The 72,089-nt window shown below is 44.8% G+C and overlaps 2 protein-coding genes across 5 annotated transcripts in view; both read left to right on the plus strand.

Annotated features, from left to right (window-relative positions):
* Positions 1-1,480: 1,480 nt before the first annotated feature.
* LOC139280519 (importin subunit alpha-1-like) lies at positions 1,481-30,571 on the plus strand. 2 transcript variants are annotated; one of them, XM_070899998.1, is made up of 11 exons: positions 1,481-1,539; positions 4,707-4,784; positions 6,799-6,933; positions 7,720-7,805; positions 12,706-12,974; positions 13,080-13,162; positions 14,162-14,425; positions 26,543-26,776; positions 27,988-28,170; positions 30,218-30,367; positions 30,531-30,571. In XM_070899998.1, exons 2-11 carry the CDS (start codon positions 4,716-4,718, stop codon positions 30,561-30,563), a joined length of 1,506 nt encoding a protein of 501 aa, XP_070756099.1. In that variant the 5' UTR covers positions 1,481-1,539; positions 4,707-4,715; the 3' UTR covers positions 30,564-30,571. The 2 variants fall into 2 exon arrangements, with proteins under 2 accessions (XP_070756099.1, XP_070756100.1); XM_070899999.1 differs by lacking the exon at positions 1,481-1,539 and adding an exon at positions 1,814-1,844.
* A 34,643-nt stretch (positions 30,572-65,214) lies between these two features.
* smurf1 (SMAD specific E3 ubiquitin protein ligase 1) overlaps positions 65,215-72,089 on the plus strand; it is a 123,498-nt gene continuing 116,623 nt past the window's right edge. For all 3 annotated transcript variants that reach the window (XM_070901276.1, XM_070901277.1, XM_070901278.1), the window contains exon 1: positions 65,215-65,482. In XM_070901276.1, coding sequence (XP_070757377.1) covers positions 65,428-65,482 — 55 coding nt within the window. In that variant the 5' untranslated portion in view covers positions 65,215-65,427. The remainder of the gene's footprint in view (positions 65,483-72,089) is intronic.

Consider the following 72,089-nt stretch of genomic DNA (forward strand, 5'->3'; position numbering starts at 1 on the left):
ACTGGATGCAGTACTCCAGGTGTGGCCTCTCCAATACCCTGTAAATTTGTAGTAGGACTTCCCTGCTTTTATACTCAATCCCCCTTGCAATAAAAGCCTTCATTCCATTTGCCTTCCTGATTACTTGCTGTATCTGCATAATCACTTTTTGTGTTTCATGCACAAGGACCCCCAGGTTCCTTTGTACTAAGTGAATCATTCACTTGAAAAATGAAATAGAGAAAAATATAAAATAACTTACCCAACAAAATGATTAATGATTCGAACGTATAATCGATGCACAACACAGACAATGAATCATAGGCAGTGTTGTCATGGGGAGGAAACGTGGCAGTCAATTTGCACGCAAGGTCCCAGATACACCAATGAGATCAGTGACCATATAATTTGTTTTATTGATGCTGATTGAGGGACAAATATTGGCCAGGACACCAGGAGAACTCGCCTGCTCTTCTTCGATTAGTGCCACTGGAACATTTACGTCGATCTGAGATGAGGCCTATCTTTCTTTTCTCAATATTGCAAGTTCATTATGGAAGCATTTTAGGGCTTTGAGGAAATTAATAAGAGTTGCTGAAAATACATGTCTCTCCCGAATGTTTTTATTTTGCATCCTGTGCACTGCGTGTACGTTCAGATGGTATTAGACGCCCTGGTTGACATGAGCAAACACAACACAGATCAGAGATTACATTTCTGACCTTCATGGTCTGTCTGGCTCAGTTTGACTGCATAATTACATTGAGTTTGGGGAAATTTAATTCAAGTTTTAGCTTCCACAGGCTGGCACTGGACGTGGGTATGTGCTCAAATGTCACATGATTGGATGTCAAGTGATCAAATGTCACAATGGGATCCGATAGCCTGAAAACTGCATTAGGTGATCCTTGGGTGTCAGTGGAACTGCTGAGGTGCCCCTGTACCTCCCCTCCTTTAACCTCCCGATTTTCAGTTGCTGGCAAGAAACAGTCGGTCGCCAATTGAGAATTGTTCCCTCCCCTTTGCTCGGTGTTTAACATTTTCCCCTCTGTAAGTGACATGAAGAGGCCAGCTGATTCAACACAAAAAAACGCAACATAGATTGGCCAGATTATTGGAAACAGTGTATTTTTAAAATAGGTACACTGGCTGTAAATCTGTTTTTTTTAATGACTATGTTTCTTATAATACAGAACGAGGCTTCATTTTTTGCACAATAAATAAAAAGTTACTGATATTGTGAAGCTTGACAGTAACAAACACCCAACATAGTCGTTTAAGAGATTAGGTCAATTAAAAAGTCACTACAACATCTTAAAATACCTTTATTTTAAGGCGAAATATATATTTAAAGACAGCAATGCTAAAAATGTATACAAGCACGACTTTTCCACTCTGGCCATTCAGGGATGCCGCTGTGAATTTCACGCGTTCTGGGCGGAGCTTGTTACGAGCTGTCCAATCAGCGGAGAGTGGAAAGTGACATTAATGGCAACAATTGCCTGGCCCGGGAAATTTAAACCACAGGGAAACCCAATCTTGTACGTGGGGTGGTTACAGGTAGGTTTCCATTTGCAGGCGTTATTATTGGTCCGGTGGCGTTAAGTTATTTATTTGCATTAAAGAAAATGAGTATGGTTGTACAGATATCAGGTTTTAAAATGCCCAGAAGCGTGACTTACTTAAAATGTATCGGCTCGCTTGTATTTCCAACCCAAGCGTCCGTTGTGACTGCTCCGTGCAGCTATATTTTGACAAAGTAATCAGTTCCATCTGACCAAAGGTCATCGGCCTGAAACGTTAACTTGTCTGTTCTCTGTATGGACGCTGATGGACCTGCTGAGTTTCTAATAGTTTCTATTCTTGTAACTATGCAGGGTGGTGTAGGAAGCGAGGCTTGTTTAGTGTTGGGTGGTTGTATGTCTGTATATAGCCTCGAGTGTAAATTTTTTTTTGTGATTTACCCCGTCTTCCTTTTGTAAAAGTGGCTTGTACTGGGATATGAGTGCTAACTGCTTTGTGCTTCACAAAATAAATGGGTGCTGGAGAACTCCATCCCCTCTGACCCAACATCAGGCACCAGCTTAAACCTGGAGTTGGCCCCTTGCCGATTTAAGCTGCATTTACACTAACATTGGTGTAAAGTGACATTTATTGTGTGGTAATATTCTAGTTGTAGTCTCGCACTGTACCATTGAATGCTCTAACCACTAGTGACATTGGCTTTAAGTGTTTGCTTCTAGACTGGCGAGGGACCTAATTTTGAAATCTGAGATGGGCAACAAGTGAGAATCATACTGAAAGGCATTGATCTAATTAAATAGGCGAAAGAATGGCATGTGGCTAAAGCAAATGAGCCTTGCAAAGTAGGGACTTGGTCATGGTTAGTGACTTGTCACACTAAGTCAGTGTGATATTGTACAGAGCATTAGAATGCATCATAAGCATTAGACTGTAAATGAAACCATTTGTATAAGTGACTAGGTTACACTTTAGAATTTTAAGGAAAAAGGAGTGGTTAAAAAAAAATGACCATCCATTCTAATGCTGATGGGGTGATGGCAATCTTCTCTGGCATGAAACTGGATGAATGGTATCAAACTTGTATTGATATCTGCAGTTTTGGTTGAAATTTGTCAAATAATATATCACCTTGGCCTTCAAAAGATATTGGCCTTGGTTGACTGGGTGAGGTAGAGACCATGTGGACAAATTCTGTATGGTATGTGGAAGGAATGGATTAATGCAGTAAAATAATTTTGTAGACCCTGAATGAGCTGCTTCAGTATTGGTTTTTGGCTTCTGTGTTGTGCACAAGTGAGTTCTGTCATCATTAGAGATTCCTGTATTTAAAAAAAAAAAAATTTGTCAGCTGAAAAAGTAGTAAATCTATCCTAATATTATAGGCTTAACATTTATTTGTCTGTTGAATCCTATTGCTAAGAACTTTGCTGAAAGCTGACTTCACCCTTGCAGTAGGGAGTGTTGGAAGCATGATTTCCAGGGACTCTAGCTTTATCTTTCTATGTTTTTATCTATGTTGGTTCTTAAACTTATACTGGCATGCTCTCCCTATATTCTGTAATTGGTATCAACAGAAATGTTCTAATTTTCAAAACATGACTTTCAAGTAAAAGCTGTATTTTTCTCTTGTGCACATTAGCCCTTATGATGGTGTTTGATTTCAAGCACACATTACCAAGTTCTGGAAAAGTCCACAAATTGCACGAACAGATTCTGGAACAAAAACTGAAGATGCTGGCAATGCTCAGCAGGTCATGCAGCATCTGCAGAGAAAGGAAGAGAAATGTTTCCATTATAACCCTGCAGAACTAAAAATGTAAATGTTTTGCTGTCATAGGCAGATGAATAGGGAGCAGAAAGGCCACTTGTCACAGACTAGCTGCTTTGGTCAGCGAACCATCTGCTGCCCATGAAGGATACCAACCCCAACCAATATGCAGGACCCCAATAACCATGAAACCCATGGCCAAATGAACTTACTTGGCCCCCTGACCTGCAGTGCTCACCATGTAAGCAGTCTGGCACTGCAATACATAAACTCGCATTCCCCACTGACCAGCACTGACTTCATAAGCTATGTGTATGAATGGACACACAAGTGCAATTGTATGCCTAACATTTCTGACTGTAGCCTTCTAACTGTAGAATGATTTCCTGAAATCTTGTATGTTTAAAAAAAGTTAATCCTGAATTGTTGTGATGGTGGGGGGGAAATGTGCCAATACAGTTAAATCCAGATAATTTAAACTTGCTTGGTTTTATCAGAATTTTTAAGTGTCGGTGCATTAAATCTACACCTTGGGCCATGAGGTAAAACATGGCTTATTTAAAAATTGACGTGTAAAATGAATGGTGTGTTTTAGATACAAGAAGTCTTTTGTATCCAAATGAGATACAATTATTATACCTTAACAAATGTGCAGTTCAATTTTTTTTCATTACCCACAATTTAAGTTTTTTTTAAAAAAAAAAGAGATAAATGAGTAAATATTCTCAAGAATAGAACCTGTTGGAGCTGCTTGTTTTTATATCCGGTGCTGAGAATGTTGTGGCCTTCCTGTTGCACCAGCTTGCCTTTCCTGAGTTGTGGTTCCATAGCTCTGTTTCCATTTCATCTTGTATTAATAGCAATGCTCTGAGCTATTTAAATCTGCTGCTCCTTCAAAAGATGTTGCTGGGCTGAGTGTTTACTGTTTGTTTAAAATAGCAGTACAACAACTTGTATTTATATAGTGCCTTTTAATGTAATGTCCCAGGTGCTTCACAGGAGTATTTAGTCACCATAAGGAGAAATTAGGGCAGATAACTGAGCTTTCAGAGGTTTTAAGGAGTGTCTTGAAGAAGGAAAGAGGTTGATGCAGGAAATTCCAAAGCTTGGGGCGTAGACAACAGAAGGCACGGCTGCCAATGATGTGTTTTTTTTTAAATACATATATTTTTTAAAATCCAGGATGCTTGAAGGCAAAATTAGGACTGCACCTATCTCTCTTTTGGGTTCTATTGGACACTAACACATGTTTGCTGTACATACTGGAATTTTAAGATCTGTTAAGATGCCAACTACTTCTAAAACTGAGCAGGTGAAGATGAAAACATACAAGTGTAAAGGCAGAGGTACTTGAGCTGGTTCTTGCATAGTATAACTGCTCATGGAACACCAGGTTTGCTATATGTAACTGATTTCAAATTATACTTTAATTCAGGCAATCAAGATGCCAACCCCTTGTGAAACTGAGCAGGAGAGGATGAGGAAATTCAAGAATAAAGGCAAAAGTGTAGAGGTACTTGATTGAATGATGCATTTGAATTTCCTATTCTTTTTGCTTTTAGCTGTCTTTAAATTACACCTGGAAATGGGAAGTTTTTTTTTCATTGGATGTGAGCATCACTGGCAAGGCCAGCATTGATTGCCCAACCCTAATTGCCCTTGAGTAGGTGGTGAGCTGCTGCCTTGAACTGCTGCAGTCTGTGGGGTATTCCCACAGTGCTGTTGAGGGAGTTCCAGGATTTTGACCCAGTGACAATGAAGGAACGCTGATATATTTCCAAGTTTGGATGGCGTGTGACTTGGAGGTGCTGATGATCCCATGAGCCTACTGCCTTGGTCCTTTTTGAGGGAGTACAGGTTGCAGGTTTGAGGTGCTACCAAAGAAGTGCATCTTGTAGATGGTACACACTGCAGCCATGTGGTGCCAATCAAGCAGTCTGCTTTGTCCTGGATGATGGTGTGCTTCTTGAACCTTGTTGGAGCTGCACTCATCCAGGCAAGCGTAGAGTATTCCATCATAGCATCTCTCCAATATGATGAGCAACTGGCTGGATATGCCACCGAAGTGGGGTTTTGTTCAGTTGAGCAACTCATGGGGGTGTAGCAGTAGTACCACCTCAAGGTATACCTGCTAGTTCAGTTTTAAATAATCCCAGGTACTTCAACCCTTTCCCCAGGATTTTTCATTTCTACTTCAAAACATTCCAGCATGATTGGGGATGGCTAGCTACCAACCATTTTATTCTTGCTGAAAGGAGATGGGACAATGGCACAACAAAAACTGAACTTTGATATCCTTGGTGTATTGGTCTACCAAGATGTTCCAGATTCAACTGCATAGTGTTGGTTTAAATGATGTCAAGAGATGTTGAACCTACATTACAAGATATAGTAACCAGTATTGAGAAGCAAACTGGATATCTGTTTAGATTGTAATGTTTTTAGAAAAGGTTGAGTTGAACTTTTGGCTTCTAGCACTCTGCATTTTCCTTCAGACTATATTGTCACTGCTGAACAAGGCTATTGGCATCTATGACCACCTTGTGTATGCTTGTATTGACTTTAAACTTTCTTTGGGTGGCAACACCTTTCCTCTTGCTGAAGCTTTGGTTATGGTTTGTGCCACCTGGCCAAACCACCATGATGGCAGTATTGCCCTTATCATCAAGTCACACTTTGGGCTCTCTTTCTCCGCGCCCCCCTCCCCCCCTCTCTTACTCCTGACCTTGTTTTTCTCTTTGAACACCTCACCCTGTTCCATCTCGTTTTGTGTTAAAACCTTTGTCCACTAAGACCTTCCCTGCCACCACTACCCCCCCCCCCCGCCACCCCTCCCGGACTCATCTTGTGTGTTAAGCAGTGACCCATCCTTTGATTTCCATCTCCATTCTCCTTGCCCCCAACCCCTGAATTCACCACTTGCCTGTCCTCCCGAAATATTTCCCTCCACAGAAACTATGCCTCTCTTCCTGTTCTCTGGTCACTTCCCTCACCACCCACGCTCTCGAATTTCTTCCCTAAACTCTTCTGCCTCCACATCCCCCTCGCTGTTTACAACCTGATTTTTAAACCCACCTATTTGACCAATCTTTTGCTCGCATCTCCTAAAATCTCAAACTTGTTTTATTTTGGCCTTTTCTTCTCTTTGAAGATGCTACATTAATGGAAGTTACACAAACTTTAAAGAATAATGGTGCATGATAGTTGATTTGAGTGATTCTGTAAGTATATCTCCATGCTATATTTTTCATACTGACATGTACTGGTACCTCATTCAGCAGTTGTTCAAACTCTGAACTTGCTACTAACCTCTTGTCTTCGATTTACTAATGGTGACTCTTGGACTTGAGGCTTTGGCTCTCTGCCAACGCAATATTAATTGTTACTGGCAGTGATAAGTGCACGAAGTTACAATTGGCGATGTTCCTGATGCTTGCTTGAAATTGGGTTTTAAAATGTAGGAGCAAGTGTTTTTTAAACTCTAATTACCATTCTCCAATCTTGATGCTTGGTTTTTGCTTAAACAGGAACTGAGGAGAGAGCGAGCTGAAGTTTGTATTGAATTACGAAAAGCCAAAAAGCATGAACAGATCCTGAAGAGACGAAACATCGGTGCTTTCCCAGATGGTGACCCCTCTTCACCTAAACCTGCTGGGGTTATTGTACGTCTGACACTGACTATAATCTTTCTCAAGCAACAATATGCCAGTTGAAACTACTATCTTGTCTCAATTTTTGTCTAGGTTTTCTTTTAGCAAGATCTTGTCTCTTACTTTGCAACCTTTAAGGTGACGTGGCAGGGTGGACTACTGCATCCTTTGCCAATTCTGATAATTGAATCCTTCCCCAGGTAGCGGGTGCAGCCTGTAGGAAGTATCAAGTCTTGGTCCACACCATGGGATAGCCAGACTGAGACTAACTGCTTCAACTTGCTGTTCTATGACTTCAGCTTTGGTTATATGGACACTTGTGCTCAGAATAACTCCGAATGTCATGTAAGCTCAAACCATTGTCACCTTGGTCTCTTTAATGTAACTCAAGTGAGAAAGCAGCCTGGTGGATTGCCTTTTATACCTGCTTGCACAGGTGACCATTAGGCCTCCCACAAGTCTGCCCCCTGGTGGCAAGTCTTGCACATTGGTGAGGTTTGCATACATAACAGACACAATGAGCTGCTGGCCTACCTCTTTACATACAAGTTTAATGATCTGTCATGTACAAGTAGAAAACACATTACCAGTGTAAGGTACCAAGGCATATGAACGTAGCTGGCTTGTACCATTTTTTGATGTTGATTAACACATCTACTTGTACAATTGAGCCATTTCTTACCAATTTAGAATGATTTGAAATACCAAATGACAGTTGCCTTTCAATGTCCAAAAATTGCTTCTTGGTAATTTTACCCTTTGGTTAAACCTTAAAAAGTTGCTATTCTCTCCCTCCAGGACACTGTGATGACCATGAAGGAGATTGTGGTGGGAATGAACAGCCACAACCCACAGCTACAGCTGCAAGCTACATATGGAGCTAGGTATAAATCTTGCTGCTTCATCAAATGTGCACTCATTTTCTCCTGTCTAGAAGATTAGAGGGGAAATCTTTTGCCATGTTCAATAAACCAGTCAATTGACAATGCATGCAAGTCCCAGTTTCATTGCAAGAAAGAAATTTTTAGTTAAAAATTACTTTGTATACTATCTTTGACCAGCAACTACAGTGACTAGGAAGACAGACTTGGATTTATATAGTGCCTTTCACGACCATCGGACGTCTCCAAGTGCTTTACAACCAATGAAATACCTTGTGAAGGGTAGTCACTATTATAATTTAGGAAACTCAGCAGCCAATTTACATGCAAGCTCCCACAAACAGCAATGTGATGAGATAATTGTTTTATAAAAAATGTTGATCGCGATAAATATTGGCCAAGACACTGGGATAGTGCCCCTGCTCTTCAAAATAGAGCTATGGGATCTTTTCTGTCCACTTGAGAACAGATGGGGCCTGGGTTTAACGTCTCCTCTAAAAGATGGCACCTCTGACAGTGCAGCACTGTACGAGTGTCAGCATAGACTTTTTTTGGTGCTGGAGTGGGACTTGAACCCACAACCTTCTGACTCCAAGGCAAGAGTGCTAACCACTGAGCTACAGCTGACTGCTACTTTCCAGTACGTGACTAGGTGTGTTAGGGTTGCTGACTGGGGTGATCTTTCTTTCGCCCATTTCCTCCCTCAAAATATGTTAATATGCTGCAAAGTCTTGAAAATTTAATGGACTTTACAAAACAAACTTGCACTGGCACTGAGCCTTTAGATTAGTGAGGAGAAAGCAAACAAGCACTCTGCTTTTTTTTTTTGGACTATTTGTAAGATAAGTCTCCTGTTCTGCCCCAACATTGTCCCTGGGCCCCAATCTCTGCAGCCTTTGCACACTGACATTTTCCACTTCTCATTGGTCAACCTGTAGACTTGCTGAGACTTCTAAAGTGGCATTTTGTTCTATTGACATAAACTCACAAGTAATTGTCCAAGTGCATTTCACACAGAACCATCGGCGATGGTGCATCTGGAGTGCAGCCAGAGCCAAGTCCAAGGCACCACAGGGGGAGGGACAAACAATAAAAGCTGTAGTGGTAGGGGATTCAATAGTTAAGGTAATTGAGGCCTTTCTGCAGTCCTAGATGTGACTCCAGGATGGTATGGTGCTTCCCTGGTGCCAGGGCCGAGGATGTCACTGAGTGGATGCAGGGAATTCTGGGGAAGAGGATAAACAGAGGTCGTGGTCCATGGGTAGCAAGAGGAATGTCCTGCAGGCAGAATTTGGGGAGCTCAGAAAAATTAGGGTAGAACCTCAAAGCTAGTAATCTCTGGGTTACTGCCAGTGCCATGTGCTATTGAGTACAAGAATATGATAGAGGATGAACATGTTGGTGTAGAAGGGAGGGCTTTAAATTCTTAAGGCATTGGGGGAGATGGCACCTGTACAAACCAGACGGATTGCACCTCAACAGCACTGGGACCAATATCCTTGTGGGGAGATTGGCTAGTGCTGTTGGGAGAGGTTAAATGAGCTTGGCAGGGGGATGGGAACCTGAGAACAAATTCAATAGGCAAGTAAGTAAAGCTGAAATTGGAAAGCAAGAATGTAGACAGTGAATCTGTTGGAGAAAATGAGGGTTAGTAAGTAGTAATCCAGGTGGTCTTCCTTTGCTAAATGGTGTCTACTTCAATGCAAGGAGTATAGTGAATAAAGTGGATGTGCTGTGAGCAGAGGTAGACACTTGGAGTATAACATTATAGCCATTATAGAGACATGGCTGAAAGAGGGGCAGGTTTAGCAGATCTATATTCCTGGTTACAGGATTTAAACTACTACAGCTGTGAGGAGGGATCATCAAATGAGGCCATATGGGTCGAACTGAAAAATGAGGCAATTACACTGCTAGGAGTGCACTATAGATCCCCCAAACAGTGGGAGGGAGATGGAAGAGCAAATGTAGGCAACTTTCTGTGTAGTCCAAAAACCATATGGACAATGATGGGGGTTTTCAACTCTCCAAATATTGATTGGGACAAAGTGTTAAGGGTGTGGAATTCTTAATGCATTCAAGATAACTTTTTAAGTCAGTATTTTACAAGTCCAACATGGGAAGGGGTGGTTTTGGATTTAGTTTTGGGGAATGAAGCTGGGCAGGTGAAGGGGGTATCAGTTGGTATCTGTGGGAGAGCACTTTGGTGCCAGTGACCATAATTCAGTTAGATTTGAGTTTGTTATGGGCAAGTATAGGAATAAAAGTCTCAAATTGGGGCAAAGCTAAGTTTAGGTGATTTGGCCACAGTGGACTGGAAACAGCTACTTGTATGTAAATCAGTGTTTGAACAGTGGGAGACATTTGAGGAGACCTGGAGGGCTCAGGCCAAGTGGGTGCCCTTAAAGATAAAGGGTGGTAATAACCATTCTCGAGCTCCCTGGATGTCTAGGGACTTGCAGGGGAAGATAAAGACAAAAAGGGAAGCTTGTCATATACTGGCGGCTAAAAACTATAGAATCTCTAGAGGAATATTGGCAGTTGAGGTAAAATTAAAAAGGATCTTAGGAATGCTAAGAGCATGAAAAATTCTTGGCAAGTAAAATTAAGAAATTCATTTTCTATAAATAAAAAGAACAAGAGGATAACTAACAGGTCGGGCCTATTGGAGACCAAGGGTAATCCCTGGAGGCGGAAGATGTTGGTATGGTTTTTAATGAATACTTTGCGTCTGTATTCACAAAGGAAAGGGGCAGTGCGCACTGCCCATCAGTGTGAAATTCGTGATGAAAAACAAGCTATTAAGGGGTTTAGAAAATTAAAAGTGGATAAGTCCCTAGGCCTGACTGAAATACATCCCAGGCTGTTGAGTGAAGTAAGAGGAAATTAGAGGCCTTGACCATTTTCCAGACCTTTGGATTTAGGCATGTTGCTGGAGGACTGCTATTGTGGTACCTTTGTTTAAGACAGAAAGGGATAGGCTGAGTAATTACAGACCTGTTAGCCGAACCTCAGTGGTGGGAAAATTATTAGAAAAAATCCTGAAAGGCAAGGATTAATTAGGACAGTCAGCGCGGATTTAAGGGAATATCGTGTTTGACTAACCTGATTGAATTTTTTTGAGAACTAGGAGGGTCGATGAGGGTAGTGTATATGCACTTCAGCTAAGCTTTTGATAAGGTCCCACATGGCAAACTAGTCATAAAGGTAAAAGCCCATGGGATCCAGGGCAAAACAGCAAGTTGGATCCAAAATTGGCTTAGCGGTAAGAAGCAAAGGGTAATGGTTGATGATTTTGTGACCGGAAGTCTGTATCCAGTTGGGTTTGCAGCTCTGTACTAGGTCCCTTGCTTTTTGTGGTGTAAATCCATGATCTAGATTTTAATATAGTGGGTATGAGTAAAAAGTTTGCAGATGACACCAACATTGGCTGTGTGGTTGATAATGAAGAGGAAAGTTGTGGATTGCAGGAGGATATCAATCTACTGCTCGACCCACCTGACCAGTGGCAAATGGAATTTAATTGAGTGAGATAATGCATGGAGGACTAATAAGGAAAGGGTATACACATTAAACGGTAGGCTACTTAGAAGTGTAGATGCACAAAGGGACCTTGGAATGCTTATCCACAGAACTCTTTTTGGGAGGAAATTGAAACATTAAATCGTGGCCCCCCCCCCCCCGATCTGGGGGACACACCAACCATTTTCAAGGCCCTTTTTTTTGTTTTTTTTTTAGGTTTTTTTTTGGGCACTAATATTTTTTTTTTTCTCCAAGTGCCCCCTATAAAAGGGGAGGGGGCTTGTCCACAGAACCCTGAAAGTAGCAGGCCAGGTGGTTAAGAAGACATATGGAATAGTTGCCTTTATTGGCCGAGGCATAGAATAATAAGAGAAGGGAGGTGATGCTTAAATTGTATAATACACTCGTTAGGCCACAGCTGGAGTACTGCATGTAGTTCTGGTCGCCGTATTATAGGAAGGACGTGATTGCACGAGAGAGGGTGCAGAGGAGATTTACGAGGATGCTGCCTGGAATAGAGAATCTTTGCTATGAGGACACATTGGATAGGCTGCGTTTGTTTTACTTGGAACAGAGGAGGCTGAGCGGAGACCTCATTGAAGTGTATAAAATATTGAGGGGCCTCGATATAGTGAATAGCAAGGGCCTATTTCCCTTGGTGAAGGGGTCAAGTATGAGTGGGCAGAGTTTTAAGGTGGTTGGTGGAAGGTTCAGAAGGGATTTGAGGGGAAGCTTCTGCATGCAGAAGGTTGTGGGGGTCTGAACTTTCTGCCTGGAAGAGTGGTAGAGGCAGAAACCCTCACCACATTTAAAAGGTACTTGGATGGGCACTTGAATTGCTGTTGCCTGCAGGGTTACGGACCTAGAGCTGGGATTAGACTGGATAACCTCTTGTTGGCTGGTGCAGATACAATGGTGAATACGGCCAGAGTGATCTCTTGGACTAGTTTCAATTGCCTGGATAGGTCAGAGGCATTTTCCTGGTTTTTTGTTCCCCCATTAACCTGAGCTTTATCTGGTTTTTGCCCCTCGTGGGAGTTTGCAAGGTGTGGAGTTGGTTGGGTGTTCTTTTCCTTTCCTTCATTGTTCATGGGGTTTATATGTAATCTTCAAGGCTGCTGACCGAGGGCTGTGTGGCTTTGTTGGCTGGCGTGGACACAATGGGCTGAAATGACCTCCTTCTGCATGAGGTTTCTATTCTATTGCATCCACTAAACAGACTTTGGTGTCATTCGTCTCCCCAGCATTCAAACACAAGTCTTGAAGAAATGCTTTTGCTTAATCCAGTCTTGGCCAATTTGTTTTGGGATGTGAGGAATTGCTAATGGAGGAAAACACACACAATTGAATCTTGTAACTTTTTTTTTTTACCTCTCGACAGGAAAGTTCTGTCCCGGGCATGGCAACCTCTAATGGATGAGATTATTGAAGCAGGTCTAATGAACAAGTTGGTTGAATTCCTTGGTCGAGGTAATGATGCTGCTCTGCAGTTTGAGGCTGCCTGGGCACTAACTAACATTGCATCTGGCACATCAACCCAGACCAGGGCTGTGGTGGATAGAGGTGCTATTTCAGCATTTGTAGATCTCCTTTCCTCACCACACATGCACATCAGTGAGCAAGCTGTGTGGGCCTTGGGTAACATTGCAGGTATGAGGTGGATTTGTTTCATGATCACTGGTTTTGTGGTGAGGCATTTGTGTTTTTATAAAGATTAAACCACAAATGGAGGCAGTAATTTGCTTTTTCTTGCAGGCGATGGCCCCCTCTTTCGTGATGCAGTAATTAAATGTTCTGCTGTCCCCCCACTTCTAGGATTGGTACAACCTGGCATTACTGTAAGTTCAGAGTCGCTAGTAGTCTAACAGGATTAGTCTCAATTTGCTGCTGTTCAGAATGATTAACAATCTGAATTTAGGTGTTACTTAATTCAAATTGTAATTTGAAAGAATAACTGTTGTTCATGAGATGAACTACTTTGCTTTTCTCCTGCTCCCACAGCTGGCTTGGACCGAAGGCCTCATTAGGGTGACCGGGGTGGGGGTTGGCAGGGGGAGGAGAAAGAGATTAAACATCTCTGGTCTGTCACCCTTGGGACCTGACTGTGCCGAAACAGAATTTTCCAAACCATGGGAGCTCAGTGCTGGTGAACGCTGAGGAGGGGAATGTTGGGTGGTTGGTCATTTCTCTGTCTTCTGGTCTGACACTCCTTCACGTTCCACAATGAGGAAGTGGATTGGGATGCTGAGCATTTAAGTGAGCCCCAGGTCCAAGAAAGCGGCAGCTCTGAAAACTAATGTTTGTTTCCGGACCAGTGAGTCCTGGACCAGAGGCCAATGGTGTTCACACGTCGGGATTGTAGGTTCAAACCCTGCTTCAGGACTGCAGCACCTGGCACATTTCAGTGCAGCATTGAATGAATGCTACCTTGTCATGGGTGCCATCTTTTGATGACACATTAAACTGAGCCTGCCATGAGGCCAACTGAAGAAAAATCCCATGGCCCCTTTGAAAAGGAGCAGGGAATGTCCTGGTCAATGGTCATCCCTAAACGAGCAGTAACTAATCATTCATTTAATGCCAGTTGTGAGACTTGTGCATATTGGCTTACCATGTTTAACTACAAAATGGGTGACTGTAGTTCAAAAGTAAGTCACTTGGTTATGAAGTGCTTTAGTATGGTCCTGGTGCCATCCTTGCCAATAGTTGGCCTGCAAGTGTAATTCTAGTATTGAGATTCAGTCTTGTTGCTAGCTTTGTTTGAACATTTCCCCACAATGTGTGCCCACCCCTCCACCTCACAGTACTGATATAATTCAATACTACTTGTCTTCTAGGTTGGCTTCTTGCGCAATATCACCTGGACTTTATCAAACTTGTGCCGCAACAAGAACCCACATCCGCCTCTTGAGGCAGTTCAACAGATCCTCCCCAAGCTTGTTCAACTGCTGCTTCATCATGACATTTCCATTCTCTCTGATGCTTGTTGGGCAACTTCGTACTTGACAGATGGCCCCAATGATCGGATTGAGGTGGTGATTCGCACTGGTATTTTGCCAAGGCTTGTGCAATTGATGTCGCACACTCAGCAGTCTGTGTTGGTGAGTAAGCTGACGACTGGAGCTCCACCCTGTTTTTCAAGTTTTGTAGTAATTTCATCGAGCCAAGTGTTTTAATGTCTTGCCCTGCTGGTCACAAAGGAGGGCTTGTGGGGAGGGAAGTCTGTTGAATGGTGGTGCCTGGAAGAAGTGTGAATATTTGTTTGACAAATATTAACTCTAGATGTTGCGCTGTCTGTGAATTTGACAGCTGTTATTTCGGGGTCTCTCGGTCTGGATATATTCAGGTTTTTTTGCTTGTATGGTCAATCGTGTGTCTACCTCTTACTGATGAGGTAAAGAAATATCAAGTTGCAATCAACTCATTTTGTTTTTTGAATATCCTTCATGATTTGAAGTAATTGAGTTAGACATTTTGTATTGATTCTGCTGTATTTTGTCAGTCAATTCATTTGGTTTTAGCCTTTGCCTGAATGTGCTCCAGTAACATTGTTTTGCTATTGGCGGGGGGGGGGGGGGGGGGGAAGGGGAAGGAGAGGGAGAGAGAAAGTCATGTGGAAGAGCAATTGCTAACCCTGTGGTGTGCTTTTTATATTCACGGTATGTATAAAAGATGCAGTTTCCTGGGGTAAAGAAGGCACTGTTTGCTATGCAAGTAGTTCTGTAATTTTTAAGCATTGGAAGAAAACACGAGTAATGCTAATGAATAAATGAGTCCTAGTGTAGCAAAATTAGCATGCAGGTACAGCAAGCAATTGCAAAGGCAAATAGCCTGTTGACCTTTATTGGAAGGGAATTGGAATATAAGATTAAGGCAGTCTTCTTACAATTATACACCGCTTTGAGACCACAATTGGAGTATTGTGCACAGTTTTGGTCTTGTCAGAGGAAGGACATGCTTGTCTTGGAGGTGGTGCAATGGAGGTTCACTACGTTGATCCCTGGGATGAGTGTTGTCCTATGATATTGTGTAGAATGGGCCTATACACTCTGGAGTTTAGTAGAAATGAAGTGTGATCTCATTGAAACATACGATCCTGAGGGGGATTGACTGGGTACATGCTGAGGTGGTTTACCCTGGCTGGAGAATCTAGAACTAGGGGGTCGGCAATTCAAGACGTGAGATGAGGAGGAATTACATCACTCAGGGTTGTGAATCTTTGGAATTCTCTGCCCCGAAAAAGGCTGGATGCTGAATTGAGCATATTTAAGGCTGAGAATTTTGGTCTCTAGGGGATTGGACAGGAATGGTGGTAAAAGTTCAGCCATGATATTGCAGGCAGGGCAGGCTCGAGGGGCCATATGGCTTATTCTTGCTCATAGTTAAGCTGATAGTCTAGCATCTGTGTATAATGTGTAGATTGCTTCCCTTCAAACATGTATTTATTGACACTACTGTCAACCAATGAGAAGGAGCTGTACTAGTGACAGGACACTAAATAGCGCATTACAGCACACAGTCTGCAGAATCTATTTAAAGGTCTCAACAAATTACAGCAAAGTCTCCCAGTTTAATTAGAAAAAAAAATGTTGCCAGCAAAATGCAGTGTGGGGATAGTTGAATAATAGTCATTGTAGGGGCCCAGGGGCAGTACTGGCCAGCCCACACTGCGATGTGTGTGTACACTCTGCAGCAGAGCTGGTCTCCAGTTGTCTTGGTTAATCCTTGCCACTGGACCAAGACCTAGCTCTGTCAAGCTGGTGTGCAACGGTCACCATGTTAATAAAATCCATATACAGGCATTTTCTACCCTTCTGGATGTAGTTTGGGTTCTTCATTGAAACACCTGTGAACTCTCCCCTCTTTTTTTTTTTGGGCCTGGAAGCAAGCCATCCTCGTTTTGAGGGACCGCCAATGATGAGTCATTGTAGCAGTGTGGTTTCCAGGTGTGATTGACGTTCATTGTGCAATTCCCCCATTCTGGTTGGGCTGGGGACGAGTGTCATTGTATGCAGCCTTTATTTAAAAGCAGTTTGCTGCAATTAATTACTTGGGCTTCAGTGATCAAACACATTGCATGATGTAGCACAAACCACAAAGATCTTGCTGGGACTGCTGCTGTTTTTGATGTGCAATAGTGGTTTGGACTTGGCGGTGCAGTTTTGTGGCTTGCAAATGACCGGTACAGTGAGTAAGCTGATGGATTTCAAGAGGACATGGACAGATGATGTAATGGGCAGACACATGGTAGATGAAAGTCAACGCAGAAAAATGTGAGGTGATACTATATGGTAAGAAAAATGAGACCATCATACAAAGTAAATGGTACAATGTTAAAGGAGGTGCAAGAAAAGAAACCGGCAGGTGTTTGTGCACAAATCTTTTGAAGGTGGCAGAACAGGTGAACAAAGCCGTTAATAAAGCACATGGGATCCTGGACTTTAAAATAGACAGAATCCAAAAGTTAGTAAGTTATGCTTAAACCTAATATAAAACACTAGTTTGGCCCCAGCTGGAGATATTGTGCCCAATTCTGGGTACCAAACATTTTAAGAAGGCTTTGGAGAGGAGGCATATGAGATTTGCTAGACTAATTCCTGGGATGAGGGATTCCAGTTGCATGGATAGACTGGAGAAGCAATCCTCGAGCAGGAAAGGCGGAGAGGAGATTTGATGTGTTCAAAATCAGAGACTTTAGATGGAGTAAATAACACTTCCAATGACCAGGATTGATGAGCAAATTTGAAGTGATTAGCAAAGGAAAGACTTGGATTTAAAAGAACCAGAGACTACGTGAGAACTTTAACACAAGTGGTTAGGATTTGGACACAATGCCTGATGGGGTGATGGGAACAGCTTCAATAGTAGCTTCCAAAAAGGAATTGGATAACAATTTGAAGGAGAAAATATGCAGGATTTAGAAGAAATCTCCAGGGGGAAAATAGATTGTTCTTCGAGCCAGCATAAACCCAATGAGACGAATGGCCTCCTTTTGTGCTGTACTATTCTATGCTGTGTGGTTTTTACAACTGGCCTCAAATGTACCTGGTGTCCAGAGGAAAAATTGCTGATCCAGATTCCTGATGGAAAGTCTGCATGTGACATCTAACTGCGCTGCTCTGCTCCATAATCACCTCCATGTCCATGTGTTGGAGCTCTGCTTTGGAGTGTTATTCGTTACCGTGAAACCATAATCCAAGCAGGAGTCATTACAGGAGAAGCAGGAAATGCTGGTACAATAAAACCATTGTTTACAGCTCTGTTACACAAAATTAATGACATAATAATCAATGGCATTCAAGCCCATGGAATGTGGTACTGTATGCTGGAGCTGTCTGTTATGGTTTGTGGGCCAAGTTTGACCTCTGCTCACACTACCCCATCTTGTGAATCACAAGCAGAGGCATGATAAATATGATTTTTATTTTAAATATTTGGCATGCACTTTTAAATGCTTGTGCACTGTGATGTGAAAATGAGGAATACTGATTGAACCAAGTGAATCTGATCACTACTGTTGCTCCAGGTTCATTTGCTGTGCAATAATGCAGCTTAACTATTTTGTATTGAGTCTTGCTGTGTTTGCTCAGTCTGCCTTGAGATTGAAGGGAGTCATCCATGTGAAAGATACATATCCAGTTTGAGTGAGAATACTATTACACCTCTGCATCACCTCATACAAGCTGATGTAGGGCAGTATGTGTGATGCTTGGCAGAGTGACTAAACCTTGCTGAGCCTGAGCAGTTGTCCATGGTAAACCCATTTGTAACCATCAGTTTCTCAAACTCTGTCCAGTCAAGGATGTTGCAACTATTGAGGACCAGGGTTTTGTGATAAGAACAGCGTATGTGGATACGATCAAGTGTTTTGAGGACCCCTTTATTCTGCTTCAGAGCGCAACCAAAGTATTGCAGACTTTTTACATTTGGAAAGAGCATCTGTTGCATTTCTAGCAATGTGAATGATCTGGCAGTTTTTTTTTTTTTTACCTCCTTCCTGCATTTGGACAGGATGGATTGTGTGCTTGAAACTCAATGCTATAACATGGAGTTGAGACACTTGGCAAGAAGATGCCCAAGGTAAATATGATTTTGTTGTTTTCTATGCTACTATCCACTAAAGTGGAGATGACATTGAATACATTGCTACTAGTGTTGCCGGTTTACTGGCCAGCGTATCAACTATTGCAGTTCAATGGGCAGAGTGGCCATCTGCAGGCAGATGTCGATCTGGTCATAAGGCTTTGGTCTTGACTCTAACAAGTCCCCTTAAATACCACCTGGTTCAGTCTGCTGGCGGAGTTGCATAAAAAGCCAGGATCTGGCCCATCTGTTGACACTGACTCAGTTGAGGCACCAAACATGACTGTTGTGTAAAACAAAGCATTGAGCAAAAGGAAAGACGACCTAATACTCTGAAGCACAATGACCCTCGAAGGATCTCCTCGCCCCTCCTGCCCTAGCCCTTGCCTCATCAGTAACACTCCAATCTTCCCTCATAACCCTTCTGTGCTCATCATGTCCATGAGACCCACTTCCTGCTCCTTGACTGTATTCCCACCAAACTGCTGACTATCCAACTCCCTTTTCTGGCTCCCATGTTAGCTGACATCATTAATGAAACATAGAAACATAGAAAATAGGTGCAAGAGTAGGCCATTCGGCCCTTTGAGCCTGTACTGCCAATGAGTTCATGACTGAACATGCAACTTCAGTACCCCATTCCTGCTTTCTTGCCATACCCCTTGATCCCCCTAGTAGTAAGGACTACATATAACTCCTTTTTGAATATAATAGAAAATTAAAAATAGCACTTGCCTGGTTCCATTCTTAGCTATCTAATTGTAGCCAGTGAATCACTTGAAACAGCTTCTATGGTTTGCTCTGCTCTGGTACTGGTCCCCTCCATCAAATCTGCTGTCATCATTCCTCTCCTCAATCAATCCTCCATCCCTCTGTCCTTGCAAACTACCACTTGTCTCCAATTTCCCTTCCCCTCCAGTCCTTGAACGTGTTGTCATCTCCCAAATCCGTACCTATTTTTCCTGGAGCTCCATGTTTGAATCCCTTCAATCTGGTTTCTGTGCCTGCCACAGTACTGAGTGGCTCTGCTCTCAAATTACATCCTTTGTGACTGACCAAGTCACACTATCCCTCCTTTTTTTTTTTTAAATACTTCCTGACTTGTCTGCAGCCTTTGACATGGTTGACAATCCATCCTTCTCCAATGCACCTCTACTGTTGGGTGGGACTGCACTAGCCTGGTTCCATTCTTAGCTATCTAATTGTAGCCAGAGAATCACCTGAAATGGCTTCTCTTCCTGCTCCTGAATCATTGCCTCTAGTGTCCCTCAAGCATCTATCCTTGCCCCCCTCCCCTTTCTCATCTACATGTTACAAGGGGCAACATCCAGAAACACCACCTGTTTCCACATGTATGCTGGTGACACTTGGCTTTACCTCACTGACTTCTCTCAATTGTACAACATCCAGTTCTGGATGAGCAGAAGTTTTCTCCAATTGAATATTTGGAAGACCACCAAAACCATTCTTTACAGTCCCTGCCACAAACATTCACTTCCCCAGCCACTGACTCCATCCCTCTCCTCAACTTCTGCCTGAGGCTGAACCAGACTGTTTGCAACCTCTGTCATATTTGACCCTGAAATGAGCTGTTGACCACATCTGCAGCATAACTAAGACCACCGATTTCCACCTCCATAACATTGCCCAGCTCTACCCTTGCCTTGGCTCATCTCCTGCTGAAATCCACATTCATGTATTTGTTACCCCTCAACTTTACTATTCCAATGCACTCCTGGCTGGCCTCCAACATTCTACCCTACATAAGCTAGAGGTGATCCAAAACTCGGCTGCCCATGTCCTAACTTGCACTGTCCCATTCACCCATCACCCCTGTGCTTGCTGGCCTACATTGTCTTGCACTTAAGCAACACCTCGCTTTCAAAATTCTCATCCTTATTTTCAAATCCTTCCATGGTCTTGTCCTCCCTATCTCTCATGTCCTCTAGCCCCACAACCCCCCTCCACCCCAGAGATGTCTGCCCTCTTGAGCATCCCTAATTTATAATTGCTCAACCATCGGTGGCTGTGCCTTCTGTTGCCAAGCTCTAGAATTCCCTGCCTAAACCCCTCTCTCCCTCCTTCTTTCAAGCTTCACCTGCACTAATTTCTATAGGTGGCTTGGTGTCAATATTTATCTGAATACTCCTGTGAAATGCCTTTCATGTTCAAGATGCTTATATAAGTGAATTGTTTGTTATTGACTAAGGGAAGCTCTCTCTTCTCTCTGGGAAGAGATTTGTGAATGTGAGACCTTGAGACCGAGGATGTTTCATTGGAACAGATTTAAAATTGAGCAGATTTGTTGAGTAGATTGTACAGCACCATTGCCTGAACATATGCAAGATTTGTGATTCAGTCTATCGAAGCCACGTAGCTGTCCACTGGTCCCAATGTGAAATTTCACGTACACAAATGGGCCGTGCACCCACACCAGAAAAAAAATTGCAGAGCACATTGCCTGTGTCCCCAGGTTTCGTTTTGAAAATGTGTTCATTCTACTTCAGACCATTATTTATCTAATCTCAGCAAGAAGCTGTAAGTGCCTGCCATCATGAACAGCTGAGACAGAGTAAGCTGACTAGATTGGACTTGCCCTCCTCTGCACCCCCCCCCCCCCCCCCCCCCACCCACCCTCTCTCTCCCTCCCTGGCATGTCTCTATTAGAATAGATCTGTAAAGACCAATTGTCTGGCTGTTGCACTCCCAAGGTGGGAAGTTGCAGTATGTAAATTTCCACTATGCTTCAGAAAGCCTAGACTGATGGCCATAGTTGTTTGCCTTGAATGTTGTTTGGCAAGCATCTTGCTGTCTGCATTGAGCCCCACAGAGGTTCTAAGACACCAATCTGCTTGAACAAATTTTGATGAGTGTAATGGTATCCCAAAATTAGCTGTCAGAAGTGTTTGGTGTGCAACCATTCAGAGGCTGTACGTGTTCATAAACCATTTGAGCAACCAGCAGAAGTCCAAGGCTCACTGAACGTCTGCAGGATGTCCACCAGGTGTCCACAGCATAATGTGCAAGAAAGCCCAGATCTTGTAGTCCTAAACTGAAGGTGTTGAGAAATGGTCCTGTGCTAAATGTTGAGCCTTTATGGTCTGAATTGTCAAATGTAGAACTCTCTCCTGGAAAAGATTGCTTGTGTCAGATGTGGTTATGTCTGACCCCCAAAAAATTTCACATGATCTGCTCACTACTGGTGCAAAGAACTGACTTCCCATGCAAGGGCAGTGGACATTGGGGATCTGGAATCCACACTGGATGAAATTTAGTGTACCTAAACTGTGGGGTGGGGGGGGAAGGAAGAGAGGGAGGGAGAAAGAGAAACAAGAGATGGATATTGCAGCCCCACATGCACTATCCTAAAAGAGGCCCGTCAGTCTGGGGAGCAGCAGTGTCATGTCGGGAGGTGGAGCGGGAGATCGCTGAGGCTAGCCGGTGCAGCTGCAGCAGGGGGAGAAGGCAAAAAAGTAAGAAATCAAAAAGTGACGTCACAGCCAAGGGGGTAAGTGATTGGTAAGTATGTTTTTTTTTCCTTTGCTATCAGTAAGTAACCTTTTAGCATTGTTGCTAATTTAAGTTTAACTAAGGGTTAAGTCATGGCAGGAGAGCTCGGACATGTTATGCTCCTCCTGTACTATGTGTGGGAAGCCAGGGACGCATCCCATGTCCCTGACGACTACGTGTGCGGGGAGTGTATCCGGCTGCAGCTCCTGACAGACCGCATTGTGGCACTGGAGCTGTGGGTGGATTCACTCTGGAGCATGCACGATGCTGAAAATGATATGACTAGCATATTTAGTGCGTTGGTCTCACCGCAGAAAAAGGGTACACAGTCAGATAGGGGATGGGAGACCAACCGAAAGAGCAGTGCAAGGAAGGTAGTGCAGGGGTCCCCTGCAGTCATCGCCCTGCAAAACAGATATACCGCTTTGGGTATTGAGGGGGATGACTCACCAGGGGAGGGCAGCAGCAGCCAAGTTCATGGCACTGTGGGTGGCTCTGCTGCACATGAAAAAGAGTGGGAGAGCTATAGTGATGGGGGGATTCAATTGTAAGGGGAATAGATAGACATTTCTGCAGCCACAACAGAGACTCCAGGATGGTATGTTGCCTCCCTGTTGCACGGGTCAAGGATGTTGCGAGCGGGTGAAGGACATTATGAAAATGGAGGGTGAACAGCCAGTTGTCGTGGTGCATATAGGTACCAACGATATAGGTAAAAAGGGATGAGGTCCTACAAGATGAATTTAGGGAGCTAGGAGTTAAATTTTAAAAGTAGGACCTCAAAAATATTAATCTCAGGAGTGCTACGTGCTAATCAGAGTAGGAATCGCAGGATAGCTCAGATGAATATGTGGCTTGAGGAGTAGTGCACAAGGGAGGGATTCAAATTCCTGGGACATTGGAACTGGTTTTGGGGGAAGTGGGACCAGCACAAACTGGACGGTCTGCACCGATGTCCTAGGGGAGTGTTTGCTAGTGTTGGGGAGGAGTTAAAATAATACGACAGGGGGAATGGGAACCTATGCAGGGAGACAGAGGGAAGTAGAATGGGGGCAGAAGCAAAAGATAGCCAGAAGAAAAGTAAGTGGATGACAGAGAAACCTACAGCAAAATTCTAAAGGGGCAAAGTGTGTTTAAAAAGACAAGCCTGAAGGCTCTGTGCCTCAATGCAAGGAGTATTCGGAATAAGGTGGACAAATTAACTGCGCAGACAGTCGTTAACGGATATGATGTAATTGGCATCACGGAGACATGGCTCCAGGGTGCCCAAGGCTGGGAACTTAGCATCCAGGGCTATTCAACATTTAGGAAGGATAGACAGAAAGGAAAAGGAGGTGGGGTGGCATTGTTGGTTAAAGAGGAAATTAATGCAATAGTAAGAAAGGACATTAGTTTGGATGATGTGGAATTGGTATGGGTGGAGCTATGGAATACCAAGGGGCAGAAAACGCTAGTGGGAGTTGTGTACAGACCACCAAACAGTAGTAGCAGTAGTAAGGATGGGGACAGCATCAAACAAGAAATAAGGGATGCATGCAATAAAGGTACAGCAGTTGTCATGGGTGACTTTTTAATCTACATTGATTGGGCTAACCAAACTGGTAGCCAAGTGGTGGAGGAGGATTTACTGGAGTGTATTAGGGATGGTTTTTAGACCAATATGTCAGAACAAACCAGGGAGCTGGCCATCCTGGACTGGGTGATGTGTAATGAGAAAGGACTAATTAGCAATCTTGGTGAGACCCCTTGGGGAAGAGTGGCCATAACCTGGTAGAATTATTTTATTAGGATGGAGTGACAGTTAATTCAGAAACTAGGGTCCTGAACTTAAGGAAAGGTAACTTTGATGGTTTGAGGTGTGAATTGGCTAGAATAGACTGGTAAATTATACTTAAAGGGTTGACAGTACGTCCCTGTCTGGAATAAAAATAAAACTGGGAAGGTGGCTCAACCGTGGCTAACAAGGGAAATTAAGGATATTGTTAAATCCAAGGAAGAGCAGCAAACCTGATAGAAATTTAGAATTCAGCAGAGGAGGACAGTGTTTTAATTAAGAAGGGGAAAAATAGAGTATAAGAAACTTGCTGGAAACATAAAACTGACTGCAAAAGCTTCTATAGATCTGTGAAGAGCAAAGAAATGGTAGACCAATTGAACAAATACTTTGTCTTCCTTCATGAAGAAAGAACCACAAATAACCTTCCGAAAGTACTAGGGGACCGAGGGTCTAGTGAAGGAGGAACTGAAGGATATCCTTAGGCGGGAAATTGATCAAATTGAAGGCCGATAGTCTGCATCCCAGAGTACTGAACGAAGTGGCCCTAGAAATAGTGGATGCATTGGTCAATTTCCAACAGTCTATTGACTTGGCATCAGTTCCTATGGATTGGAGGGTAGCTAATGTAACACTTTTTTTTAAAAAAAAAAGGGAGGGCAAGAGAAAGTGGGTAATTATAGACTTGTTGACCTGGCATCAGTGTTGGGGAAAATGTTGAAATCAATTATTAAGGATGAAATAGCAGCGCATTTGGAAAGCAGTGACGGGATCTGTCCAAGTCAGCATGGATATATGAAGGAGAAATCATGCTTGACAAATCTTCTGGAATTTTTTGAGGATGTAACTAGTAGAGTGGACAAGGGAGAACTAGTGGATGTGGTGTATTTGGACTATCAAAAGGCTTTTCACAAGGTCCCACACAAGAGATTGGTGTGCAAAATTAAAGCACATGGTATTGGGGATAATGTATTGACATGGATAGAGAACTGGTTGGCAGATAGGAAGCAGAGTTGGGATAAACTGGGCCTTTCAGAGTGGCAGGCAGAGCTCAGTGCTGGGACCCCAGCTCTTTACATCAATGATTTAGATGAAGGAATTGAGTGTAATATCTCCAAGTTTGCAGATGACACTAAACTGGGTGGCAGTGTGAGCTGTGAGGAGGACGCTAAGAGGCTGCAAGGTGACTTGGATAGATTAGGTGAGTGGGCAAATGCATGGCAGATGCAGTATAATGAAGTTAGCCACTTTGGGGGCAAAAACACGAAGACAGAATAATATTTGAATGGTGGCAGATTAGGAAAAGGGGAGATGCAACGAGACCTGGGTGTCATGGTTCATCAGTCATTGGAAGTTGGCATGCAAGTGGTATGTTGGGCCTTCATAGCTAGGGGATAGGAGCAGGGAGGTCTTGCTGCAGTTGTACAGGGCCTTGGTGAGGCCTCACCTGGGATATTGTGTTCAGTTTTGGTCTCCTAATCTGAGGAAGGACATTCTTGCTATTGAGAGTGCAGCGAAGGTTCACCAGACTGATTCCAGGGATGTCTAGACTGACATATGTAAGAGACTGGATCAACTGAGCCTTTATACGTTAGTTTAGAAGGATGAAGGGATCTCATAGAAATATACAAGATTGGGACGGGACAGGTTAGATGTGGATAGATTGTTCCCAATGTTGGGGACGTCCAGAACCAGGGGACACCAGTCTTGGGATAAGGGGTAGGCCATTTAGGACTGAAACTTTTTCACTGAGTTGTTAACCTGTGGAATTCCCTGCCGCAGAGAATTGTTGATACCAGTTCATTGGATATATTCAAGAGGGAGTTAGATATGGCCCTTATGGCTAAAGGGATCAAGAGGTATGGAGAGAAAGCAGGAAAGGGGTACTGAGGGAATGATCAGCCATGATCTTATTGAATGGTGGTGCAGGCTCGAGGGGCCGAATGGCCTACTCCAGCACCTATTTTCTGAGTATTTTTCATATCCTACTAAATGGAAGGTTGGCTTGCACTCTTCTTTCCTCCCTAACATCAGCAGTTAAGTCCATTGTCATGTTCTTGCAATTAAGTTAACCCAACAATAAACCTTGGAACTTGTATTGGTAAGGCTGCACCTGGAGTACTGCGTGCAGTTTTGGTCACCTTACTTAAGGAAGGACATACTAGCTTTGAAGGGGGTACAGATTCACTAGGCTGATTCCGGAGATGAGGGGGTTACCTTATGATTAGATTGAGTAGACTGGGTCATTACTCGTTGGAGTTCAGAAGGATGAGGGGTGATCTCTTAGAAACATTTAAAATAATGAAAGGGATAGACAAGATAGAGACAGAGAGGTTGTTTCCACTGGTCAGGGAGACTAGAACTAGGGGGCACAGCCTCAAAATACGGGGGAGCCAATTTAAAACCGAGCTGAGAAGGAATTTCTTCTCCCAGAGGGTTGTGAATCTGTGGAATTCTCTGCCCAAGGAAGCAGTTGAGGCTAGCTCATTGAATGTATTCAAATCACAGATCGTTAGATTTTTAACCAATAAGGGAATTAAGGGTTATGGGGAGCGGGCGGGTAAGTGGAGCTGAGTCCACGGCCAGATCAACCATGATCTTTTTGAATGGCGGAGCAGGCTCGAGGGGCTAGATGGCCTACTCCTGTTCCTAATTCTTATGTTCTTGTGTTTGTCTTTTCTGTATGACTTGGTACCCCACCAGGTGATGCACTTATTCTCTGGATGCTCGATAAAGCATCTCAATCAAAACCTCCAATGACCTGACCAATTTTTCTTGCAACAAGTGAGCTATTGCAATAACCTGCAATTTAACATGAAACCTTTATTTTTGGGTATCCAATTTATTTTAGGTCCCTGCCCTCCGTGCTGTTGGGAACATTGTGACTGGAACTGATAACCAGACAGAGGCTGCCATTGAAGCTGGAATTCTCTCTGTTCTACTGAAGCTGTTGAAACATTCCAAGACTAGTATACAGAAGGAGGCAGCTTGGGCCATTTCCAATATTGCTGCGGGACCTCCAATGCAGATTCAGCGGTTGATTGATTGTGGCGTTTTATCTCCGCTTATTGAACTGATGGAAAAAGTAAGTGCTTGATCCCTTGAATAACTTGGGTTAAAGATTCAAGCTACTTGAAATAGTTGGTCAGATTTCTGTAAATAATGCTGCCCTCCATGTGTATAAATCCGTTGAATTTTACATAACGGGGAAATTTTCATCGGAGTGGTGTAACTTTTGTCAAGTGATCTCTGCAGGAAATCCTGCCTACTGTTTGATAGTGGCATTGATTGCAGTCTTGGAGAGGTTTTTGGACCACTCACTTGGTTGAAGTGGAACATCAACACTCTAGCATTTAATTTATTCATTCTCTGGATGTGGGCATGACTGGAGGCCAGCATTTGCCCTTAAGAAGCTGCTGCCTCGCACTGCTGCAGTCTGTGTGGTGAAGGTGTTGGGAGTTCCTGGATTTTGACCCAGTGACTTGAGTAACAGCAATATCTTTCCAAGTCTGGCTAGTATATGACCTTGGAGGTGGTGGCCTCCAATGTGCTTTCTACCCATGTCCTTGCTGGACGGTTGAGGTTGTGGGTTTGGGAGGTGCTGTTGAAGAACCTTGGCGAGTTGCTGCAGTGTACATCTAAATGCCTCCATGGTGGAGGGAGTGAATGGCACCCTACCCACCACCTTAACCAATCAAGCAGGCTTTGTTGTCTGGCGTGTTGGAGCTGCACTCAGCCAGGTGGAGAGTATTCTGTCACACTCCTGACTTGTGCCTTATAGATGGTGGCAAGGCTTTGGGGAATCGGAAGGTGAGTCACTCGCCGCAGAATACCCAGTCTCTGACCTGCTCTTGTAGCCACAGTATTTATGTGGCTGTTCCAGTTGAGTTGCTGGTCAACAGTGACCTCCCATGGGATGTTGGTGGGGGATTTGGCAATGTCATGAGGTGGTTAAACACTTATTTGAGATGGCCATTGTTGCCTGGTGCGAATGTTACTTGCCACTTATCAGCCCAAGCTTGGATGTTGTCCAGATCTTGCTGCATGTGGCTATTGACTGCTTCAGTATCTGAGGAATTGAGACTGGAACTAACCATTGCAAGTGACTGCTTTTATTTTAATCTTTTTCTAGTATAAATGGTGCTTTTAAAAGCTGAGTGTTTGGATGGACCTGAGACTGATCCAGTTGAACAGATGATAGGATCACATTTTGTTGTTGGCAGATTTCATTAATGAAATGCCTCTACAGGGTTTGATAACTTTTGAGCATGGTACAATTTTTTTTTTTTCTTGCAGGGTGATTTTCCAGCACAGAGAGAAGCTGTTTGGGCGGTGACTAATTACACGAATGGTGGCACAGTTGACCAGGTTGTCCACTTGGTGAAGTGTGGGGTGCTGAAACCACTCCTTGATCTACTCTCTATCCAAGATGCCAAAATTCTTCTTGTGATCTTGGATTCCCTGTCCAATATCTTCCTAGTAAGTTAGCTGAAACTTTAAAAGTCACTTATCAAAGGAAGGGTGGGACTGGTTAGGGACCAAAAGATGGTGTGAAGGCACGCAGAGGGTAGGCTGAGGTACGAATAGCACATTGCATCTGTTGTTGCTAAAGGCGATTCTGCCAATGTCACAGTAAAGGAGACAGTAGACTAATTGATAGAATACTTTTTAAAAAAAACAAACAAACATGGATGCACTTAATGTTGGCAGCATTCATAGTAGCAAGTCACCCAGCCTGGATGGGAAGCATCCTAGATTTTTGGAGGAAGCAAGGGTGGGAACTGCCAAGGCTCTGGCCACAATCTTCCAATCCACACTGGATATGGTAGCCTTGCTAGAGGACTAAGGATTGCAGATGTTGTACCCCTGCTCAAAATATAAGGGGAGGGATGAACCTGTCTACTGCAGGCCAGTCTGCCTAATGTCAGTGGTGGGTAAATGTTGAGATTATAATCAGATTGTCACTTGGAATAATATAGGTTGATTGATGAAAGCCAGTAGAGATATGGTGAAGGCAAATAAGTGTTTGACTAACTTGCTTTGAGTTCTTTGAAGTAATGGAGAGAATTGATGTGTCTATGGACTGTCCAAAAGCATTTGATTATGTAAAGTGAAGCCCATGGGATTAAAGGGACTGTGGCAGCATGGATGCAAAATTGACTGAAGGGGCAGAGAGTAGTGTTTTTCAGACTGGATATATAGGGCATATTTTCAAGGCTTGCAGATCAAAGCTCAAATGCAGTAAATGAGGAGGGACAGACTTCAGGATGACAGAGTAGACTGGTGAAATGTGCAGACATGCATCAGATGAAATTTAACAGACCTGTGATGCATTTTGGTAGGAAGCATGAGAGGCAATATAAACCAAATGGTCCAAATTTTAAAGGAGGTGCAGAACTGATCTAGGAGTGTACATTCACAAATCTTTTAAAGTGGCCAGACAGATTGAGTAGGCTGCTTAAAGCATACAAGATCCTTGGCTTTATAAATACAAGCGTAAGAGTGCAAAAACAAGTTGAGCTAACGCTTTCATTCATTGGTTAGGCTCCATCTAAAGTATTGTGGGCAATTCTGCACACCTCACTTTCGGAAGGATGTCAAGGCCTTGGAGATGGTGCAGAGGAGATTTACTAGAAATGTACCATGGATGTGAAATTAGATAAGCTGGGGTTGCTCTCCTTCGAGTAGAGAATACTGAGGGGATAAAGCTGTTCAAAATTATGAAGGGTTTTGGTAGTGAATACTGAGGAAATAGAGAAACTGTTTCCAGTGGCAAGAGGGCATATATTTAAGGTAATTAGCAAAAGAACCAGAGATGAGTATTTTTAGAGCGAGTCAAGATTGGAATCCACTGGCTGAAAGGGTGGTGTAAGCAGATTCTATTGTCCCTTTCAAAAGGGAATTGGATAAATATCTGGGGGAGATATTGCAGGGCTATGGAGAGAGAGCAGGGGTGTGGGACTAATTTGATAGCTGTCAGAGCCAGTGCAATGGGCCAAATGGCCGCCTTCTGTGCTATTATTGCAATTTGATGATTTAGGGATTGCACTTGACACTTCAAATGTGCTACATATGGCTTGCATTTTAACACTTCTATTGTGTCCTATTTTTGGCAGAAATGTGCCTACTAACTTGGTGTCAAAATAAAGTATTGTTTCAGCAGGGAAAAGATGTGAAACCATGCACTTTTGAAACAACTTTGAATTACTGGCAATCTACCATTATTGGATCAAGTAGCCTTGATACAAACCAGCTTGCATATTTCATACTTTTAATAAAAGGATCACGGAGTAAAACTAGTCACGAACACTGCATACCAAATATTCTGCAAATTACCGTTACCTGCTTTCTGTTGTCCAGTTGGCTTGAATTCTCATTTTTCTTCAGAACTTGGTTGTGAATCAGTCCAAACAAAAGGGGTCCTATGATTCAAACACTCGTGCTTTTCATTGATAGCAGCAACTTTCTGCTTGACTTGACTTGAAAAATGCAATTAGTTAATGGGGTCTTTAATTTTTTTCATAAGACTGTGGAACAGTTCGGTGAGACAGATAAACTGTGTCTAATAATAGAGGAGCTTAATGGCTTGGAGAAAATTGAAGCGCTTCAATTCCATTCAAATAACATGGTGTACAGAGCAGCATTGAAACTAATTGAGAAGTACTTCCTTGATGAGGTAAGCACAAATAATAAGGTAACCTGATCTAGCGGTAAGCAGTGTTGCTTCCAAATTCTTAGTGTTTTTAATGTTGCAACTTGCACTGATTCTGCTATTGCTTATTGCCATGAATGTTCTTGATGAATAATATGTATCTATGGCTATCATTGTGTGATTCCAGAGAGGGATGGGACTGCTGTCTGGGCAACAGTGAAACAAAAGGGAAGGTGGTGAGGGGGATATGTACCAATCCATTAACATCTGAAGCGTGTTCTGCTCACTTCTAGGAGAAAGGAGTTCCAAACCAGCACCCTAAAGCAGGAGTAGCATGTTTGGACATTGAATACTAATGTTATACTGGAAGATCAATTTAGCTCTTGAACAAATGTGCAGATAAACTTATCCTTGTGTCTGCAATAATTTATTGTATTTGAAATAAATAACTTTTTGCACAACACTGGCCTGTTTGTTCTAACTGGAAAAAGCTAACAATAAAGCTGATGACTGAACTCTGATCAATCCACCATTTACACCAGCGTTTAATGTGCTAGACTAGTTTCAGCAGTTTCTGTGGTATTTAAAATGGATGCAGGCACTTTTTTTTCCCGTAGCTACCTGTATGCAAGAACCGACTAGTATTGCTTGGAGTAAACCTTGACTCTAGTCTAAAACACAATCTGCTTTTTAGTCAGTGATGTAGAAAGTGCTTTACTTTACAATTCAACCATGTACTCCAAATGGCTCTTGGCATGCTGTTTTAATTCCCTTTTGGCTTCGTAGCAAAAGTAATCTGCCAACATTTTTCCACCTTTTCCTTGAAGCTGCTGAATATGTGGGGTAAATTCTGTGTTGGCTACCCTTGAAAGGCTAATCATGCATGACCATAAATTGGTAAATGATGGAAAGGGGGTCAGCATTGGCATTCCAGCCAAATCAGCAGTACTATTCTGCCCCAACTCCTGGATGCAATTCCTCATTCCAGTGGTATTTTAAAAAAAGACTGCATTTCTATAGCACCTTTCACAACCTCTGGACATTTTAGAGCCAATAAAATGTCAGCCCTGTTGTAACCTGGGAAAGGCTACAGCCAATTTGTGCACAGCAAGCTCGCAAGATAATGACCTGATGATCTGTTTGTGATGGTCAAAGAATAAATATTGCCCCCAGACACCAGGGAGAATTCCCTTGCTCTTATAGTGGCATGGAATCTTTTATACCCACCTGATGGGGCTCAGTTTGACATCTGTCCTAAAGCTCTTGTATCCATGTCCTCACATTCTATCTATTTAGAATTAATATCTATTCCATTCCAAATAGTTTCCATTTTTAGCTTTTTTTAAAAATCTTTATCCATTTTATTTTGTGAACTTGAACTCCTAAATTCCATTGCTTCACCACCTCACTTGCTTTTTCCCCATCCAAAGTATACTTATTTGTTTTATATATTTAAAAAAAAAAAGTACCCTTTTTTTTTAGAAACTTGTTTTTTGTGCCCATTTTATCAATAATCCCATTCCAGCTTCCTTTTGGTCATCACTATTCTATTCCTCTGTTCAAATTTGCAGACAATACTAAACTGCTATATTTTAACCCTGCATTCTAAATCATTGTACAGTGAACAGAAGCAGCCCGAGAACAGAACACTGGAATACTGCTACCTGCTGAGAAACTACCCTTAACTCCTGCCCATTTCCTACCTTAACTGGTTTTGAATCCAATTGGTCACCCTCTCTCCCTAATTCCATACCCCTTAATCTTCAACAGTTTCTTGTGGTACCTTGTCGAAGGCTGTGAGGGTCCATGTGCACCACATCCACTCCAATTCCCCCCTCCCACCCCCCAAACATCTGTCACCTACTCAAAGAATTCGTATCTGGCTTCTTAAATGCCATCATCCTTTCTGATGTCTTCTGCAGCTAAATGGTGGTAGCCATTTCATTTACTTAAATTCCAAATTTTGTCCCACCAGATATAGAACTAATGGGATTTTAATGACCCAGGCTAGCTCCATCTCCCTTTGAAAATGGGTGCGTGGTCATTCTCTCCTTCTGACACATTCACTTAACAATCTTGAGAATTTTTTCATAACCCCTTTCTTCTGGATCCATGGGTGTATCCAGAAAACTCTGGCTTTGCCAGTTTTGCCAACATCCCATGAACAAATAAAAGCATGTGGTATTGCTCCTCCTTTAGCTGAACTAACTTCTCTCTTTTCTTATATCTTGCATCATACTGTGAAACAATTCAGTTTTAACTCCTTCCCAATATCATTCCCTAATTCACTATCCTCTCCTTCCAGGGATTCCATCTTGCATTTAAGAGCATTCTCTTTACAATTAAATTTGTCATAGTTATGCCAGCTGTGGCTCAGTGGGTAACACACTCGCCACTGAGTCTCAGTCATACGTTCAAGCTCCCCTCCATGGACTTGAGCACAAAAATTTAGATTAACACTCCGGTGTAGGGCTGAGGGAGTGTTGCGCAGTCGGAGGTGTTGTCTTTCAGATGAGACGTTAAACCGAAGTCCCATCTGCTCTCTCCGGTGGACATAAGATCCCATGGAACTATTTCGAAGAGGAGCAGGGGCGTTATCCCATGTGTCCGAGCCAATATTATCCCACAAACAACATCACTAAACCAGATTCAGGTCATTTTCACATTGCAGTTTGTGGGAGCTTGCTGTGCACTAATTCATTGCTGCATTTCCTACATTTAAAAAAAGCGACTACACTTCAAAAAGTACTTAATTGGCTGTGAAGCGCTTTAGGACATCTGGAGATAGTGAAAGGCACTATATATTATATATAAATGCAAGTCGTCTTTCTCTCTCAATTCTATCCTTGTAGCCTTTCCTTGCTTTCTTTATCCCTTTGTTAACCTTGTTTTCTTGTATTTTTCATCATTGCTGCAGATCCAATATACCAGCTTCAATTTTAGTTTTTGATCTTTGTTCACAACATTCTAAAACTTGAAATCGTCTCCTTTTTTATGTGTCACCATCAAGGACACTCTAGAATTTACCAATATCTCGCAAAGATTCCAGGTACCTTTCCCCTGCAGAGGAGAAGAATCCCTTTCTGGACTTTTAAAATGAGTTTAAAGGGGCAGATGAAGCCTGCGCGGGATAAAAGAGGATGCATTCATGGAGACCCCCCCCCTGTATTTGGACTCATAGGAAAGGAATTCAAAATGGACCTAAATTACAGAAGCTTGAGATCCCCTAAACATCTATGGGAAGGAGCATATCAATTTTAAGATTCTACAACATTTTGGCTGCGAAAAAGAGTTACCAAATACAGGAGGTGGGGCCAAATTCGTGCATTAAGGACCCCAGGCTATTCACCCTCGAAGAGATAATCGAATTACCCAATCAAGCACAATGGAAATCATGGTCAAGAAACTGGACAATCCTAAAACAATGCAAAACCAGTGATAGCACATTCTCACACCCTAATCAAGTTACTGCTGACAAAGGAGACATTTGAAAATCAATGGACAGAACAGTTTAAACAGTGCCCAAGAGATTTGATGGGAGATAACGGAGCCTTTTTTGGGGGATATATCTATCCCCCAGTTTTACAAGGAAAGACTAGCAGAACACAGAAATTAGCAGAGCGTAGGAGAGAAGCAGAATACAAAGCTAGCAGAACACAGACTAGCAGAACTCAGAACGAAGCAGAACACAGACTCGAAAGGAACACAGACAGACACAAGAGCCTGCTTGCTCTTCAGTGAAGAAATGGAATAGTGAAGGAGACTACCAGAACTCATCAGGAACTGACCGAGCAAGAGGCCCACGAAACGGAAGGTTGTCAGCAACCAAATTGACAATCACTCTACAATCTACTTCTGAACAACCCAACGGGGGAGCAATTACCAAAAGGGACTAACTAAAACTATTCCTAACCAAAGAAAGTGGGTACTTACCCCATACATCCAAAACGCAACTTAGCGCATCAACGGACGCACCCCAACCGAAGACTATGCAGTCCGAAGTCCTCTCCTCCATCCGGGGTACGGCTCGCCTAGAAGGCCAAGTACAGCGAACCCCGAAACCGTGATTCACCGGCAACTGTCGAAAGGGATTGGTGAGCATAGCCCCTGAACCTCCAGAGCTATAACTTAGTTAGTTAGGGGAATTGGGAGGGGGGAGGCTGGGATAACTTGTGTAAATGTATCTGCATTCTCCTCTTTACCCCATTTAGAGTTAAAGCTTTTCCCCACAGGCTGTAATTTGACATTTTATTCAATGTGTTGTACCCGTCAGTGTGTATTGGTATTACTATTCTGTGTGTGTTATTAAACCTGTGCCTTTTACTTCTTTTTTAAACACAATAAAGCCATACCTGCTTCCTACCTTGAAACCGATTGTCTGTCCAAGTCTGTCACAGTCCCTTCATAATTCCAGTGTCAAGAACCAAGGGTGTGGGAGCGATTCGGAACTGCTCATATAAGGTCAGAAGGGAAAGCTGACCCCCTGAAAACCACCCCCTACAACACTGCTTGTCTGACATCCAGTACTGAATGAGCAGAAATTTCTTCTCACTGGCCGCCACAAACTCTGTTCCCTAGCTACCGACTCCATCCTTCTAGGCTGCCACCTGAGGCTGAACCGGACTGTTTGCTTGGTGTGGTATTTGAGCAAGAGGAGCTTCTAACCACATATCCATGCCATCACCAAGGCTGCCTACTTCCAACTCCAAAACGTTGTCTGACTCTGTCCCCTTCCTTGCCTCATTTGCTGAGATCCTCATCCATGCCTTTGTTACCTCCTAGATTTGACTATTCCAACACACTCCTGGCTGGCCTCCCACGTACACTTGAGGTGAGCCAAAACTCAACTGCCCCTGTCCTAACTCACACCAGGTCTCGTTCACCCATCACCCCTGTGCTTGCTGACCTACATTGGCTCTCGGTTAAGCAACATCTTTAAAAAAAATTCTCATCCTTGTTTTCAAATCCTTCCATGTCCTCACCCCTCCTTATCTCTAATTTCCTTCAGCCCCACCCCCCCCTCCTCCAGCTCTGATCTCTTACATATCCCCGATTTTAATTGCTCAGCCATTGAGCTGTGGAATTCCCTCCCTAAACCTCTCTGCCTCTCTACCTCTCTTTCCTCCTATAAGACGCTCCTTAAAACCTACCTCTTTGACCAAGCTTTTGGTCATCTGCCATAATGTCATCTTGTGTGACTGTTCAATGTTGTTTGATAACACTCCTGTGAAGCACCTTGGGATGTTTTACTACATTAAATATGCTATATAAATACAAGTTGTTGTGGCATGTACTTATTCTGCAACTCTGCAATCTTTTATTAAATATCCCATTGTTGATATACAGCTCTGCATACCAATATCTCTCCACCTCACTTAGCTGTCGTTTCTATAATCTGCAATTTTCCAATTGGTTCCTTTATTTTTGTACTAACTTTTTCCCTTTCCATTTGGACCTTTAAATTTAATCATGTGTTGGTCATTACCCCAAAGGTGCTCACCCACATTTAACTCATCCACATGATCTCTTTCATTATTCATAATGAGGCCTAACAAAGTTTTCTCCTTGTAGTCATATGGATATATTGCTTGAGGAAGAAGTCCTGCATTTAATTCCATTCCTCTTTCTCCCTTTATGCCCTCTATCCCAATCAATGTTTGGGTAATTAAAATTTCCTCGAATAATTTTGTTATTACTACCACTCTTCCTGAACCTTTTCTGTACATAAGGCAATTAGAGATGTGCAATAAATGCTGGCCTTGCCAGCGATGATAAGGTCTCTATAGCATGATTAATTAAGGAAAGTCAGCATAGATTTTATTTAAAGGCAAATCGTGTTTAACTAATTTGAGTTTTTTGATGAAGTAACAGAGAGGGTTGATGAAGGGCAATGCGGTTGATATGGTGTACATGGACTTCTAAAAGGCATTTGATAAAGTGTTTTGCCAGCAAAGTTGAAGCCCATGGAATAAAAGGGACAGGGCAGCATGTGAAACGGAGAGTAATGGTGAATGGTTGTTTTTCGGACTGGAGGAAGGTACAGTGGTGTTCGCCGGGGGTCAGTACTAAGATCACTGCTTTTCTTGATATATATTAATGACTTAGATATTGGTTGGCAGACAGGAAGCAAAGAGTAAGAGTAAATGGGTACTTTTCAGAATGGCAGGCAGTGACTAGTGGGGTTCCACAAGGTTCTGTGCTGGGGCCCCAGCTGTTTACATTGTACATTAATGATTTAGATGAGGGGATTAAATGTAGTATCTCTAAATTTTCGGATGACAATAAGTTGGGTGGCAGTGTGAGCTGCGAGGAGGATACTATGAGGCTGCAGAGTGACTTGGATAGGTTAGGTGAGTGGGCAAATGCATGGCAGATGAAGTATAATGTGGATAAATGTGAGGTTATCCACTTTGGTGGTTAAAAACAGAGAGACAGACGATTATCTGAATGGTGACAGATTAGGAAAAGGGGAGGTGCAACGAGACCTGGGTGTCATGGTGCATCAGTCATTGAAGGTTGGCATGCAGGTACAGCAGGCGGTTAAGAAAGCAAATAGCATGTTGGCCTTCATAGCGATGGGATTTGAGTACAGGGGCAGGGAGGTATTACTACAGTTGTACAGGGCCTTGGTGAGGCCACACCTGGAGTATTGTGTACAGTTTTGATCTCCTAACTTGAGGAAGGACATTCTTTCTATTGAGGGAGTGCAGCGAAGGTTCACCAGACTGATTCCCGGGATGGCGGGATTGACATATCAAGAAAGACTGGATCAACTGGGCTTGTATTCAATGGAGTTCAGACGAATGAGAGGGGATCTCATAGAAACATTTAAAATTCTGATGGATTTAGACAGGGTAGATGCAGGAAGAATGTTCCTAATGTTGGGGAAGTCCAGAACCAGGGGTCACAGTCTAAGGATAAGGGATAAGCCATTTAGGACCGAGATGAGGAGAAACTTCTTCACCCAGAGAGTGGTGAACCTGTGGAATTCTCTACCACAGAAAGTTGTTGAGGCCAATTGAGGCTAAATATATTCAAAAAGGAGTTAGATATAGTCGTTACTACTGGGGGGATCAAGGGGTATGGCGAGAAAGCAGGAATGGGGTACTGAAGTTGCATGTTCAGCCATGAATTCATTGAATGGCGGTGCAGACTCGAAGGGCCGAATGGCTTACTCCTGCACCTATTTTCTATGTTTCTATGTCTATGTTTCTATGTGGGTGTACAGGGCACAATTTCAAAATTTGCAGATGACACAAAACTTGGAAGTATAGTGAACAGTGAGGAGGAGAATGATAGACTTCAGGAAGACTTAGGCAGGCTGGTGGAATGGGTGGACATGTGGCAGATGAAATTTAACAGAAAATTGCAAAATGATACATTTTGGTAAAGAATGAGGAGAGGCAATATAAACTAAAGGGTATAATTCTAAAGGGGGTGCATGAACAGAGACCCGGGGGTATATGTGCACAAATCATTGAAGGTGGCAGGGAGAAAGCTGTTAAAAAAGCGTACGGGATCCTGGGCTTCATTAAGTAGAGGCACAGAGTACAAAAGCAACAAAGTTATGAACCTGTATAAAACACTGGTTCAGCCTCAACTGGAGTATTGTGTCCAATTCTGGGCACCACACTTTAGGAAGGATGTGAAGGCCTTAAAGAGGGTGCAGAAAAGATTACAAGAATGGTTCTAGGGATAAGGGGCTTCAGTTAGGTGGATAGACTGGAGAAGCTGGGGGGGTTCTCTTTAGAGCAGAGCAGGTTGAGAGGAGATTTGGTAAAGCAGTTCAAAATTATGAGGGGTCTGGACAGAGTAGATCGAGAGAAACTGTTCCCATTGGCGGAAGGGTCGAGAACCAGAGGACACAGATTTAAGGTGATTGGCAGACGAACCAAATGCCACATGAGGAAAAATCTTTTAACGCAGCAAGTGGTTAGGATCTGGAATGCACGGCCTGAAAGGGTGGTGGAGGCAGACTCAATCACGGCTTTCTAAAGGGAGTTGGATAAGTATCTGAAGGAAAAAGATTTGCAGGGCTACGGGGAAGGGGCGGGGGGGTGGGATGAGCTGAAGTGCTCTTGCAGAGAGTCAGCACAGGCTCGACGGGCCGAATGGCCTCCTTCTGTGCTGTAACCATTCTATGATTCTTTCCCAATATTGTCACTCCTCCTTTCTTACCTATTTGGTCGTCCAAAAGATACGACAATCTGGTACGTTTATTTTCCACTCCTGCCCAGTTTGCAGTCAGGTTTCTGACAGTCCTATTCAATCTATATCTTTCTGTGGTATAATTGCTTCTAATTCCCCCCAGTTTATTTCTCATTCTGAGCATTGCAATAGATGCACTTTATCTTTTTTTTTGTTCGTATTTCATACCACTCCTTTTCCGTTTGAATTTTCTGTCCAAGCTAACACCTTGTTCCTTTTACCAGCTTATAACTAGTCGACTTGATTTTTGGCCATGCATTTCAGTGTCTAGCAAGGAAACAGAAAAGCTGGTCTGTTAATTGTTTCTGGCTACTGGACTGATCGTATACCATCATAGGCTCTGTCGTGTCTTCGATGAGCAACTACTGCATCGCTCTTAAATCTAAAACTATTAAGTGAATTTTAAAATGCTGAACAGACAAATATGTCAATTCAAGTGGACAAAATAAGATTACAGCTCTTCAAGAAAGACTTGCATTTCTCGAACACCTTTCATGACATCAGGAACACCCCCCCCCCCTCCAAAGCGCTTTACAGCCAATTACAGTATTTTTGAAGTGTCGTCGTCACTATTCTAATGTAGGAAACCAATGTGCACACAGCAAGGTCCCACAAACAGCAATGTGATAATGACCAATCTTCTGATTTTAGTGATGTTGGTTGAGGGATAAATATTGGTTATTTCATCAGGAAGAACTCTCCTACTTTTCAAAATAGTGTCTTGAGATCTTTTACGTCCACTTGAGAGGACTTTGGTTCATCACCTCATCCGAAAGACGGCAGCTCTGACAGTGCAGCGCTAGCTCAGTACTGCACTGGAGTGAAAGAAGTAACCTAGTCCTTTACAAATAACTTTCAAATTATTTTTGTGTATTTTCTCTTTGGGTTTCTTATCACTATTGCAGCCTATAATAATCCAACCTATCCAATCTTTCCTCATAGCTAAAGTTTTCCAGCCCTGGCAACATCCTCATAACTCTCCTCTGTACCCTCTCCAGTGCAATCCTTCCTGTAATGCGGTGACCAGAACTGCACACAGTACTCTAGCTGTGGCCTAACTAGTGTTGCATACTGTTCTAGCATAACCGTTTCATCTTTCAGGAGTTTCAAATTGACGGCTTCCTTCTTTGCATGAAGATCCAAATTGATGCTCTGATTTAAACAGAACCGCCCTTTTATTTCCTACCCTGAAAACAAAAATTGAGGGCTCCCTGGATTTTTGAATATCTGACAAACCCAAAAATAAACTATCAAAATCGCATAGCATTTTTCAAGTTTTAATTGTTCCCCTCTAGCCTGTAACTGAAATATGCCAAATTGTATCGGGCGAAGCTTGGGACAAGAATTTGCACTGCAGTTGGGTCTTAAACTGCTTATGTATTGTGACTAAATTGTTCAGAATGGCTACTAAAAGAAAAGAAAGACTTGCCTTTATACGGGTACCTTTCATGACTTCAGGACGTCCTAAAGCGCTTTACAGCCAATGAAATACCTTGTGAAGTGTAGTCACTGTTGTGGTGTGGGAAACACTGCAGCCAATTTGCGCACAGCAAGCTCCCACATACAGCAGTGTGATAATGACCAGATAATCTCTATGTTATGATGCTTGAAAGAGAAATATTGGTCAGGACACCGCTCTTCTTCAAAATAGCGCCATGGGATCTTTTACATCTACCTGAGAGCAGGCAGGGCCTCGGTTTAATGTCTTAACTGAAAGACAGTACCTCTGACAGTGCAGTGCTCCCTCAATACTGCACTGGATGATCAGCCTGGACTTTTGTGCTCAAGTCCCTGGCATGGGACTTGAACCCACAACCTTCCAACTCAGATGTGAGAGTACTACTCACTGAGCCATGGCTGACGCTAAACCAAGAATACAACAGCTTGCATTTATATTAGTACCTTCAACATAGAAAATGTCTTGAGGCACTTCATAGGTATGTGTGGAAAACAGATGCTGAGCCAAAAAAGCAGCTATTAGGAGGAACGATCTAAATATTGGTCCAGGAAATAAGTTTCATTCTTCAGAGCTGTTTTGGGATATGTATCAAATTTGAAATTAAAATTAAAATCCCTAAATGAATGCTGCATGAATGTGTGCTGAGCACTTGTGTAGGTTGCATACGGAATGCTTTCCTTTATTAGCCGAGGCATAGAATACAAGAGCAGGGAGGTTATGCTCGAACTGTATGCAACACTAGTTAGGCCATAGCTAGAGTACTGCGTGTAGTTCTGGTCACCGCATTACAGGAAGGATGTGATTGCACTAGAGAGGGTACAGAGGAGAGTTATGAGGATGTTGCCAGGGCTGGAAAACTTTAGCTATGAGGAAAGATTGGATAGGTTGGGATTGTTGTCCTTGGAACGGAGGAGGCTGAGGGGAGATTTAATTGAGGTGTATAAAATTATGAGGAGCCTGGATAGAGTGGATAGGACGGACCTAGTTCCCTTAGCAGAGGGAAGCATAGATTTAAAGTAGTTGGTAGAAGGATTGGAAGGGAGACGAGGAAATATTTCTTCACCCAGAAGGTGGTGAGGGTCTGGAGCTCACTGCCTGAAAGGGTGGTAGAAATGGAAACCCTCATCACATTTAAAAGGTACTTGGATGCGCACTTAAAGAACCATGACCTACAGGGCTACGGACCTCGTGCTGGAAGGTGGAATTAGGCTGGGTAGCTCTTTTTCGACCAGCACGGACATGATGAGCCAAATGGCCTCCTTCTGTGTCGTAATTTTTCATTGATTCTAAGTGTACATAAGTCAGACCAACAGTAATTGTGCCTTGCCTTGGCAGAGATCTTTCAAATAAACTTGTATAGCACCCTTTACATATGCTCTCTTCCATTCATTTCTTTCTTTGAGAGGAGATTGAGTAAATTGGACCTATACTCTCTGGAGTGTAGAAGAATGAGAGGTGATCTCATTGAAACATATAAGGTTCTGAGGGGATTGACAGGGTAGATGTTGAGGGGTTTGTTTCTCCCGGCTGGATGGTGTCGAGCTTCTTGCGTGTTGTTGGAGCTGCACTCATCCAGGCAAGTGGAAAGTATTTCATCACACTCCTGACTTGTGCCTTGTAGATGGTGGAAAGGCTTTGGGGAGTCAGGAGGTGAGACACTCGCCACAGAATACCCAGCCTCTGACCCGCTCTTAATATTACACTACTGATCTTTCACACATGCTTAACTATAATTCACTCAAACTGCCATGGCACACCAATGAAACTGTAGCGTGAAATACGTAGTCTTTAATAATAATGTTATAAAATGTTACAATCCAACGAGAATTAGTCTACAATTCTACATGTTATTCTGTCCACACTGTACATTGCAAATAATTGGTTATTTAAGAACAATAAATCATGTTTCTCTTAAGGCTGGTATTGTTTGCCTGTACAGTGGCAATAGTACCCCCATAGGCAACTAACCGTCACCTGGCTAGCTGATCTAGACCACTACAAAGGATACGGTAGCATAGTGGTTATGTTACTGGTCCAGTGATCCAGAGACGTGAGTTCAAATCCCACCACGGCAGCTGGGGGGGAATTTAAATTCAGTTAATTAAATAAACGGAATTAAAAATCAGTACTGGTGATGATGAAACTACCGGGTTGTCGGAAATACCCAACTGGTTTACTAATGTCCTTTAGGGAAGGAAATCTGCTGTCCTTACCTCGTCTGGCTGATATGTGACTCCAGACCACATAGCAATGTGCTTGATTCTTAACTGCTCCCTGAAATGGCCTAACAAGCCACTCACTTGTACCAAACCGCTGCGGCAAAGTCAGCACTGTGGGAATACCTTCACCACAAGGACTGCAGCGATTCAAGAAAGTGGCTCACTACCACCTTCTCAAAGGCAATTAGGAATGGACAATAAATGCTGGACTTGCCAGTGACATCCACATCCCGTGAACAAATAAATAAAAATTATCCTTGCTGAAAAAAACCGAGATATTTTAAAACAGAACCTTGCAAGATCAATCCCTTTTCCCTGACAACTAATATTGCAGTGTACAAGAGTGCTATGGGAGCATTCTATTAGATCATACTATTGGAATTAAAAATCAATAACTCCTTTTCTCCATATCACTTGATACTCTTATCCAACAAATGTCGAGCGATCTCAGTCTTAAAAATTTCAATTGGCACAGCATCCACAGCCACCTGTGAGCCAAGTTACAGTCAAAGCCACAATATCAATGCATGGACCATATACAGTAAGCACCTCAAGTCGCTGGAGAAATACCACCAACGATGCTTCCGCAAGATCCTACAAATCCCCTGGGAGGACAGACGCACCAACATTAGCGTCCTTGAACAGGCCAACATCCCCAGCATTGAAGCACTGACCACACTAGATCAGCTCCGCTGGGTAGGCCACATTGTCCGCATGCCAGACACAAGACTCCCAAAGCAAGCGCTCTATTCGGAACTCCTTCACGGCAAACAAGCCAAAGGTGGGCAGAGGAAACGTTACAGGGACACCCTCAAAGCCTCCCTGATAAAGTGCAACATCCCCACTGACACCTGGGAGTCCCTGGACAAAGACCAGGGCCTAAGTGCAGGAAGTGCATCCGGGAGAGCACTGAGCACCTCAAGTCTCATCGCCAAGAGCATGCAGAAATCAAGCGCAGGCAGCGGAAAGAGCTTGTGGCAACCCAGTCCCATCCACCCTTTCCCTCAACGACTATCTGTCCCACCTGTGACAGGGACTGTGGTTCTCATATTGGACTGTTCAGCCACCTAAGGACTAATTTTTAAGAGTGGAAGCTCGTATTCCTCGATTCCAAGGGTCTGCCGATGAAAATTAATTATTGCAACCGTCCACAATAAAGTCGTCAATGGCAAGGGCTTCATTCACAAGTGAACGAACGTACTGGAAGGAATTGCAGAGAAGGCAGTGATTATTGATCATCTGGCAGAGTCCAAGGGAACAGTGGTCTGTGGGATAAGAGGGACAGGAAGGATTGCCAGCTTAGTCCTCCGCAGGCATGCTGGGTAAGAAAGTAGTCGAGAGAGGAGGATGGGGAGGTTGGAGCTGTAATAATTGGTGTCTGTAGCATTTAAAAGGACAAAGGATCGTCAGACTATGATTGTCATAAAATATTTGCGGAAAATACCATTTGTTCTTTTTGCATTATTTCAAATAATCTTAAAAGATACAAACCAATTCAGTTTGTCTGCTTCTCCCATCACTCACCAGCTGGTGCACAACGCAAACTTCACCATTACCACAAAATATCACTCATTTTCATTTTATGTGCGCCAATCTCAAATGGAATGGAAAGGCAGTTATGCTGGATAACAGCAGATAATCTGTATCATGTTTTATTTTAAAAACAAAGTAAATACTGCATAGTACCTCAGTCATGTTTTTATTACTGTGGATGCTCAGTCGGTGAGTATAGTTAAGGCTGTGATGGATAGGTTATAGCAATCTCGGGGAATCAAGGGATAGGAAGATTGGACGGGGAGGTGGAGTTGAGGTCAAAGATCAACTGTGATCTTATTGAATGGTGCAGCAGGCTCGAGGGGCCGTGTGGCCTACTCTTGCTCCTAATTCTTAGGTTCTTTAAGGGCAATTAGGGATGGGCAATAAATGCAGGCCTTGTCAGCGACGCCCAGCTCCCAGAACGAATTTTAAAAATTAGCGATGTGGGGAATGTTGCTGCATTCTGTTTCTAATCAGACTTTAAGATGATTGCACAGCATAAAATAACAATGCAACTATTTGTACTGCACTATTTTTGGCAGACATGCCGTCAAGCCCCACCACCTGTCAAGCACCGCCCACCCCCCTCCCGGCCCGAATCATTCCCTCCACGTGATGCCGAGAAACAGAATCTGAAACTCCGACTCTCTTCGTTTGCTCAGGCCCTGGCCCTCTCTCCCCCCCTCGCTCTGATCCCGACCCCTCTCAGGGGGCTGAGAGGCCTGGCCTGTGGCCGAGAGCGGCGGGCCTGGGGCCGAGAGGGTCGGCGTGTGGCCGAGAGCAGTGGCGAGGGGCCGAGAGGCGGAGAGAGATTGGAGGAAGGAGAGGGAGAGAGAGACTGGGGTGAGGAGAGACTTGGAGACTTGGTGGGGGTGGGGGGAAGAGAGGCTGGGGGGACAGTGAGAGACTGGGAGAGAGAGAGAGATTGGGAGAGATGCTGGGGGGACAGTTGGAGACTGGGGGAGAGAGAGATTGGGAGAGAGAGAGAGAGAGAGGCTGGGGGGACAGTTGGAGACTGGGGGAGAGAGAGATTGGGAGAGAGAGAGAGAGAGAGGCTGGGGGGACAGTAAGAGACTGGGGGAGAGATAGAGAGAGAGATTTGGTGAGAGAGAGACTGGGGTTGGGGGAGAGAGGCTGGGAGAGAGAGAGAGGCTGGGGGAAAGAGAGAGAGGCTGGGGGAGAGTGAGAGCGACTGGGAGAGAGAAAGACTGGGGGGGCGGGGGGAGACACGGGTGGGGTGGGGAGAGACACGAGTCGGGGGGGGGGAATCGGAGGGGAGAGAGGGAACTCAGGGAAGACGGATCACGTTCTTCCAACCCCCTACAAGGGACATCATTGGAGTGGATGATATCCAGAAGTCACGACATTGTCACTATTCACTTCATACACAATAAATCTGTTAACAATCTGTACGCAATGCCTGCCCCATCTATGGTGGGGTTGGTTGGGGGGGTGCGGGGGCGGTGTGGAGGATGCGCTTACATTGGTGTACGGCACTTCAGCTGGGGGAGGCATGCACTTGGACTGTGGTAAGGCACTTTGTCTGGCCCTTGCTGTCGTCTGGGGAGCTCTGTCCTCTGTCACTTCAGGAAGTCAAAGTGGATCGAGTTACAATTTGCAAAGTCAGTGAGACCTTGTGATGGATGTCCAGTTACACATTCCTGTGATACTTCAGGATGTGGCTTATCCTCTAAGGGGACCAATCATAGACAAAGGGTGGAGCATGGTGGCCATTTTTGCAGTACAAATAAACACGTCCATAAAATAATGGCCACCCAGGGATGTACAAGGCTATAACTTTTAAATGGGGTTCAGATGTCATAAAGAGCTTAGATTTGAGTTTTTTAAAACATATAATACATGTTCTATATCAGATACATTGACTTTCTCAGCAGGCTCTCACTTGGAAATTTGTAGCAGCATTTTGTGTTTCAGAAAATAGGTATTAGATCTCGAGGAAATTGTTAAGGAGTACAAAATCTAGTCTGACACTCCCAGTGCAGTGCTGAGAGAGTGCTGCACGGTTGGAGGTGCCGTCTTTCGGATGAGACGTTAAACCGAGGCCCCGTCTGCCCTCTCGGGTGGATGTAAAAGATCCCATGGCACTATTTCGAAGAAGAGCAGGGGAGTTATCCCAGGTGTCCTGGCCAATATTTATCCCTCAATCAACATCACTAAAAAAAAGCAGATTATCTGGTCATTATCACGTTGCTGCTTGTGGAAGTTGGTTGTGTGCAAAACTGGCTGTGGCGCTTCTTACATTACAATAGTGTCTGCACTTCAAAACAAAAGTACTTCATTGGCTGTAAAGCGTTTTGGGATGTCCGGTGAAAATGAACGGAGCTAAATTAATCTAAGTCTTTCTTATTTTTACAACAACAACAACAACTTTTATTTATTTAGCGCCTTTAATGTAGTAAAAGGTCCCAAGGTGCTTCACAGCAGTGTTACAAAACAAAACAGATAAATTTGACACCGAGCCACAAAAGAAAAAATTAAGTCAGATGACCAAAAGCTTGGTTAAAGAGGTAGGTTTTAAGGAGCGTCTTAAAGGAGAAAAGAGAGGTAGGGAGGCGGAGAGGTTCAGGGAGGGAGTTCCAGAGCATTTTTTAGTGTTAAAATATTGGATTGCATGGATTTATATGATCCCCACCAAAAAATGCTGCGCAATGAAATGTTTTTAATTGTCATGTTGTAGGGCTTGAAAACCTCGCTTCAAAACCCAGTCTAAGGCCAAGGAAACCGAACTCTATGATTAACCTTTTAAACATTCTGTATAAAATGCTTAATGTAAAAACACGAAAGATGTAAATACTGACTTCCTGTGATGTAATCATCATAGGCAGTCCCTCAAACGAGGATGACTTGCTTCCATGAGTTCACAAATGGTTCAATGAAGGACCCGATGTTCCAGTCTTGAACTCCAATTGAGGGGGTGGAAGATGCCTGTGCGTGGATTTTTTAACGTGCGGTGATCGTTGCACACCAGCCACCACACAGGCTCAACAGAGCTCGGCCTTTATCTAGTGGCAAGGGTTATCCAGGACAACTGGAGACCAGCTCTGCTGCACATACCTCGTGCGGACACATATCGCAGTGTAGGCTGGCACGTGCTGCCCCTGGGCCTTTGGCTCTTCTCGTACCCTCATTCGCTGCACCTCCGCCACAATTTCTCACTGCTCCTCAAAAACACTCGCCGCACCTCCTTGTTTACTCTTATCATAACCCCCCATGATTTTGAACACCTTTATCAAATCTCCTCTCAACCTTCTCTGCTCCAAGGAGAACTATTGTGTTCCTGACACAGATGAGACTGCACACAGGGAGGTTAAAGTAACAGTCTTTATTAAGACACTCCAGAGTGGGGAACAGGCCTTAGGGACCTGCTTATATACAGTGCTCCCAAGGGATGCTGGGATCCCTTGGGACTTCAGGGGATGCACTCCCTGGTGGCGGAACATGGGATTGCATGTTTTACAGATACACAACATCACTCCCAACCAAAGTCAAAGTGAAAACTATTTACAAGGTGAGGCGGTCGGGAGCCTTTCTTTCCCTGGTGGACCGCCTCGATACCAATGTCTGTTCTGGTTTGTTGGCTGTGCCCTCGCTGGGCTAGCGTGTTGTTGGCCCTGTAGGACTGCTGGGTGAGCCTTGCCTTACTGGGCTGTTGGGCGTGATGGATTTGATTTCCTGGTGCGGGGTGTTGTCATTGATCCTTTGGGTGTGTGTTGTGGGTGTCATGTTTGTAACTACAATGTAACACCACTTTATTACTGTATACACTCAACCAAGATGCACACCTTGACCACAGGGGATGAACTTGTGGGAGACACTCCTTACCTGATCACACAGGTATATAAAGGGAGGTCCCATGCAGGGTCATCACTTCTGGAGTCCTGTCATAAAGAGTTAAGGTCACAGAGTGTCCTTGTCCCTGGAATGTGCCTCGTGTGGTTTCATGCTGTAGAGTAAGGATGTTACAGTGGACTTGAAAAAGGTGGTGTCTGCTTTGGGTTGTTCAGGGCAGTCTGTGAACCGCAGCCTCGTTTGGTCCAGGTGCTTTCTGCAAATTTGTCCATTGTCTAGTTTGACTGCAAACACCCAACTCCTTTCTTTAACTATCACCGTGCCCGCAATCCACTTGGGGCCATGTCCATAGTTTAGCACATACATAGGGTCATTCAGATCAATTTCCCGTGACACAGTGGCACGACCATCGTTTAAATTTTGTTGCTGCCGCCTGCTCTCTACCTGATCATGCAGATTGGGGTGAACCAGCGAGAGTGTGGTTTTAAGTGTCCTCTTCATGAGTAGCTCAGCCGGGGGCACCCCTGTGAGCGAGTGGGGTCTCATGCGGCAGCTGAGCAGTACTCGGGACAGGCGGGTTTGGAGTGAGCCTTCTGTGACTCGTTTGAGGCTCTGTTTGATTGTTTGTACTGCCCGCTCTGCCTGACCATTGGAGGCTGGTTTAAACGGGCCCGAGGTGACATGTTTGATCCCATTGCGGGTCATGAATTCTTTAAATTCGGCACTGGTGAAACATGGCCCGTTGTCACTAACTAGTATGTCAGGCAGGCTGTGGGTGGCAAACATGACCCTCAGGCTTTCAATGGTGGCGGTGGCGGTGCTTCCCGACATTATTTCACATTCAATCCATTTTGAAAAAGCATCCACCACCACTAGGAACATTTTACCGAGAAACGGGCCCGCATAGTCGACATGGATCCTCGACCATGGTCTGGAGGGCCAGGACCACAAACTTAGTGGTGCCTCTCTGAGTGCGTTGCTCAACTGAGCACACACGCTGCATTGCCATACACAGGACTCTACGGGGCCAGCACACGTGAAATCTGGCTATCGCTTTCATCATTACATTATCCAGGTGGATGCTGTGGAGATCCGAGATGAACGTCTCCCTGCCATTTTTGGGTAGCACTATGCAGTTACCCCACAACAGGCAGTCTGCCTGAATGGACAGCTCGTCCTTTCGCCGCTGGAACGGCTTGATTAGTTCTTGCATTTTAACAGGGATGCTGGCCCAGCTCCCATGCAGTACACAGTTTTTTACGAGGGACACCAGAGGATCTTGGCTGGTCCAAGTCCTAATCTTGCGGGCCGTGACAGGTGATTTATCATTTTCAAACGCTTCCATGACCATCAACAAGTCTGCGGGCTGTGCCACCATCAACAAGTTTGCAGGCTGCGCCATTTCCACCCCCGTGGTAGGTAATGGTAGCCGACTGAGAGCATCCGCACAGTTCTCGGTGCCTGGCCTGTGGCGGATGGTATAGTTATACGCTGATAGCGTGAGTGCCCACCTTTGTATGCGGGCTGAGGCATTAGTATTTATCCCCTTGTTTTCAGCGAACAGGAATATGAGAGGCTTGTGATCGGTTTCCAGCTCAAATTTGAGACCAAACCGGTACTGATGCATTTTCTTTACCCCGAACACACACGCTAATGCCTCTTTCTCAATCATGCTGAAGGCCCTCTCGGCCTTAGACAAGCTCCTGGAGGCATAGGTGACAAGTTGCAACTTCCCCGCAATGTTTGCTTGTTGTAATACACACCCGACTCCGTACGACGACGCATCACATGCTAGCACAAGTCTTTTACATGGGTTATACAAAACAAGCAGCTTGTTGGAACATAAAATGTTTCTGTCTTTCTCAAAAGCAATTACTTGTTTTTTTTCCCCATACCCAGTTCTCACCTTTATGCAATAACACATGTAGGGGCTCTAAGAGGGTGCTTAACCCAGGTGGGAAGTTACCAAAATAGTTGTGGTGTCCCAGGAACGACCGCAGCTCCGTGACGTTCTGTGTCTTGGGCGCGTTCCTGATAGCCTCTGTCTTGGCGTCTGTGGGCCGAATGCCGTCCACCGTGATCTTTCTCCCCAAAAACTCCACTTCTGTTGCCACGAAGACGCATTCGACCTCTTCAGCCGCAGCCCTACGCGATCCAGTTGCTAGACGACCTCTTCCAGGTTTTGTAGGTGCTCGACGGTGTCCCAACCCGTGACCAATATGTCGTCCTGAAAAACCACCATGCATGGTACCGACTTGAGTAGGCTCTCCATGTTTCTCTGGAAGATCGCTGCAGCCGACCGAATTCCAAATGGGCATCTGTTGTAGATGAACAGTCCCTTGTGGTGTTGATGCAGGTGAGGCCCTTCGAAGACTCCTCCAGCTCCTGCGTCATGTAGGCCAAAGTCAGGTCGAGCTTGGTGAACGTCTTGCCTCCTGCCAGCGTCGCAAATAGGTCGTCTGCATTAGGTAGCGGGTATTGATCCTGTAGCGAGAAATAATTAATAGTTACTTTATAATCGCCACAAATCCAGACCGTGCCATCACTTTTGAGTACTGGAACAATCGGGCTGGCCCACTCGCTAAATTCCACTGGGGAGATGATGCCCTCGCATTGCAGCCTGTCCAGCTCGATTTCCACTCTCTCCCTCATCATGTGAGGTACCGCTCGCGTCTTGTGGTGAATGAGTCGTGTCTCTGGGACCAAGTGGATCCGCACCTTCGCCCGGAAAACTTTCCAATGCCTGGTTCAAAAAGGCAAGGAAATTTGTTAAGAACTTGGGTACATGTGGCCTCATCGACATGTGATAGCGCTCGGATGTTATCCCAGTTCCAGCGGATTTTGCTCAGCCAGCTCCTTCCAAGCAATGTGGGTCCATCGCCCGGAACAATCCAGAGTGGCAGTTCGTGCACCGTGCCCTCGTAGGTGACCTTGGCCATGGCGCTGCCCAGGACAGTGATAAGCTCTTTGGTGTACGTTCTCAGTTTCGTGTGGATGGGGCTCAGGGCTGGTCTGAGTGCCTTGTTGCACCAGTCTCTCAAACATCTTTTTACTCCTGATGGATTGGCTAGCGCCAGTGTCCAGTTCCATGGCTACGGATAAGCCATTCAATTTTACACTTAGCATTGTAGGTGGACATTTCGTCGAACATGTGTGCACCCCGTGTACTTCAGCATCTGCCTCATCTCTCTGAGGCTCGAAATTGCTTTGATCCACCACGGACCGATCTTCCTCTGCCACGTGGTGGTTAGCTGGTTTTGCAGAACTTGCAGCTCGTCTGCAAGCTTGTTGGAGGTGCTCCATTGTTCCACAGCTTTTGCAAACATACCCTTAGAAGCGGCATGAATAGGCTGAATGGAAGCCTCCACAATGCCAACAAGGTGTGAATTGCCTTGCATTCATCCTTTGTTGCGGACTCTGATTCATCTGGGTCACCGGAGGCCTGCTGGCAGTTGCAGACTTGTGGTTTCTGCCCTGTACATTTCTGCTCGCAAACACAGTTCCAGTTAATTTATGTACATTGCTAGCACTTGTATGCTGAGAGATTTGTTTGGTGGTATCACTGGTGGACATAAACGCCTGTGCTATCACAATGGCCTTACTGAGGGTCGGTGTCTCTACAGTCAAAAGTTTTCGTAGGATGGTCTCGTGGCCAATGCCCAGTACAAAAATGTCTCTGAGCATTTGCTCCAGGTAGCCATCAAACTCACATTGTCCTGCAAGTCGCCTTAGCTCGGCGACGTAGCTCGCCACTTCCTGACCTTCAGATCGCTGGCACGTGTAGAACCGATACCTCACCATCATAGAAACATAGAAACATAGAAAATAGGTGCAGGAGTAGGCCATTCGGCCCTTCTAGCCTGCACCGCCATTCAATGAGTTCATGGCTGAACATGCAACTTCAGTACCCCATTCCTGCTTTCTCACCATACCCCTTGATTCCCCTAGTAGTAAGGACTTCATCTAACTCCTTTTTGAATATATTTAGTGAATTGGCCTCAACAACTTTCTGTGGTAGAGAATTCCACAGGTTCACCACTCTGTGGGTGAAGAAATTCCTCCTCATCTCAGTCCTAAATGGCTTCCCCCTTATCCTTAGACTGTGTCCCCTGGTTCTGGACTTTCCCAACATTGGGAACATTCTTCCTGCATCTAACCTGTCTAACCCCGTCAGAATTTTAAACGTTTCTATGAGGTCCCCTCTCATTCTTCTGAACTCCAGTGAATACAAGCCCAGTTGATCCAGTCTTTCTTGATAGGTCAGTCCCGCCATCCCGGGAATCAGTCTGGTGAACCTTCGCTGCACTCCCTCAATAGCAAGAATGTCCCTCCTCAGGTTAGGAGACCAAAACTGTACACAATACTCCAGGTGTGGCCTCACCAAGGCCCTGTACAATTGTAGCAACACCTCTCCCTCAGGTTAAGATGCTTCCGAACCAGTGTACACTGCTCCTCATACGACTTATCTGTGGGTTTCACCGGAGCCAGAAGATTCTTCATGAGGCTGTAGGTCGATGCCCCGCAGACCGTGAGGAGGACCACTCTCCTTTTTGCAGCGCTTCCCTCTCCGTCCAGCTCGTTGGCTACAAAGTACTGGTCTAGCCGTTCAACATAGGCTTCCCAGTCCTCACCCTCCGAGAACTTCTCCAGCATGCCCACAGTTTGCTGCATCTTTGCGTTGGATTCGTATTCTCATCCCCAGTTATTGTGTTCCTAACACAGATGAGACTGCACACAGGGAGGTTAAAGTAACAGTGACCTCAGTCTTTATTAAGACACTCCAGAGTAGGAACAGGCCTTAAGGGCCGGCTTATATACAGTGCTCCCAAGGGATGCTGGGATCCCTTGGGACTTCAGGGGATGCGCTCCCTGGTGGCGGAACATGGGAGTGTATGCTTTACAGATACACAACAAGAACAATCCCAGTTTCTCCAGTCTATCCATGTAACTGAAGTCTCCCATCACTGGTTTAAATCTCACGAACGCAAGGTAGGTATGGATGAGGAAAGCTCTTTGACCTATTTTAGCTCGTCTTTCCAGAAAGAGTTTGCCATCTCCTGCTTTCCATCCCTCACAGCACTTGACTGTTTCTTATAATAGGGCCCTGGTGAGACCACGCCTGAAGTATTGTGTACAGTTTTGGTCTCTTAAACTACTTGCCATAAGGGGTATGATTAAACAATTTGCAAATGATACAAAATTTAGCCATGTGCTTGATAATAAAGAAGAAAACTGTAAACTGCAGGAAGGTATCGATGGACTGGCCAGGTAGGCAGAACAGCGGCAAATGGAATTCAATCTAGAGAAGTGTAAGGTAATGGATTTGGGGAGGGCTAACAAGGCAAGTAGTTTAAGTGTAGAGGAACAAGGGGACTGTGGAGTGCATGTCCAGGTCGATAAGATGGTTACGAAGGCACACGGAATGCTTGCCTTTATTAGCCGAGGCATAGAATACAAGAGCAGGAGGTTTATGCCTGAACTGTATAAAACACTGGTTAGGGCACAACTCCTGGAGACTCCTGTTTAAAATGGTTAATGTTAAACTGCGCTAGCGGGAGTCCGGGGATCGGCGGCAGTTCGAGAGGCGGAGCAGCGGCGTGGGTGAGGTCTATAAAGGCCCAGCCGGTGCAGCTGCAGCACGGAGGCAAAAAAGAAGTAGGAAGAAATCGAAAGGTGATGTCACAGCCAAGGGGGTAAGTGATTGGCTGGTGATTGGTAAGTAGTTTTACTTTCTTTTTCTTTTCTATATCAGTAAGTAACATTCAGCATTATTGTTGCCAATGTAAGTTAATCTAAGGGTTAAGCCATGGCAGGACAGCTCGGACACATGTTATGCTCCTTTTGTACTATGTGGGAAGTCAGGGACGCTTCCGGTGTCCCTGACGACTACGTGTGCGGGAAGTGTTTCCGCCTCCAGCTCCTAACGGACCATATTGCGGCACTGGAGCTGCGGGTGGATTCACTCTGGAGCATCCACGATGCTGAGAATGACGTGAATAGCACGTGTAGCGAGTTGGTCTCACCGCAGGTAAAGGGTACTCAGCCAGATAGTAAATGGGTGACCAGCAGGAAGAGCAGTGCAAGGAAGGTAGTGCAGGGGTCCCCTGCGGTCATCCCCCTGCAAAACAGATACACCGCTTTGGGTACTGTTGAGGGGGATGACTCATCAGGGGGGAGCAGCAGCAGCCAAGTTCATGGCACCGTGGCTGGCTCTGTTGCACAGGAGGGCAGGAAAAAGAGTGGGAGAGCTATAGTGATAGGGGATTCGATTGTAAGGGGAATAGATGGGCGTTTCTGCGGCCGCAACCGAGACTCCAGGGTGGTATGTTGCCTCCCTGGTGCAAGGGTCAAGGATGTATCGGAGCGGGTGCAGTACATTCTGAAAAGGGAGGGTGAACAGCCAGTTGTCGTGGTGCACATAGGTACCAACGATATAGGTTAAAAATGGGATGAGGTCCTACGAGACAAATTTAGGGAGCTAGGAGCTAAATTAAAAAGTAGGACCTCAAAAGTAGTAATCTCAGGATTGCTACCAGTACCACGTGCTAGTCAGAGTAGGAATCGCAGGATAGCTCAGATGAATACATGGCTTGAGGAGTGGTGCAGCAGGGAGGGATTCAAATTCCTTGGACATTGGAACCTGTTTTGGGGGAGGTGGGACCAATACAAAGCGGATGGTCTGCACCTGGGCAGGACCGGAACCAATGTCCGAGGGGGAGTGTTTGCTAGTGCTGTTGGGGAGGAGTTAAACTAATATGGCAGGGGAATGGGAGCCTATGTAGGGAGACAGAGGGAAATAAAATGGAGGCAGGAGGAAAAGATAGAAAGGAGAATAGTAAAAGTGGAGGGCAGAGAAACCCAAGGCAAAAAACAAAAAGGGGCCACATTACAGCAAAATTCTAAAGGGGCAAGGTGTGTTAAAAAGACAAGCCTGAAGGCTCTGTGCCTCAATGCGAGGAGTATTCGTAATAAGGTGGACGAATTAACTGCGCAGGCAGCAGTTAATGCATATGATGTAATTGGCATCACGGAGACATGGCTCCAGGGTGACCAAGGCTGGGAACTCAACATCCACGGGTATTCAACATGTAGGAAGGATAGGCAGAGAGGAAATGGAGGTGGGGTGGCGTTGCTGGTTAAAGAGGAAATTAATGCAAGAGTAAGGAGGGACATTAGCCTGGATGATGTGAAATCGGTATGGGTGGAGCTGCGGAATACCAAAGAGCAGAAAACGCTAGTGGGAGTTGTGTACAGACCACCAAACAGTAGTAGTGAGGTTGGATTCAGCATCAAACAAGAAATAAGGGATGTGTGCAATAAAGGTACAGCAGTTATCATGGGCGACTTTAATCTACATATCGATTGGGCTAACCAAACTGGTAGCAATGGGGTGGAAGAGGATTTCCTGGAGTGTATTAAGGATGGTTTTCTTGAGCAATATGTCGAGGAATCAACGAGAGAACTGGCCAACCCAGACTGGGTGATGTGTAACGAGAAGGGACTAATCAGCAATCTTGTTGTACGAGGCCCCTTGGGGAAGAGTGACCATAATATGGTTGAATTCTTTATTAAGATGGAGAGTGACACAGTTAATTCAGAAACTAGGGTCCTAAACTTAAGGAAAGGTAACTTTGACGGTATGAGGCGTGAATTGGCTCGTATAGACTGGGCAAAGGACACTTAAAGGGTTAACAGTGGATAAGTAATGGCAAACATTTAAAGATCATATAGATGAACTTCAGCAATTGTACATCCCTGTCTGGAGTAAAAATAAAACGGGGAAGGTGGCTCAACCGTGGCTAAGAAGGGAAATTAAGGATAGTGTTAAAACCAAGGAAGAGGCATATAAATTGGCTAAAAAAAGCAACAAATCTGAGGACTGGGATAAATTTAGAATTCAACAAAGGAGGACTAAGGGTTTAATTAAGAGGGGGAATATAGAGTACGAGAGGAAGCTTGCAGGGAACATAAAAACTGACTGCAGAAGCTTCTATAAATATGTGAAGAGAAAGAGATTAGTGAAGACAAACGTAGGTCCCTTGCAGTCGGATTCAGGTGAATTTATAATGGGGAACAAAGAAATGGCAGACCAATTGAACAAATTTTTCGGTTCTGTCTTCACGAAGGAAGACTCAAATAACCTTCCGAATGTACTAGGGGTCAATGGGTCTAGTGAGAAGGAGGAACTGAAGGATATCATTATTAGGTGGGAAATTGTGTTCGGGAAATTGATGGGATTGAAGGCCGATAAATCCCCGGGGCCTGATAGTCTGCATCCCATAGTACTTAAGGAAGTGGCTCTAGAAATAGTGGATGCATTGGTGGTCATTTTCCAACAGTCTATCGACTCTGGATCAGTTCCTATTGCCTGGAGGGTAGCTAATGTAACACCACTTTTTAAAAAAGGAGGGAGAGAGAAAACGGGTAATTATAGACCGGTTAGCCTGACATCAGTAGTGGGGTAAGTAATGGAATCAATCATTAAGGACGAAATAGCAGTGCATTTGGAAAGCAGTGACAGGATCGGTCCAAGTCAGCATGGATTTATGAAAGGGAAATCATGCTTGACGAATCTTCTGGAATTTTTTGAGGATGTAACTAGCAGAGTGGACAAGGGAGAACCGTGGATGTGGTGTATTTGGACTTTCAAAAGGCTTTTGACAAGGTCCCGCACTCGAGATTGGTGTGCAAAATCAAAGCGCATGGTATTGGGGGTAATGCACTGACGTGGATAGAGAACTGGTTGGCAGACAGGAAGCAGAGAGTCGGAATAAACAGGTCCTTTTCAGAATGGCAGGCAGTTACTAATGGAGTGCCGCAGGGCTCAGTGCTGGGACCCCAGCTCTTTACAATATACATTAATGATTTAGATGAAGGAATTGAGTGCAATATCTCCAGGTTTGCAGATGATATTAAACTGGGTGGCGGTGTGAGCTGTGAGGAGGACGCCAAGAGGCTGCAGTTTGACTTGGAAAGGTTAGGTGAGTGGGCAAATGCATGGCAGATGCAGTATAATGAGGATAAATGTGATGTTATCCATTTTGGGGACAAAATCACGAAGGCAGAATATTATCTGAATGGCAGCAGATTAGGAAAAGGGGAGTGCAACGAGACCTGGGTGTCATGGTTCATCAGTCATTGAAAGTTGTCATGCAGGTACAGCAGGCGGTGAAGAAGGCAAATGTTGGCCTTCATAGCTAGGGGATTTGAGTGTAGGAGCAGGGAGGTCTTACTGCAGTTGTACAGGGCCTTAGTGAGGCCTCACCTGGAATATTGTGTTCAGTTTTGGTCTCCTAATCTGAGGAAGGACATTCTTGCTATTGAGGGAGTGCAGCGAAGGTTCACCAAACTGATTTTAGGGATGGTTGAACTGTCATATGAGGAGAGACTGGATTAACTAGGCCTTTATTCACTGGAGTTTAGAAGGATGAGAGGGGATCTCATAGAAACGTATAAGATTCTGACGGGACTAGACAGGTTAGATGCAGGAAGAATGTTCCCGATGTTGGGGAAGTCCAGAACCAGGGGACATAGTCTTAGGATAAGGGGTAGGCCATTTAGGACTGAAATGAGGAGAAACTTCTTCACTGAGAGTTGTTAACCTGTGGAATTCCCTGCCGCAGAGAGTTGTTGATGCCAGTTCATTGGATATATTCAAGAGGGAGTTAGATATGGCCCTTACGGCTAAAGGGATCAAGGGATATGGAGAGAAAGCAGGAAAGGGGTACTGAGGGAATGATCAGCCATGATCTTATTGAATAGCGGTGCAGGCTCGAAGGGCCGAATGGCGTACTCCTGCACCTACTTTCTATGTTTCTATGTTTCTAATCCCCAACACAATAGAAGCAATACTGACTGTTGAGAAACCTTTTATGGAAATGTAAAACCACACAAACTGTAATCGGAAGGGACAAAAAGCAAAATACTGCGGACGCTGGAATCTGAAATAAAAACAGAAAACACTGGAAATCTCAGCGGGTCAGGCGGCATCTGTGGAGAGAAAAACAGAGTTACCGTTTCAGATCGATGACCCTTCGTCAGAACTGGTGAATGTTCGAAAAGAATTACAAAGGGGGTTAGAGGAGTTAAGAAGGCGAGCGATCGCGATGCAGTAGTCAGTTGGCTTATGAAGGAACTGGAGGAGGAAAGAGAAGCAAAGAAACAGTTAGAAGAAGATTGTGAAGGAGAAAAGCCGGTCGTGTTAACTAATTGTTCTTGTCCGCTACGAATGAATCCGGGATGAAACCATTGTCCTACAATGTCCTTCCAAATATCTTTAGGAGGTTTAGGTTATTTCAAAGATTTTCTGGTATCCTTTGGTTTACCAAATCAAATAAAACAAAATCATAGTCATGATTGAGCATTCTGACTTTGACTGACATGAATGTCCTTCTCATTTCAGAAGAAAAGAAAACCCCATTATAAAGTGTAGCCTTGAACCATCATTGACAGGCGTTACCTTTTGTACTACACCCACGGAGCAATCTTGTGCTACAGCAATGCATCCCTGAGGCTTCCCACGTGTAAATTTTATTAGGAGAAACTTGTTTTTTTCTGTAATTGAAAACATAAACAATTTTCTCCCTTATACAGGTACAGGTTGAACCTCCCTTATACGGAACTCCCTTCTCCGGAACCACCCCTCGTCCGGAACCATTCCCAGCCACCGGGTGGCGCATGCGCAGAACTCCAACATGAACAAATTGAACAATTTGAAGTCCTTCCTTGCTCAGTACCTGTACCATCCAATTTACCGTGACCACCCCTCATCCAGAAAAATTCCTTATCCGGAACAGGCCAGGTCCCGAGGGTTCCGGATAAGGGAGGTTCAACCTGTACTCTGATGACCTCATGAATGGTGGTGACTCAATGTGATATGGTTCAACAGGTGTTTCATGCCACTGGCACCTTGTCCATATGGTCATTCTGCACCTGTGAGCTTAGACTATGAGTATTAGCAAATTATTCACTCATGTCGGGCTGATCTTTATTATGCCATTTTATGTGACTTTAAATACAGGAAAATAGCATTCTGATTAGGGATATCTTTGAATGTTTGTCTCTGTGCCAGAATAATAGCCAAATGCATGAAACTCTCTGGATTTGGCTGCATTTCAATAAATTTTTGAAATTGTTTTTCCTGGAGGCTTTTCGTTGAAATTGCCTATATTCAGAAATTGTCAGATTACTGACTAAATGGCCCCCTGAATCTCCCCTCCAAAACGTGCAATGTTCCATTGTCCGCATCAACACGGGATGACCCAATGTGTACTTCTGTAAGTAGCCTGTGACCTGTGACACACTGTATTGTGACTTCATGAACATGTTGGTACCTTTTTTGTGGGTTAGAAGCTATCCTTTCGCTGCTGGGACCTGGGTTGAAATCCCATCCAGCCCAATGCGATGGAGATCTGATCTGCAACTACAGGTGTTCTATGTGAAATTAGCTTGACCCAGTCTTAATCCAGTTCCTATGACCCTATAACAAAAACTACCCCTAATTTGTGACCAAATTAACCTCCAGCGCTACGTTTAGTGTTAAAACATGTGCATTTACAAACTAACGGAAGAAGGTCAATTCATTCAAATTAATCTGCACCATCATGGGAGTCATCTTTAAAGGGTGATAACATCTGTGCCATGAAAAGTTTCTTTTGGCATAAAAGCACTGCCATTGTTACTCACCCTTGCTGCAACGTTAGCTTTTAATTCTGTTTCAGTTTCTCTAACAGGCCCTTGGGCTCTATGTAGTGGGCAGGAATATCACCACACTGAGGTACAAACATTGCATTGGAACGTCTGTGAAAGACTTCATCTCTAAAAGTCTTGCAGATTACTGAAATCCACAAGAGATAAGTTCTGCAGGCAACCTCTTGTGGACTGATTCAGTCTATCGTTGTCTAAATATTTATATCATCAGAATCTTAATGTGGCTTTCAATTAAATTTGCCTAGGTTTTCACCTGACTCAGTGGTCTGACAGCATGATATTTACTGACTTTTTGTTGTGGCCGCGAGATTATGATTGGCATCCCCAGTCTGCTACACCACAAATGGAAAGACAACTGTTCGTTTTGTGGACTGCTCTGCCATTCATTGTAGACACGAGCTACTTATGCACACTGCCATTTTGCTATGAATACGAATTAAAATTGCTGGGAGACCTCAAATCATATCAAGAGCATCACAGACAACCTTTTCTATCATCATTTGTTGTCTATCATCATTTGACCAGCAGAGGTCACTGAACAACAACTGGGAAGTAGCAATCTTGACAGGTTCCCTCCACATAGCCCTCTTTCCCCATAGTACCGCAATTTTTTTTTCTTTTTCAAGCAAAAATATCCAATTCCCTTTTGAAAGTTACTATTAAATCTGCTTCCACCCTCCCCTTTCTGGCAGTGCATTCCAGATCATAGCAACTCGCTGCGTAAAATTCTCTTCCTCATGTCGCCTCTGGTTTTTTTGCCAATTACAGCAACAGCAACAACTTGTATTTATATAGCGCCTTTAACGTAGTGAAACGTCCCGAGGCACTTCACAGGAGTATTATGAGATAAAAAATTTGACATCGAGCCACATAAGCAGAGATCCGGGCAGATTTCCAAAAGCTTGGTCAAAGAGGTAGGTTTTAAAGAGCGTCTTGAAGGAGGAAAGAGAGGTAGAGAGGTGGAGAGGTTTAGGCAGGGAGTTCCAGAGATTAGAGCCTAGGCAACAGAAAGCACGGCCACCAATGGGTGAGCGATTATAATCAGGGATGCTCAAAAGGGTAGAATTAGAGGAACGCAGACATCTCGGGGGGTTGTGGGGCTGGAGGAGATTACAGAGATAGGGAGGGGCGAGGTCATGGAGGGATTTGAAAACAAGGATGAGAATTTTGAAATCGAGGCATTGCTTAACCAGGAGCCAATGTAGGTCAGCGAGCACAGTGGGTGATGGGTGAGCGGGACTTGGTGCGAGTTAGGACACGGGCAGCCGAGTTTTGGATCACCTCTAGTTTACGTAGGGTAGAACGTGGGAAGCCAGCCAGGAGTGCGTTGGAATAGTCAAGTCTAGAGGTAACAAAGGCATGAATGAGAGCTTCAGTAGCAGATGAGCTGAGGCAAGGACAGAGACGGGCGATGTTACGGAAGTGGAAATAGGCGGTCTAAGTTTTGCTGCAGATATGTGATTGAAAGCTCATTTCAGGGTCCAATATAACACCAAGGTGGTGAACAGTATGGTTCAGCCTCAGACAGAAGTTGGCTGGAGGGATGGAGACTGTGGCTGGGGAATGGAGTTTGTGGTGGGGACTAAAAGCAATGGCTTCGGTCATCCCAATATTCAATTGGAGAAAATTTCTGCTCATCCAGAAATCTGTGCCATCTCGTTCTTGACTCTTTTGCCACTGGAAACAATTTTTCTTTATTTACTCTGACAAAACCCTTCATGATTTTGAACACCTCTATCAAATCTCCCTTTAATCTTCTCTGTTGGAAGGAGGATATTCCCAGCTTCTCTCGCCTCTCCAGATAAGTGAAGTCTCACATTCCTGGTACCATTTTAATAAATGTCCTCTGTACCCTCTCCAAGGCCTTCTTTGATATGTGCTGAGTTAGTTGTTGTCAGCTAGGTTAAGGGAGGACTAACCCAGGAATTTAATTCCCCCTCCCCCCTCCCCCCACTCCCCCCGCCATTTAAACATCCTCTGGTGACCTTGATATGTAAGACATACAAGAAACCATTTGTAGTTTTCTCTAGATCGGGTTTTGGTACTACCGTTCAACATGCCATCTGTTGATGGTATGTCTGTTGGGATTCTCTCAATTCTAAACCTAACCACTTTGTCAATTTCAGAAATCGACATCATTTTATATAAAAAGTATTGTGACCTAGATGATCCCAGTGGATAATTAACTTTATGTATAATTTAATTTTTACTATGCATCATTTTCTAACTGAAATATGCAACTTTGTCCTCGTTAATTTGCCATTGGATGTTGAGGTATCTTATTGGCATGGGGTATGTGGATTACCTTAAAAAAGTGTCACTTTAAATAAGTGAAACTTGCCAATACTGATCAGTCAAGTTTGACACACATTATAGCCCCAATAGTGTCAAGTGCTTTGTTTTGAGCGGATTGGAATGTGGTGGGATTGGTAAAACCAATTACAGACTAATTTATTTTTGTTTCGGTCAGGTAGATATTTGACAGGTGCGGAGTGCACTGTGCCACCCACCCCCTCCCTTCCCCTCAGGGATCCAGCCCACTCCTAAGGTCAGAGAGCTTCGGTTCAGGTTTGCAGGAGCAAATACTTAGGGACTGTTAGAACTTCACCAACTTAAACCATAGATTTCCTAGGGCACATAATCCTGCTGACACTCCAGCGCAGTACTGAGGGAATGTTATACTGTCGGAGGTGCCATCTTTTAGATGAGACATTACCAAGGTTCCATCTTCCTTCTCAGTTGAGCGTAAAATTTCCCATGGCACTATTCAAAGAAGAGCAGTGGAGTTCTCCCTGGTGTCCTGGCCGATAGTTATCCCTTAGCCAACACCTAAAAGAAGATTATCTGATCATCATCATCGCATTACTGTTTTGGGAACCTTGCTGTGTGCAGATAAGATGCCACGTTTCCTACATTACAACACTGACTATACTTCAAAAGTACTTCATTGGCTGTAAAGCGCTTTGGAATGACCTGAGGTCGTGAAAGGTGCTATATAAATGCAAGTCTTACTTGCATTTACGTATTGGTAGACCAATGGTGGAGGTGGGACAATGGGAAATGGGAGATCATGTGATGAAACCTCCAGGAATACAGCCAACCAGGGTTGCTAACCCTAACCATGGGGGCTGCAACTCTGGCTGCCTGCCTCTCTTTTGTGGTCTTGTCTGAGCCCGGGTGACCCTGGAGAGTGCAGTGTATGCCGGTACACTTGAAGCCTTCTGCAACCGATGAGCATCGCAATAACTGAAGGACCTACTGGACATTGATAATATTATGATTTAATTTTACAAGTTTCCTTTATTTGATGGTTTAGATCCTGATTGGTTGTGCCCCTCTTAAAAGGGGCACTTTTTGTTTGATGACACTGGGGGCAATCCAGTGATTCCTTATGGTTTTGAACAACATCACTAAAACAGATTATCTGGTCATTATGGCATTGCTGTTTGTTGGAGCATGCTGTATGCAGATAGTCTGCCACGTTTCCTATATTACAAAAGCGACTGCGCTTTAAAAAGTACTTCACTGATTGTAAAGCCCTTTGTGACGTCCGATGGTTGTGAAAAGGTGCCATTTGAAATGCAAGTCTTTTCTTTCTTTTTCACCAAAACACGGAGGGTCGGTATGGGCATGTAAGTATGTATGTATGTATGTATGTGTGTATGTGTGTGTATGTGCATTTGTATGTATGTGTGTGTATGTATGTACATTTAGGAAGACACGAGTTAATCAGGGACAGTCAGCACGGATTTGTTTAGGGAAGGTCATGTCTGACTAACTTGATTGAATTTTTCAAGGAGGTAACCAGGAGGGTCGATTTTAGCAAAGCTTTTGTTAAGGTCCCACATGGCAGACTGGTCACGAAAGTTAAAGCCCATGGGATCCAGGGCAAAGTAGCAAATTGGATCCAAAATTGGCTCAGAGGCAGGAAGCAAAGGGTAATGGTTGATGGGTGTTTTTGTGACTGGAAGAATGCTTCCAGTGGGGTTCCGCAGGGCTCAGTGCTAGGTCCTTTGCTTTTGTGGTATACATCAATGATCTAGACTTGAATATACACTGCGACATCATCGACCCGAAACGTTAACTCTGTTTTTCTCTCCACAGATGCTGCCTGACCCGTTGAGATTTCCAGTCTCTGTTTTTATTTCAGATTCCAGCATCCACAATATCTTCTTTTTGTATCTATGTGTATATGTATAGGTTCCCACTGGTTCTGTAGTTTAGTTCCACTCCAGCGGGGAGCTTGTCGACTGTGAGATGGAGCATGGCAGCAAAGAAGATTGAGAAGAGGGTTGGGGCAATGACGCAGCCCTGCTTGACCCCGGTCCAGACGTGGATTGGTCCTGTGATGGATCCGTTGATAAGGATCACGGCCTGCATGTTGTCATGGAGCAGGCGGAAGATGGTGAGAAATACCACCAATCATGTCTCTGCAAGATCTTATAAATCCCCTGGGAGGACAGACGCACCACCGTCCTTGTCCAGGCCAACATCCCCAGCATTGAAGCACTGACCACACTTGATCAGCTCCACTGGGCAGGCCACATAGTTTGCATACCAGATATGAGACTCACAAAGCAAGTGCTCCACTCAGAACTCCTTCACGGCAAATGGGCCAAAGGTGGGCAGCGGAAAAGTTACAAGGACACCCTCAAAGCCTCCCTGATAAAGTGCAACATCCCCACTGTCACCTGGGAGTCCCTGGCCAAAGACCTCCCTAAGTGGAAGTGCATCCGGGAGGGCGCTGACCATCTCGAGTCTCGTCGCCGAGAGCATGCAGAAATCAAGCGCAGGTAGCAGAAAGAGCGTGCGGCAAACCAGTCCCACCCACCCCTTCCCTCAACGACTATCTGTTCCATCTGTGACAGAGACTGTGGTTCTTGTACAGCCACCTAAGAACTCATGTTAAGTGTGGAAGCAAGTCTTTCTTGATTCCGAGGGACTGCCTATGATGATAATGTGTATATATATTATATGTGTATATGTATGTCTGGATGTATGTGTGTGCAGCCGCAAACTTAGAAATTGTGCTTTTGATTCCAAACTCTAAATCATTGATATAAATTGTGAACACTTAATTTGATTAAAGTGAAGCTTGGACTATCTTTTTTGTACTTTGGTTCACAGTGGAACAATTGTAATAAAATTGTCTTCCATTACATTCATACTATGCACTGTGCAAGGTATAGTGTGATAGGACGGCCCCGTCCCCCGTGCAATCACATCTTCCTATAATGTGGTGACCAGAACTGCACACAGTACTTGCAGCAGGGCGATGGCAGCGAAGAGGGCGACTGGATTGGACGTCAAGGTCCAGGTCAGCAATTGGAGCGTGGGCAGGTACAGCAGGAATGGCGAGGTTGGGGTGCAGGAGCGGCGAGAGATCGTGGAGTGACATGATCGGGTCCCAGGAGAGGAGAGGGCCCAGGGGCAGCACGGCCAGCCCACACTGCGATATGTGTGCGCACTAGAACCGTGCAGCGGAGCCGGTCTCCAGTCGTCTTGGTTAACACTTGCCACTGGACCAAGACCTAGCTCTGTCAAGCCCGTGTGGTGGCTGGTGTGCAACGGGTACCCCACGTTAAAAAAATCCACACACAGACATCTTCCACCCTTCGGGATGTAGTTCTGGATCTGGAATATCGGGTCCTTCATTGAAACACCTGTGAACTTATCCCTTTTTGTCGTGAAAGAAAGTCATCCTCCATAGAAGGACCGCCTGTGATGGGCGTGTGTGTGTGCGCTTTAAGTCGGGCCTTCAGCTTTAAGGCACAACCACGATGACGCAGCTCTCCGGGGTAACCATGGGAGACAGAGGGAACGCGCGCCGACGCGGGGCTGAGCACGTACGGGCGCCGTGACGTCAGCGCGCCGCGCCTGTCCTTTGTGGGGAGCGCGCGCTGCGGCGGCCGTGACTTGTGTCTCGTGCAGACGCTGTGCGCGTCCGATGGTGTCGGGCCCGGAGTGTGTTTACCCCGGTCTAGAAATCACTTTATTTCCTTTTTATTTTGTATATATTAAAAAAAAGAAACAAAATCTATCTAGATGTTTTTTTTATATATTTTTATGATTAAATAGTGTACAGGCAAGGACCGAGCCGCTGTGTCGGGGAGAAAAAAGGGGATTTTCTTTTTCTCCAAGTAATGTCGAATCCCGGAGCTCGACGGAACGGGTCAAGCATTAAAATCCGGCTGACAGGTAAAAAGAAGTTGAGCGGACTAAAAAAATTTCTGAGGTAATTTTGACGTCTCCGCGGAGGGGAGGGGGAAGAAAGGCCGCAAGATGGAGCTAGAGAAGGAAGAGAGAGTTGTATTATTCTTTTAAAAAGAAAGCCCGGTCCCCCGGTGCAGTGATTGAGTGCTGGTTGGCCGAAGCCGGGACTGCGGCGGCGGGAGTCGGTGTCGGTGTCGGGGCGGTCGAGACTCTCCGGCCAGGCAGGACGGGAGCCTGCCCGCGCACGCGCGCTGGCCCGCTTCCTGTCAGACAGTCAGCCATTGATGGGGCAATAAATGTCCATCTCACTGCAGTCTCATCATTGCTATATGTGTGTATATATAATGTAAACCCAGTGTCTGCTGCTATTGGGGGAAATTTGCAGCCTTGCATTTGCGCAACAGTGGAATGTTTTTTTTTACATGTACAATGTGTGGAACGAGCACTTAAAATACAACTTCAAAGTACTGGGCCCTCTAGCTGTAAACTTGGCAATTCAGGTTATGTCAAATGTACTGAGTCTTAAGTGTAATCCTTTCTGTTTGTGTGTGTGTGTGTGTGTATTGAATGCCACCACATACCAGACAAATACTAATGGTAAAGGGAACATTGATAATCATTAGTGTTTCATTTGGTTTTAGCTTGGTTCATTTTGTAGATATCTTTTTTTAAATGTGGGAAGTTTGGACGTAAATAAAATGTTGTTTTGTTCAACCAGCAGCATTTTAAAGTCCATGACGTTCATTTTGCACAGCAGAATACATATAAATCAATAAGTGTAATGATCAGTGATTCAGATGCAGTATACACTGAATTGTAGGGGATGTAAGTGGTGACTCTGTAATTTGTGATTATCACCTGTCAAATAAATCTTCCTGCTTCCAAAAAGAATTTCAACAACATTTAACTAAAGTTGTCTGGGATACCTTCATAATTAGTATTTTGAGTTATTTCCTATAATCCATTTGATAAGATTACTCACCTGTTAAATTTCAGAGTTAAATGTATTTGGGACATTGCATAGGCTCTGAAGCATTTTTTGTAATGGTTTTGACTGTTAATACAGCTTAATTAGTATGTGGTAGGAGATACATAAACAATTAGTTTTATGAATGCAGACTTCTTTTTCAACTTCTTTTAAATTCAACTTCACTGAATTAATCAGCTGTATTTTCAAGTTGATCAAACTCCTCAGTTTTTGATTTATATCTTTCCAATGTTTACCAAGTTTCAGTGATGGGCGACCGGAAGCTCGGGGGTCACACGCTTATGGACTGAATGCAGGTGTTCCGCAAAGCGGTCACCCAATCTGTTTCTGGCTCCCCAATGTAGAGGAGTCCACAGCTTGAGCAGCGAACGAAGGATACTAAATTGCAAGAAGTACAAGTAAATTGCTATTTCGCATGAAAGGAATGTTTGGGGTCCTGGACAGTGGGAAGGGAGGAGGTGAAAGGGCAGGTATTGCATCTTCCGTGCTTGCACGGGAAGGTGCTGTGGGAAAGGGAAGGGGTGCTGGGGGTGGTTGAGGAGTGGACCAGGGAGCGGTCCCTTCAGAATGCTGAAAGAGGAGGGGGAAGATGTGTCTGGTCGTAGGATCACGCTGGAGGTGGTGGAGGATGATCCGTTGAATGTGGAGGCTGGTGGGCTGAAAGGTGAGGACAAGGGCATCCTTATTGTGGTTCTGGGAGGGAGGGAGGGGATGGGGTGAGCGCAGAAGTGCGGGAAATAGAATGGACCTTGCCGAGAGTCATAGGAACCATCATATCTTAGAGTATCTTGCTATACTTAATATTTTGTATTTGTTCTCGGAATGTGACCCATCCCTAGTTGCCCTGAGAAGGTGGTGGTAGGTCTTCTCCTTGACCTGCTGTAACCCGTGTGGTAATAGTGCTCCCAGAATGGTGTTCGGGAGGGAATTCCAAGATTTTCACCCAGTGATCATGAAGGACTGGCAATATTTCTCCATGTGTGACTTGAAAGTGCTGGTGTTATCTTGTATTGTTGCTCTTGTCCATCTTGCTGGTAGAGTTCACAGAGCTGGTAGGTGCTGTCAAAGTAACCTTGGTGAATTGTTCAATACATCCTGTAAATCGTGGCTGCAGTATGTACTATGTGCTGTCAGTGGTGGAGAACATAGATATTGAATCCAATGTCAAGGATGTTATCCAAACTGACTGAGTTGTCCTGGATGGTGTCAAGCTTCTTGAGTGCTATTGCGGCCGCATCTATCCAAGCAAGTGGTGAGTATTCCATCACACTTCTGACTTGAGTCTTGTAGATGGTGGGCTGGCTTTGAGAAGTCAGAAGCTGAGCCACAGAGTAGCCAGTCTCTGCCCTGTTTTTGTAGCCACAGTGTTGATATGACTGGTCCAGTTAAGCTCCTGGTCAAGGGTTATCCTCAGGATTTTGATGATGGGGCACTTGGCCATGATGATGTTTAAAAGTCAGGGGCAATGGGTTGGGCCTTTCCTTGTTGGAGATGGTTATTACCTGGCACGTGTGTGGCATGAATATTACCTAACACATGCTAGCTCATATATTCCAGGTCCTGCTGCTTCAGAATTGTAGTAACTGTGAATGGAGCTAAACACTGTTAAATAATCAGCGAACAGCTCCACTCCTGGCCTTATGACTGAGGAAAGCAGCTGAAGATGTTTGGGCCTATGTTGTCAGACTGCAATGATAGTTATCCAGCAACCACAATTATCTTCCTTTATGTTCGATATGACTCCAGTCACTGGAGAGTTTCCCTCTTGACTCCTATTGACCTCAGTTTGAGCTATGGTTCCTTGCTGCCACTGTAGGTTGAATGCTGCCTTGATGTTTGAAATGCTTGAAACTATCATTAAGGAAGAAATAGCGGGACATCTGGATAGGAATAGTGCAATCAAGCAGACGCAGCATGGATTCATGAAAGGGAAATCATGTTTAACTAACTTACTGGAATTCTTTGAGGATATAACGAGCATGGTGGATGGAGGTGTACCAATGGATGTGGTGTATTTAGATTTCCAAAAGGCATTCGATAAGGTGCCACACAAAAGGTTACTGCAGAAGATAAAGGTACGCGGAGTCAGAGGAAATGTATTAGCATGGATAGAGAATTGGCTGGCGAACAGAAAGCAGAGAGTCGGGATAAATGGGTCCTTTTCCGGTTGGAAATCAGTGGTTAGTGGTGTGCCACAGGGATCAGTGCTGGGACCACAACTGTTTATATACATAGATGACCTAGAGGAGGGGACAGAGTGTAGTGCAACAAAATTTGCAGATGACACTAAGATTAGTGGGAAAGCGGGTTGTGTAGAGGACTGAGGCTACAAGGAGATTTGGATAGGTTAAGTGAATGGGCTAAGGAATACAATGTCGGAAAGTGTGAGGTCATCCACCTTGGGGGGAAAAAAAACAGTAAAAGGGAATATTATTTGAATGGGGAGAAATTACAACATGCTGCGGTGCAGAGGGACCTGGGGGTCCTTGTGCATGAAACTCTTTTAGGAGTCAACAAAAAACATTAAACCGTGCCCCCCGATCTGGGGGAAACACCAACATTTACAAGGCCCTTTTTTTATTTTTTGGGGGTTTTTTTTTGGGCACAGAATCAAATTTTTTCCAAGTGCCCCCTATAAAAGGGGAGGAGGACACTAAAAGCACTGGCAATTAAAACAAATTAACTTAAAAAATATAAAATCAAATTAAAATTTGGTTGCCGGGCGTGATGATGCACTCCAGTCCCTCCGGTGCCCACCTCTCGCGGAAGGCCGCGAGCGTACCGGTGGACACCGTGTGCTCCATCTCCAAGGATACCCTGGACCGGATGTATGCGCGGAAGAGAGGCAGGCAGTCTGGCTGAACGACCCCCTCGACCGCCCGCTGCCTGGACCGGCTGATGGCCCCCTTGGCCGTGCCCAGGAGCAGTCCTACGAGGAGGCCTTCGGACCTACCCACTCCCCTCCGCACAGGGTGCCCGAAGATCAGGAGTGTGGGACTGAAGTGCAGCCAGAATTTCAGGAGCAGCCCCTTTAAATAACAGAACAGGGGCTGCAACCTCGTGCACTCAATAAAAACATGGAACACGGACTCTTCCAGACCGCAGAAATTGCAGGCGGCCTGGGAGCCCGTGAACCGGCTTAAAAATTTATTGCACGGCACTGCTCCGTGCACCACCCTCCAGGCCAAGTCCCCGACAAATAGTGGGAGGACCCCTGCGTAGAGTGCCCTCCATCGGGGACCCCCGCCTCCTCCGGATGGCAAGATGGTACGCCATGGCGTGTCCGGACGGCAGGCGAGGATGGCGAAGTTGAGAGTGTGCAGGAGCAGCCCGTACAGGAAACCCCTCCGCGCGGAACTGAAAGGCACGGAGGGGATTTCCCCGAGGCGGCTCAAGTTGTGAGGCGCCGGCCCCCGAGGGAGGTTCCGGGGTTTGGCGCCGATGAGGAATTCCGTCCGGACGGGGGTCAGTTCGGACGGGATCTCCCCACGTGCTTGAGCCTCCTCGATGCACCTAACGGATTCGGGGGCCCAGAGCTCTTTTTAGCGACTCGATGGCATCGGCCGTGTGGCGGACGTTGGCAGAATTTAGGCGCCGCGCCAACGTGTCTGGCGCCATCCAGCCCGCTCCTCCGTCATTGAGCAGGTCCCTGACCCTGGTCACCTCACCAGCCACAGCCCTCTCGTCCGACCGCCACCCAAAACCTCGGTCGTGGAGGTACGGATTCCCGAGCAGCGGCTCCTGCAGGACGGCCGCCACTCCAGCCGGTGGAGAGCTGCGCTTGGTGGAGACTTTGTTCCAGACCCTGATGAGTTCCTTGTAAAAGACAGGCTCCCAAAAGGTTAGTTTGCAGGTGCAGCAGGTAATCAGGAAGGCAAATGGAATGTTGGCCTTCATTGCGAAAGGGATGGAGTACAAAAGCAGGGAGGTGTTGCTGCAACTGTATAAGGTATTGGTAAGGCCGTACCTGGAGTACTGTGTGCAGTTTTGGTCACCTTACTTAAGGAAGGATATACTAGCTTTGGAAGGGGTACAGAGACTATTCACTAGGCTGATTCGAGAAATGAGGGGGTTAACTTATGATGATAGATTGAGTAGACTGGGTCTTTACTCCTTGGAGTTCAGAAGGATAAGGGGTGATCTTATAGAAACATTTAAAATCATGAAAGGGATGGACAAGATAGAGGCAGAGAGGTTGTTTCCATTGCTGGGGGAGACTAGAACTAGGGGGCACAGCCTCAAAATACGGAGGAGCCAATTTAAAACCGAGTTGGGAAAGAATTTCTTCTCCCAGAGGGTTGTGAATCTGTGGAATTCTCTGCAAGGAAGCAGTTGAGGCTGGCTCATTGAATGTTTTCAAGTCAAAGATAGATAGATTTTTAAGCAATAAGGGAATTAAGGGTTACGGGGAGAGGGCGGGTAAGTGGAGCTGAGTCCACGGCCAGATCAGCCATGACCTACTCCTGTTCCTAATTCTTATGTTCTTAAGTTCTTATGTTGAGGACAGTTATTCACCCCTCCTGGCATTGAGCTCTTGTGTACATTTTTGGACCACCCCAACCTCTGTCGTCTAGCTACAGTACGCGGACGACACCTGCGTCTGCGCACATAGAGGCTGAACTCCAGGACATAGTAGACGTATTTACTGAGGCGTACAACAGCATGGGCCTTACGCTAAACATCAGTAAGACAAAGATCCTCCACCAGCCTGTCCTCGCCACACAGCATTGTGCCCCAGTCATCAAGATCCACGGTGCGGCCATGGAAAACGTGGACCACTTCCCTTATATCAGGACCCTCCCATCAACAAGAGCAGGCATTGACGACGAGATCCAACACTGCCTGCAGTGCGCCAGTGCAGCCTTTGGCCGCCTGAGGAAAAGAATGTTTGAAGACCAGACCTTCAAAACTGCCACAAAGCTCATGGTACATAAAGCTGTAGTAATACCAGGCCCCCCTACATGGCTCAGAAACATGGACCATGTACAGTAGACACCTCAAGTCGCTGGAGAAATACCAACGATGTCTCCGCAAGATCCTACAAATCCCCTGGGAGGACAGACGCACCAACGTTGGCGTCCTCGTCCAGGCCAACATCCCCAGCGTTGAAGCACTGACCACACTTGATCAGCTCTGCTGGGCAGCCACATCGTTTGCATGCCAGACACAGGACTCTACTCTGAACTCCTTCACGAGAAATGAGCCAAAGGTGGGCAGCGGAAACGTTACACGAACACCCTCAAAGCCTCCCTGATAAAGTGCAACATCCCCACTGACACCTGGGAGTCCCTGGCCAAAGATCACCCTAAGTGGAGGAAGTGCATCCAGGAGAGCCCTAAGCACCTCGAGTCACGTCGAGAGCATGCAGAAATCAAGCGCAGGCAGCGGAAAGAGCGTGCGGCAAACCTGTCCCACCCACCCTTCCCTCAACGACCTGTGATAGGGACTGTGGTTCTCGTATTGGACTGTACAGCCACCAAAGGACTCGTGTTAAGAGTGGAAGCAAGTCTTCCTCGATTCCGAGGGACTGCCTATGATATTTTTTGAACAAGGCTGTGACTAGGTCAGGAGCCAATTTCTCCATATGAATCAGCATTGAATGTC

Source organism: Pristiophorus japonicus, chromosome 15, assembly GCF_044704955.1.
Source record: "Pristiophorus japonicus isolate sPriJap1 chromosome 15, sPriJap1.hap1, whole genome shotgun sequence".
Lineage (NCBI taxonomy): Eukaryota > Metazoa > Chordata > Chondrichthyes > Pristiophoridae > Pristiophorus > Pristiophorus japonicus.

Coding starts and splice junctions, on each gene's coding strand:
- LOC139280519 (XM_070899998.1), top strand. CDS start 4,716: ATGCCAACCCCTTGTGAAACTGAGCAGGAGAGGATGAGGAAATTCAAG. Junction 4,785..6,798: donor ATAAAGGCAAAAGTGTAGAG/GTACTTGATTGA, acceptor TTGCTTAAACAG/GAACTGAGGAGAGAGCGAGC. Junction 7,806..12,705: donor CAAGCTACATATGGAGCTAG/GTATAAATCTTG, acceptor ACCTCTCGACAG/GAAAGTTCTGTCCCGGGCAT.